This window comes from Sycon ciliatum, chromosome 6, assembly GCF_964019385.1.
Source record: "Sycon ciliatum chromosome 6, ocSycCili1.1, whole genome shotgun sequence".
In the NCBI taxonomy this organism is placed as follows: Eukaryota; Metazoa; Porifera; class Calcarea; order Leucosolenida; family Sycettidae; genus Sycon; species Sycon ciliatum.
Genome location: NC_088648.1, coordinates 8,286,866 through 8,358,954, shown reverse-complemented (window position 1 = coordinate 8,358,954; position 72,089 = coordinate 8,286,866). Strand labels below are relative to the sequence as shown.

At 45.5% G+C, this 72,089-nt stretch overlaps 2 protein-coding genes across 2 annotated transcripts in view; both read right to left on the bottom strand.

Moving 5' to 3' along the window:
* The window catches only part of LOC135820012 (uncharacterized), a 38,193-nt gene extending 23,801 nt beyond the window's left edge, over positions 1-14,392 (bottom strand). Inside the window, exons 1-3 of the mRNA XM_065333312.1 lie at positions 14,261-14,392; positions 12,682-12,783; positions 9,322-9,423 (exon numbers count right to left, since the gene is read on the bottom strand). Coding sequence (XP_065189384.1) covers positions 9,322-9,423; positions 12,682-12,783; positions 14,261-14,392 — 336 coding nt within the window. The remainder of the gene's footprint in view (positions 1-9,321; positions 9,424-12,681; positions 12,784-14,260) is intronic.
* Positions 14,393-29,005: 14,613 nt separating this feature from the next.
* LOC135820011 (ankyrin-1-like) lies at positions 29,006-62,648 on the bottom strand. Its single transcript, XM_065333311.1, has 10 exons — positions 62,494-62,648; positions 60,194-60,366; positions 57,787-57,891; positions 52,497-52,604; positions 37,068-37,169; positions 33,798-33,899; positions 32,829-32,930; positions 31,410-31,511; positions 30,437-30,538; positions 29,006-29,116 (listed from the first exon to the last, which is right to left on the bottom strand). The coding sequence occupies exons 2-10, from the start codon at positions 60,356-60,358 to the stop codon at positions 29,006-29,008; spliced, it is 999 nt and encodes a 332-aa protein (XP_065189383.1). The 5' UTR covers positions 60,359-60,366; positions 62,494-62,648.
* Positions 62,649-72,089: the final 9,441 nt, after the last annotated feature.

Sequence of the window (72,089 nt, the reverse complement as noted above, 5' to 3'; positions counted from 1 at the left end):
AGGAAATTCTAGAACGCATTATTTTGTCTTTGCTACACACAATGTCCGCCTCGCTCATTCTGCCTATTGCCATAAAATACTTCATCGAATGTAAATAAACGAGAGAGCTTGGAAGCTCAGGGCCCTACGCTATGCTTTTATGCTTTTTTGCCTAGCTCATCGTACATGTTATAAGAACTGATGGGAATGTCTTTTTCGTTGATTGGCCACATCACTGTATTGCAAAAACGTTTCAATCGGTTTGAATATTATGAGTTAGGCAAAAGTATTTGCAGAATTTATTGCGGATTGTTATTTCTCTAATAATCATCTACTTTTGTTTTGCTCCTTCTTTTCTTTTATCTCCTTATATTGTAAATCAACAAATTTTGGCCGAAGAGAAATAGAAACCTCTCTATTAGAGAGGTTAAGATGCACGTTATTTCCGACGTGACGCGCAGTTTCACGTCAAATTTGAAATCGATGGGTATTTTGGCTCTATCATGCATCCATTGCTCAATCATGCATCATTTGCCTATATGACAAACGTTGGCCTGCGATTTACTTTGGCCGGTTGGTACCAAGCGGCGAAATCAGCGAAATTAAATCGCCAGCGAACATTAGTTGATTTTAATACAGTGATCGGATTTTCTGGCCTTTTTGTAGCAATACATGTGTTGTGTCCTACCCCCGGTGGGTTCTACTCGGACTCATCCAGCTCGATCACACACACACTCGAAGCCATTGCAGATTTCAGTACATCTCAAACTCCATATCCGAAAAAGACCAAGCTCACGTGCGAGCATGCGCACTACATAAATATGGTCCATGTCCAGGACATGACAATTTCCCCCTCACTAGTTGAGGCGAAGCATCTAGAACTATGCAATAGTAAACATATCAAGATGCAATCACAAAACTCACAACTGCCGAGACATAATATTTCATGATACACTATACACCATATATACACCATAAATATATAATTATATACAATATCCAGCAGAGTCCAAAATATATCATTAAAACTCCACAGACTAGAGTAGGTCTATATGAACTGTGTGTTCTGAACGTCAATCCTTGAAACGAACTGGTCGAACAGTAGCGCGGGTTGACCGTCGTTCAGCTTGCGGTGACGACGTCTTGCTGTAGCTGGCACGTGAAGTGCTAACCGACGCAGACTCACTAGTACCGGTTGTTGCTGAGACCGGCGCGCCTAGCTCCGCTGCCGTGACACTGGCGTCGTTGTTGCTGAATGACGGCTGTGACGGAACCTGAGCTGTTAAACTTGCTCCACTCTGCTCAGACGCCCCTGCATCGAACTGAGGGATTTGCCGAGGACGGAGCTGGTTGCGATGGCGTTTCCACATTGCATCACCGACTTGTATCTGATACGTCATCGGACTGAGAACTGCCGTGACCACGGCTGGGGCCCACTTATCTCCTCCTTTGCCGAAATTCAAAGCCAGGACAGCTTGGCCGCACTGAAATTCCGGCATGTGCTCCAGATTGTTCTCGTAAACCTCCACGCCCTTACGCCCTTCCATTTTCAAACGATCATATTTGATGCGAGGTTGTCGCCCCATCAACATCTCGGCCGGTGTTTTTCCATTCGCCTGTGGGGTAGTACGATGCGAGAGCAAAAACCTCTGCAACTTTGAGTGAAGTTGCCCTGGTTCCTCATCCATGACTTTCATTTTGCTCTTGAAAAACCCCACGTACCGTTCTGCCATTCCATTGGTGGCCGGATGGCCAGGAGCGGTACACGTGTGATGAATTCCATTCTTCCGCAAGAACGTTTGAAATTCATCGCTTGTGAACTGTGACCCATTATCCGTGACGATATGGTTTGGCAGGCCGAAAATAGCAAACACGCGTTGCAAAGCCATTATTGTTGACGCTGACGTAGCATGGGACGACGGAATAACGTCAATGTACTTGGAGTACGCATCCACCAATACCAGGAACATTTTGCCGAGAAACGGTCCTGCAAAGTCGAGATGCAGTCTCTGCCACGGTCCTGCCGGCCATGTCCAAGTTGCAAACTCTTTCGGGGGGATTCTTGGCATCGAGTTGACATAGGGCACACTGCTTGACCGTCGACTCAATATCTTCGTCGATTTTAGGCCACCAAACGTATCTCCGAGCCAACCGTTTCATTCTCACTACCCCAGAGTGTTCTGAGTGTAGGTCATTGAGTAGGATTACTCTCAGGGAGTCGGGCATGACCACCCTTCCATTCCATAAAAGGATGTTGTCCTCAACTGACAGTTCCCACCGTTTAGCAAAGTAAGGAAAGAGTTCTGGCTCTGACACTTCCTCCCAACCATTAATCGTGAAATGGAGTACCTTCTTCAGGACGACATCCCGTTTCGTTTCCGCCGCTACAGTAGCAGCCCTGATGATTTCAGATTCTTCTTGAACAAACAACACCTGTTGTTCAACCATTTCATCACGAGTAGGATCGCCACTCATTGGCTTGCGCGACAAATAGTCCGCAAATACATTCTTTCTGCCCGGAATGTACTCCATTGAGTAGTTGTATGCCGACAAAACCATCTTCCATTTTTTCAGCCTCCAAGATACCAGAGTAGGTACTTTCTCTGTGCAGCCGAACAATTTGAGTAATGGCTGATGATCCGTTCTCAGCATGAACGTCCGTCCCAACAGATATTGACGAAAGTTGGTAACTCCAAACACCAACGCCAACGCCTCCCGTTCGATATTGGAGTAGTTCTTCTCCGCTGACGAGAGAACACGAGACCCGTACGCTACAGGACGAAGCTCGCCCGATTCGTCCTTCTGAAACATTACCGCACCGAGACCAATGCCCGAAGCATCCGTTTGAAGGATCAGATCTTTCTCCGAGGAATAGTGAATGAGTACTTCACTGGAACACAGTGCAGCCTTGATTCGAGAAAATGCATTCTGCTCATTTTCCTCCCATTGCCATTCAGCAGATTTCTTCACCAGATTGTACAGAGGTACCATTATTGTTGCAAAATGAGGTATGAACCGTCGCAAGAAATTCGCCGTTCCAATGAATGATTGAAGCTCGTTAACATTCGAAGGAGCCTTAGCGTCCCGCATTGCCTCAATCTTATCCGCTGTGGGAGCCACACCAGCACTAGAAATCGTGTGACCCAGGTAGGAAATCTCATCCATCATGAAATGAAACTTACTGGGATTAAGCTTCATCCCGGCCTCCTGTAGGCGACGTAGTACCCTGATCAGGTTGTTGTGGTGTTCATCCTCGTCCTTCCCAGTAATCAGGATGTCATCCACATAGACGATGCACCCAGGCAGATCTGCCAATATGGATTCCATTGTGCGTTGGAAAATTGCCACTGCCGAGTGAATGCCAAACGGCAATCTCACGTATTCATACAACCCCTTGTGAGTAGAGATTGTCGTGTACGGCCGAGAAGCTGGATCAAGCTCCAGTTGGTGATAGGCTTGGGAGAGATCCAATTTGGTGAATTTATCTCCCCCCGACAATTTCGCTAACATTTCCTCAATAGTAGGTAGCGGGTAGTGCTCCAAATCAGACTTGGCATTGATTGAGCGAGAGTAATCAGCACAAATTCGGATACTACCATCCGATTTCAGTACTGGCACAGTAGGCGATGCCCATTTGGAGTGCTCAACTTTGCGAATAACTCCCTCTGCTTCCAATTTCTCCAAAGCCTCCTCGTACTTCTCCGTGATAAAGAACGGTACGGGACGCGCCTTGTGGAAAATTGGATCAGAATCATCCACTCTCAGGGTGATTTGAGCCGACCTCAGCTTGCCAACCTGAGTCGTATCGAATAGCTCCTCAAATTCCTCAATGAGAGCTCTCCTCCTACCATCCATTTGAACATGATTGACATTGACAATCTGTTTCCACGGTAGAGTAAATTGGGACAACATATCCCTGCCCAACAATGACGGACCACCATTATCCACCACACGGAGTAGTGTTGGTTTCTCCACACCATCAATGCTGACATTGAACTTCCCTTCACCAATACATTTGATTTCTGCCCCAGAAAAACCGGTCATGCGTACACTCGGTTTGGTTAAATTTGTACGAGACACCCCAAGTGACTCAAAATCATGGACAGAAATGATTGAAATGCCACTGCCCGTGTCGATTTCCATTACAACAGGAACATCATTCACAGCAATTTCCAATTTGTAGGAGGGCACAGATTTGCTCTTCAATTCGCCCTGATCCGAAATGTGGAACATTGGCATGCACTCAAGATCAGCAGATTCATGCCCACCTGCGTCATCAGTCACAACATTGTGCACCGACGCGCCTGACGTGGATTTCTGCCGACAAACACGCTCCAAGTGCCCCTTCCTGTGGCAGTGACGGCACTCAGTGGCCTTGAGTTTGCACTTATCCGCCAAGTGTTGAGTAGACCCACAGCGGTAGCACAATCTCTGCTCTCGAGATTGATGAGATTGACGAGAAACACCAGACTGCGGCTGCGAACGCGATTCCACTGGCCGGTGATTCACCTTGTGCACTTCCTGCTGAGAGGTCAGCTGCACGGCTGCACGCGCCGCCGATTCCTGCGTCAAAGCTAGTTTGACGATGTCATTGAACGACTGTGCCGAAGTATCTTCTTTCGTCAATAAGAAATTTCGAGTGGATGAGCTGCTTAAGCCAGCAATAAACTGGTCTCGAAGCGCTCGATCGAGGTGATCAGCAAACTCACACCTCACAGCCAATCTCTTCAGACGAATGATGAAATCCGCAGTCGACTCATTTTCCTTCTGCTTCAACTGATGGAAATTGAACGTCGCCGAAACTTGCGAAATTGCAGGTTGAAAATACTTCCTCAAAAGATCGCAAATCTCCGACAGTTTCTTGTCAGCTACTTTCGCTGGCAGACAGAGGCTCCTCAAAATCGAGTAGACTTCTGCAGACAGCAAACTCACTAATACAGCCTTCCTTTTCTTGCTGGCAGCCAACTTGTCTGCAGCATTGGCCGAAGCAGCCACGGTTCCAATATCATTGGCAAAGAAATAGAATTCAAGTCTTTCCTCAAACTCTTCAAAGTCGCCGCCGGTAAACGGCTGAAGCGATGATATCCGAGCCATATCTTCGTCGCCAGTTGTTGTGTCCTACCCCCGGTGGGTTCAACTCGGACTCATCCAGCTCGATCACACACACACTCGAAGCCATTACAGATTTCAGTACATCTCAAACTCCATATCCGAAAAAGACCAAGCTCACGTGCGAGCATGCGCACTACATACATATGGTCCATGTCCAGGACATGACAACATGTACATTGACCTGTTGAGCCAATGACGACGCCGAATGCATGGTTGCCTGTGGAGCACATTACATAATTTTACAGTCTCCTAAAATACGTATCCTGTCCGACGGCAAAAGAGGCTGCAGATTTAGTTTTTCTGCGCGTCGACGGGATGTCTGCGACGCGAAAGTTCAGTTCGCGTTATTTGGCTCGCACGTCGAAAAATCAACGCGAGTGACCTGCTGCTCACGTCGAAATTGTTTACTGGGACCGGCGCTGACTCTGCCGATCACGGGCGTTCTGGACTCGACGGGATGTCTGTCCTGATGTTTCCTGGGATCGGCGTAGACTCTGCCGATCACGGGCGTTCTGGACTCAAAGGGATGTCTGTCCTGACGTTGCCTGGTACCGCCGGACTCTACCGATCACGGGCGTTCTGGAGTCGACGGGATCTCTCTTCCGACGTTTCCTGTGACCGGCCCTGAATCGCTCGTTCGCGCTTATTTTGGAGACGACGGGATCTCTCTTCCAAAGTATGTTTATGCTGACGCATCCTATCACATAATCGGCGTCTATTCTAATTTAATTTCCTCATCGTCTCCCTATTTCTTTCCAAATCTCCTTCTACATCAGGGAGTCGTATACATAATACGACGAATATTGGTACGGTACGGGACAGATACAGGAGCCCGCAAATATTGTGGACAGCTGTTATGTACAATCCTGTAGAGCCTTTGTAGTCACAGATACGGGAGAGATACGGGACAGATACGGGATAGCTCCAGCCGTGCTCCCCTCCTGTGCTAGAATTAACACCATAATTATTTGGCATGTGCCCTCACTTCGTAGAGCACAACGGCGCGCTCTTCTTCTCCGTGATGTGCACAGTTGCACCTTCTCTCTCCCCCCCCCCCCTCTGTATAGAGGTGACATTACTCGCATCATTTTATTTTTTGGCGCTACACTCTGCGTAACGCCATTCACAGAGCACAATGCGCGCTACCTTCTGTTGCTTCTCCTCCGTGATGTGCTAGTTGCGCCTTTTCTCTCTCTCTGTCCCCCCCCCCCCTTCTGCACACTAGGTGACATAATTCGCATCTTTTTTGGCGCTACACTCTGCGTATATACTGGTCTTGTGTGGCTTCCACGGTATTCATTGCTATTACCTGACGATGGCCAAGTGCCGAAACGTTGTAATAATAACGGAACTGGTTCGGATGTGATGTGCAGCGCTATGGGAATGGGTGTGTCCACCCGAATTCTTTTGTACAAAGTTAGTTTCAGAAAGAGGAGCTTGCCGATGAGAAGCTTTTTTTTGTCCCACTAGCACAGCGCTGTGGTCAGCACATCACAGCACACGATCAAGAGTCTCAACATGCATAGAGCGCGTCCTGGAATCTGTGCACCTGTAGAGATTTACACAGTCAATTGTTTCTTTTACAGTGTAATTGACGCACCGCGTACCGTACGTACCGCTTTTGGATGCTAGCCTCCCACCATCTGCAGCCCGTGCAGCAGATTGGTGTTTTTTTGACACCCAGGTCAAAATATTTGAGGGAGGGGCGGGTGCCCCCAGCGCACTCCCCTAAAAATGACACTGTCTAGTCCGTCATTTGCCAAAGTTGCGCACACTTGGGTTATGCACTCATGACCATTAGAGTGCCAAAGATTGCTCGACTCACGTTGTTCTTCGCAGAGACAGTCTCGGGTTGGAGTTCTAGTAAATACTTGACGACTTCCAGATGCCCACCGGAAGCGGCGCGATGAACAGGAATTTCACCGGCCTGTGTGCAGGTAAAGACAAGTTCAGACATTCATACATCATGTTATCTATCTGCAGTCTTTATCTTACAAATTATGTATAACCTACTGTGACCAAAGTTTTACATACCTTCCGTTGTTATCCCACACTGAAAATAATATAATTATAAGCATGATATTGATGAGTCACAAAGTGCAACAGTTAGCACAATAATGACAGCTGTGGTACCGACATTCAACCATCACGTCTCAAATGTGCACACCAACAGTCTTCCAACTTGGAAGGTTCTAAGTTTTTTTGGGGGGGGGGGGGGGGGAAAGGTGAGAAAGAGAAATGCGTTGGCGTGCGTATTCGAGACGTGATGGAACAAAACATCAGATAGTTGAATATCAGTACCACAGCACTCATCATTGTGCTAATAGTTGCACATTATGACTCATCAATATCAGACCGTTAACTCTACGTACAGTCATATACTACTAGTAGTCAGAGAATGTGTGTTTCTCCTTGCCAGTAGTTGTGCTTTCAGAAAGAAAATTTTAGCTTTCCGCACGGAATAGTCCACCCTCATCTATGCTACAACGATGAGTCCACAACCGTGACAAGTGACAAAACAATGTACAGCTCCCAGACCTAAAACTTTCAGATCCCGTAGTGGTGTAAGCCCTAAATCGAAGAGTCATGCCCTTGATTCAAAGAACCTTTACTGTTTTCCAATCGAGCACCGTTCAAAATGCACCAAAACATTACCATATGGCAGGCGACTGGAATCCGAGCGAGTCGGTATGGAACTGGTGATATTCCCCAGCAATAGACATAGAGTTAGGACAGTGATCCTCATGACCAAGAAGAGTGCTGTGCTGTAAGGAGAGTCAATGGTAGAGATTGTTCAACTTACATTGTTCTTTACAGAGATCATGTCTCGTTGGAGATCTAGTAGATACTTGACAACGTCTAGCTTTCCTTTATGGGCAGCGAAATGAACAGGAAGGTCACCTGCCTGTGTACAAGAAACACACATGACCAGACATTCCTATGCTTTATCCATCAGAAAACTACTCATATTGAATATAACGTACAACTCACTATGATGTGAAGCATGGTCATATACACAACTCTGGTAAGTCAATTGCATTATGCTTTTATAAGTATTCATGGCTAGTTATCATTGTTGAAACGTATTTCCCTGACGAAGGTCTCATGAAAGCCGGATAGGAAATTCTAGGACGCATTACTTTGTCATTGCTATGCACAATGTCCGCCTCGTTCATTCTGCCTATTGCTATAAAATACTTCATGCAATGTAAATAAAAAACCAGAATGATGCAGAGAATGTACCATGTTGCAGTGTTGTGTCCAGGATTTTGCTTAGGGGGTCCCGGCTGGGGGGGGGGGGGGGGGGGTTGTATGACATCATGTTACTGTCCCAGTTCAGCCAACTTTAAAAAAATGGTATAATTCCTCACCCAAGTCACTAGTGACACAGTGACACAGGCCGGTAATATAGATATCCAACAATAGTAATGCAATCACATTCGATGGGTTTCTTCCAGGCGTATCTCAGTTGCTACAATCATCAGTTTACTTTAGTTAGTACACCCTTGCCAAAAAATTATTTTCGGAGCATACAAGGCTGTTCCTCATCATGTTCTGGCTGGTCACTGACGACAGGTGCTTCTGCTTCTGGTGGAATGTCAGCCCGCTCCAAACTGGACTTACAACGATTTGATCAGTCGTACTCTTTCCAGTTGGAACAGGAATTGCGCCGTCACAAGAGCGCCTTGCAAATATCCATCCAGGGCTCTGCTGGCCAAAGCTTGGCCTCTTTGGATGTCAATGAGATTCCGCAGAAAAGTCTTCGAGTCAACCACGTTTCGAACACCGAGGCGATTATCCTCAAAACATTGTTGTACAAAGTTAGTTTCAGAAAGAGGAGCTTGCCGATGAGAAGCTTTTTTTTTGTCCCACTAGCGCAGTGCTGAGTTCAGCACATCACAGCACACGATCAAGAGACTCAACATGCATAGAGCGCGTCCTGAAATCTGTGCACCTGTGTAGATTTACACAGTCAATTGTTTCTTTTACAGTGTAATTGACGCACCGCGTACGTACGTACCGCTTTTGGATACTAGCCTCCCAACATCTGCAGCCCGTGCAGCAGATTGGTGTTTTTTTGACACCCAGGTCAAAATAATTGAGGGAGGAGCGGGTGCCCCCAGCGCACTCCCCGAAAGATGACACTGTCTAGTCCGTCATTTGCCAAAGTTGCGCACACTTGGGTTATGCACTCGTGACCATTAGAGTGCCAAAGATTGCTCGACTCACTTTGTCCTTCGCAGAGACAGTCTCGGGTTGGAGTTCCAGTAGATATTTGACGACTTCCAGATGCCCACCGGAAGCGGCGTGATGAACAGGAATGCGACCGATCTGTGTGCAGGTAAAGACAAGTTCAGACATTCATACATCATGTTATCTATCTGCAGTCTGTATCTTACAAATTATGTTAACCTACTGTGACCAAAGTTTTACATGCATTCCATAGTTATCCCACACTGACAATAATATAATTATAAGCATGATATTGATGAGTCACAAAGTGCAACAGTTAGCACAATAATGACAGCTGTGGTACCGACATTCAACCATCACGTCTCAAATGTGCATACCAACAGTCTTCCAACTTGGAACGTTCTAAGTTTCGGGGGGGGGGGGGGAATGGTGAGAAAGAGGAATGCATTGGCGTGTGTATTCGAGACGTGATGGAACTAAACATCAGATAGTTGAATATCAGTACCACAGCAGTCATCATTGTGCTAATTGTTGCACATTATGACTCATCAATATCAGACCGTTAACTCTACGTACAGTCATATACTACTAGTAGTCAGAGAATGTGCGTTTCTCCTTGCCAGTAGTTGTGCTTTCAGAAAGAAAATTTTAGCTTTCCACACGGAAATGTCCACCCTCATCTATACTACAACGATGAGTCCACAACCGGGACAAGTGACAAAACAATGAACAGCTCCCAGACCTAAAACTTTCAGATCCCGTAGTGGTGTGAGCCCTGAATCGAAGAGTCATGCCCTTGATTCAAAGAACCTTCATTGTTTTCCAATCGAGCACCGTCCAAAATGCACCAAAAAAGATTATCATGTGGCAGGCGACTGGAATCCGAGCAAGTCGGTATCGAACTTGTGATATTCCCCAGCAATAGAAATAGAGCTAGGACAGTGATCTTCATGACCAAGAAGAGTGCTGTGCTGTAAGGAGAGTCAATGGTAGAGATTGTTCAACTTACGTTGTTCTTTACAGAGATCGTGTCTGGTTGGAGATCTAGTAGACACTTGACGACGTCTAGCATTCCATTATAGGCAGCAGCGTGAACAGGAAGTTCACCTACCTGTGTACAAGTAACACACATGACCAGACATTCCTATACTTTATCCATCAGAAAAGTACTCATACTGACTATAACGTACAACTCACTATGATGTGAAGCATGGTCATATACACAACTCTGGTAAGTCAACTGCATTATGCTTTTATAAGTATTCATGGCTAGTTATCATTGTTGAAACGTATTTCCCTGACAAATGTCTCATGAAAGCCGGTTAGGAAATTCTAGGACGCATTATTTTGTCATTGCTAAGCACCATGTCCGCCTCGCTCATTCTGCCTATTGCCATAAAATACTTCATGGAATGTAAATAAATGACCAGAATGATGCAGAGAATGTACCATGTAGCTGTGGTTTGTCCAGGATTTGGCTTAGGGGGTCCCTGTCGGGGGTGGGGTGTAGGACATCATGCTACTGTCCCAGTTCAGCCAATTTGGGAAAAAAGGTATCATTCCTCGCCCTAGTCACTAGTGACACAGTCACACAGCCCGGTCATATAGACATCCAACAATAGTAATGCAATCACATTCGATGGGTTTCTTACAGGCGTATCTCAGTTGCTACAATCATAAATCATGGTACTTTAGTTAGTAAATCCTTGCCTAATTTTTTTGGAGCATACAAGGCTGTTCTCAATCATGTTTTGGCTGAGCACTGAAACCTGGTACTTCCACATCTGGCCGAATGTCAGTAACTGTTCGCTCCGAACTAAACTTAAGATTTGATCAGGAGTACTCTTTCCAGTTGAAACAGGAATTGCGCCGTCGCAAGAACGCTTTGCAAAAATCCATCCAGGGCTCTGCTGGCCAAAGCTTGGCCTCTCTAGATGTCGCTGGAACTCCGCAAAAAAAGTCTTCGAGTCAACCACAATTCAGACCCCTAGGCGATCATCCTCAAAACATTGTTGTACAAAGTTAGTTTCAGAAAGAAGCGCGTGCCAATGAGAAGCTTTGTTTTTGTCCCACTAGCGCAGCGCTGAGTTCAGCACATCACAGCACACGATCAAAAGTCTCAACATGCATAGAGCGCGTCCTGGAATCTGTGCACCTGTGTAGATTTACACAGTCAATTGTTTCTTTTACAGTGTAATTGACGCACCGCGTACGTACGTACCGCTTTTGGATGCTAGCCTCCCGCCATCTGCAGCCCGTGCAGCAGATTGGTGTTTTTTGACATCCAGGTAAAAAAATTTGAGGGAGGGGCTGGTGCGCCCAGCGCACTCCCCTAAAAATGAAACTGTGTAGTCTGTCATTTTCCAAAGTTGCACGCACTTGGGTTAGGCACTCGTGACCATTACAGTGCCAAAGATTGCTCGACTCACGTTGTTCTTCGCAGAGACAGTCTCGGGTTGGAGTTCCAGTAGATATTTGACGACTTCCAGATGCCCACCGAAAGCGGCGTGATGAACAGGAATGCCACCGTTCTGTGTGCAGGTAAAGACAAGTTCAGACATGCATACATCATGTTATCTATCTGCAGACTGTATCTTTCAAATTATGTATAACATACTGTGACCAAAGTTTTACATGTCTTCCGTAGTTATCCCACACTGACAATAATATAATTATAAGCATGATATTGATGAGTCACAAAGTGCAACAGTTAGCACAATAATGACAGCTGTGGTACCGACATTCAACCATCACGTCTCAAATGTGCACACCAGAAGCCTTCCATCTTGGAAGGTTCTAAGTTTTGGGGGGAAAAAAGGTGAGAAAGAGGAATGCGTTGGCGTGCGTATTCGAGACGTGATGGAACTAAACATCAGATAGTTGAATATCAGTACCACAGCACTCATCATTGTGCTAATAGTTGCACATTATGACTCATCAATATCAGACCGTTAACTCTACGTACAGTCATATACTACTAGTAGTCAGAGAATGTGTGTTTCTCCTTGCCAGTAGTTGTGCTTTCAGAAAGAAAATTTTAGCTTTCCGCACGGAATAGTCCACCCTCATCTATGCTACAACGATGAGTCCACAACCGTGACAAGTGACAAAACAATGTACAGCTCCCAGACCTAAAACTTTCAGATCCCGTAGTGGTGTAAGCCCTAAATCGAAGAGTCATGCCCTTGATTCAAAGAACCTTTACTGTTTTCCAATCGAGCACCGTTCAAAATGCACCAAAACATTACCATATGGCAGGCGACTGGAATCCGAGCGAGTCGGTATGGAACTGGTGATATTCCCCAGCAATAGACATAGAGTTAGGACAGTGATCCTCATGACCAAGAAGAGTGCTGTGCTGTAAGGAGAGTCAATGGTAGAGATTGTTCAACTTACATTGTTCTTTACAGAGATCGTGTCTCGTTGGAGATCTAGTAGATACTTGACGACGTCTAGCTTTCCTTTACAGGCAGCCAAATGAACAGGAAGGTCACCTGCCTGTGTACAAGAAACACACATGACCAGACATTCCTATGATTTATCCATCAGAAAAGTACTCATATTGAATATAACGTACAACTCACTATGATGTGAAGCATGGTCATATACACAACTCTGGTAAGTCAATTGCATTATGCTTTTATAAGTATTCATGGCTAGTTATCATTGTTGAAACGTATTTCCCTGACGAAGGTCTCATGAAAGCCGGATAGGAAATTCTAGGACGCATTACTTTGTCATGGCTATGCACAATGTCCGCCTCGTTCATTCTGCCTATTGCTATAAAATATTTGAAGAAGGGCTGAGGCTTCCTGCAGCTTCATCTGTGAAAAGAATTCGGGTGGACACACCCATTCCCATAGCGCTGCATATCACATCCGAACCAGTTCCGTTATTTTACAACGTTTCGGCACTTGGCCATCATCAGGTAATAACAATAAAATACTTCATGCAATGTAAATAAATGACCAGAATGATGCAGAGAATGTACCATGTTGCAGTGTTGTGTCCAGGATTTTGCTTAGGGGGTCCCGGCTGGGGGGGGGGGGGGGGTTGTATGACATCATGTTACTGTCCCAGTTCAGCCAACTTTAAAAAAATGGTATAATTCCTCACCCAAGTCACTAGTGACACAGTGACACAGGCCGGTAATATAGATATCCAACAATAGTAATGCAATCACATTCGATGGGTTTCTTCCAGGCGTATCTCAGTTGCTACAATCATCAGTTTACTTTAGTTAGTACACCCTTGCCAAAAAATTATTTTCGGAGCATACAAGGCTGTTCCTCATCATGTTCTGGCTGGTCACTGACGACAGGTGCTTCTGCTTCTGGTGGAATGTCAGCCCGCTCCAAACTGGACTTACAACGATTTGATCAGTCGTACTCTTTCCAGTTGGAACAGGAATTGCGCCGTCACAAGAGCGCCTTGCAAATATCCATCCAGGGCTCTGCTGGCCAAAGCTTGGCCTCTTTGGATGTCAATGAGATTCCGCAGAAAAGTCTTCGAGTCAACCACGTTTCGAACACCGAGGCGATTATCCTCAAAACATTGTTGTACAAAGTTAGTTTCAGAAAGAGGAGCTTGCCGATGAGAAGCTTTTTTTTTGTCCCACTAGCGCAGTGCTGAGTTCAGCACATCACAGCACACGATCAAGAGACTCAACATGCATAGAGCGCGTCCTGGAATCTGTGCACCTGTGTAGATTTACACAGTCAATTGTTTCTTTTACAGTGTAATTGACGCACCGCGTACGTACGTACCGCTTTTGGATACTAGCCTCCCAACATCTGCAGCCCGTGCAGCAGATTGGTGCTTTTTTGACACCCAGGTCAAAATAATTGAGGGAGGGGCGGGTGCCCCCAGCGCACTCCCCGAAAGATGACACTGTCTAGTCCGTCATTTGCCAAAGTTGCGCACACTTGGGTTATGCACTCGTGACCATTAGAGTGCCAAAGATTGCTCGACTCACTTTGTCCTTCGCAGAGACAGTCTCGGGTTGGAGTTCCAGTAGATATTTGACGACTTCCAGATGCCCACCGGAAGCGGCGAGATGAACAGGAATTTGACCGCCCTGTGTGCAGGTAAAGACAAGTTCAGACATTCATACATCATGTTATCTCTCTGCAGTCTTTATCTTACAAATTATGTACAACCTACTGTGACCAAAGTTTTACATGCCTTCCGTAGTTATCCCACACTGACAATAATATAATTATAAGCATGATATTGATGAGTCACAAAGTGCAACAGTTAGCACAATAATGACAGCTGTGGTACCGACATTCAACCATCACGTCTCAAATGTGCACACCAACAGCCGGAATCTTGGAAGGTTCTAAGTTGTGGGGGGGAAAAAAGGTGAGAAAGAGGAATACGTTGGCGTGCGTATTCGAGACGTGATGGAACTAAACATCAGATAGTTGAATATCAGTACCACAGCACTCATCATTGTGCTAATAGTTGCACATTATGACTCATCAATATCAGACCGTTAACTCTACGTACAGTCATATACTACTAGTAGTCAGAGAATGTGTGTTTCTCCTTGCCAGTAGTTGTGCTTTCAGAAAGAAAATTTTAGCTTTCCGCACGGAATAGTCCACCCTCATCTATGCTACAACGATGAGTCCACAACCGTGACAAGTGACAAAACAATGTACAGCTCCCCGACCTAAAACTTTCAGATCCCGTTGTGGTATAAGCCCTAAATCGAAGAGTCATGCCCTTGATTCAAAGAACCTTCACTGTTTTCCAATCGAGCACCGTTCAAAATGCACCAAAACATTACCATAATATGGCAGGCGACTGGAATCCGGGCGAGTCGGTATCCAACTGGTGATATTCCCCAGCAATAGACATAGAGTTAGAACAGTGATCCTCATGACCAAGAAGAGTGCTGTGCTGTAAGGAGAGTCAATGGTAGAGATTGTTCAACTTACATTGTTCTTTACAGAGATCGTGTCTTGTTGGAGATCTAGTAGATACTTGACGACGTCTAGCTTTCCTTTACAGGCAGCCAAATGAACAGGAAGGTCACCTGCCTGTGTACAAGAAACACACATGACCAGACATTCCTATGATTTATCCATCAGAAAAGTACTCATATTGAATATAACGTACAACTCACTATGATGTGAAGCATGGTCATATACACAACTCTGGTAAGTCGATTGCATTATGCTTTTATAAGTATTCATGGCTAGTTATCATTGTTGAAACGTATTTCCCTGACGAAGGTTTCATGAAAGCCGGTTAGAAATATCTAGGACTTATTATTTTGTCTTTGCTATGCACAATGTCCGCCTCGCTCATTCTGCCTATTGCCATAAAATACTTCATGGAATGTAAATAAATGACCAGAATAATGCAGAGAATGTACCATGTAGCAGTGGTGTGTCCAGGATTTGGCTTAAGGTGTCCCTGTTGGGGGTGGGGGTGTATGACATCATGTTACTGTCCCAGTTCAGCCAATTTAAAAAAAAATGGTATAATTCCTCCCCAAAGTCACTAGTGACACAGTGACACATGCCGCTCATATAGATATCCAACAATAGTAATGCAATAACATCCGATGGGTTTCTTACAGGCGTATCTCAGTTTCTACAATCATCAATAATGTTACTTTTGTTATTTCTTCCTCCGCGTCATCGAAATTGTCGCAGTTTGACTAGTGACTTGTCACTTGTTACTGACAACTCCATAAGCTAAGCCATTCAAAACTTATTACACAGTATGATAGTCTGAAGACTAGAGTAACGTTCCAGGACATTTGGACTGAGAGTTTCATACAGAGATGAAGTCCTCGTCGTCGCTGATGTCAATGGACGCAAAAATATCGTTCCGAAATATTTCAAGGAAGGTTGAAAGTTGGTCGCGCCTCATCTCAAACGCTTTGACTTTCTCCACAGGACAGGAGCTGCTATGCTTGTGTCGTCTGCTAGCTCTGGATAATTTCTACTCCACCACCAACGAAGCCTAGTAAGAATACACGATCGTTGCGAGGTCGGTTGATTACCGTCGGCGGAATCACCTTGATCTTGAAATGAACTTTTTTAGCCATGGCATGCCCATTTATTTTAGCTGTGTGGTCACAGCTCATGCAGGAAAGTGTAGACCTACTAATTCCTATCACGTCCAGCGCGCCCTCTTTTTCAGCATCACTGGTATACCATGGTACGGCACCTGCGCGTGCATCACTAGCACTACGTGTAGAGTCTACACAGCTCTTGCAGGTACAATCATGTACTGAGTGTCTCAGCCAGAGCGACAAATTTTATCACTGTTGAAGGCATTTAGTTTGCTGACCCCTCGATGTTTCTCCAAGCGCTGCCACTTGTTCCACGAAGTCATTCTCACCCCAGCTAAGGTACAACAGTGATGAGGCTTGAGTGAATGGCCATAAGCACGAGAAATGTGCAGGCTGCAACGCCTGACTGATCTCAGCGAGTCGAAATTACCATCGCAGCGACATCAGCGAAGAAATTGCGTCTAGTTAAAAAATTCCAGCTTCCAGTACCAGAAAATGTAACTTTGCCGTCACCCTATACTGATGAATATCGCCTATGTCTGATTCCTTGCCTCTGGTACGAGTGCTGGTGAGTAAATACCCCATTTTATATCAAAAGTCAAACTGCGACAATTTCGATGACGCGGAGGAAGTACATCCTTCGAGTACATCCTTGGCCAACTTTTTTTGGGGCATACAAAGCTGTTCTCAATCATGTTCCCGCTGGTCACTGAAAACTGGTACTTCCGCATCTTGCCGAATGTCAGTAACTGTTTGTTCCAAACTAGACTTACAACGACGTGATCAGTCGTACTCTTTCCAGGTGGAACAGGAATTCCGCCGTAGCAAGAATGCTTTGCAAATATTCATCCAGGGCTCTGCTGGCCATAGCTTGGCCTCTTTGGATGTCACTGAGACTCCGCAGAAAAGTCTTCGAGTCAACCACAATTCGAACCCCTAGGCGATTATCCTCAAAACATTGTTGTACAAAGTTAGTTTACGAAAGAAGCGCTTACCGATGAGAAGCTTTGTTTTGTCCCACTAGCGCAGCCCTGCATTCAGCACATCACTGGACACGATTAAAAGTCTCAACATGCATAGACAGCGTCCTGGAATCTGTGCACCTGTGTAGATTTACACAGTCAATTGTTTCTTTTACAGTGTAATTGACGCACCGCGTACCGTACGTACCGCTTTTGGATGCTAGCCTCCCACCATCTGCAGCCCGTGCAGCAGATTGGTGTTTTTTGACATCCAGGTCAAAATATTTGAGGGAGGGGCGGGTGCCCCCAGCGCACTCCCCTAAAAATGACACTGTCTAGTCCGTCATTTGCCAAAGTTGCGCACACTTGGGTTATGCACTCGTGACCATTACAGTGCCAAAGATTGCTCGACTCACGTTCTTCGCAGAGACAGTCTCGGGTTGGAGTTCCAGTAGATATTTGACGACTTCCAGATGCCCACCGAAAGCGGCGTGATGAACAGGAATGCGACCGAGCTGTGTGCAGGTAAAGACAAGTTCAGACATTCATACATCATGTTATCTATCTGCAGTCTTTATCTTACAAATTATGTATAACCTACTGTGACCAAAGTTTTACATACCTTCCGTAGTTATCCCACACTGATAATAATATAATTATAAGCATGATATTGATGAGTCACAAAGTGCAACAGTTAGCACAATAATGACAGCTGTGGTACCGACATTCAACCATCACGTCTCAAATGTGCATACCAACAGCCTTCCATCTTGGAAGGTTCTAAGTTTTTGGGGGGGGGGGGGGGGATGGTGAGAAAGAGGAATACATTGGCGGGTGTATTCGAGACGTGATGGAGCTAAACATCAGATAGTTGAATATCAGTACCACAGCAGTCATCATTGTGCTAATTGTTGCACATTATGACTCATCAATATCAGACCGTTAACTCTACGTACAGTCATACACTACTAGTAGTCAGAGAATGTGCGTTTCTCCTTGCTAGTAGTTGTGCTTTCAGAAAGAAAATTTTGCTTTCCGCACGGAATAGTCCATCATCATCTATGCCACAACGATGAGTCCACACAAGTAACACACATGACCAGACATTCCTAAGCTTTATCCATCAGAAGAGTACTCATATTGAATATAACGTACAACTCACTATGAAGCGAAGCATGGTCATATACACAACTCTGGTGAGTCAATTGCATATGCTTTTATAAGTATTCATGGCTAGTTATCATTGTTGAAACGTATTTCCCTGACAAAGGTCTCATGAAAGCCGGTTAGGAAATTCTAGGACGCATTATTTTGTCATTGCTAAGCACAATGTCCGGCTCACTCATTCTGCTTATTACCATAAAATACTTCATAAATGACCAAAATGATGCAGAGAATGTACCATGTAGCAGTGGTGTGTCCAGGATTTGGCTTAGGGGGTCCCTGTCGGGGGTGGGGTGTAGGACATCATGCTACTGTCCCAGTTCAGCCAATTTGGGAAAAAAGGTATCATTCCTCACCCTAGTCACTAGTGACACAGTCACACAGCCCGGTCATGTAGATATCCAACAATAGTAATGCAATCACATCCGATGTGTTTCTTACAGGCGTATCTCAGTTGGTACAATCATCAATCATGGTACTTTAGTTAGTAAATCCTTGCCTAAATTTTTTGGAGCATACAAGGCTGTTCTCAATCATGTTTTGGCTGAGCACTGAAACCTGGTACTTCCGCATCTGGCCGAATGTCAGTAACTGTTCACTCCAAACTAGACTTACAACGATTTGATCAGGCGTATCCTTTCCAGTTGAAACAGGAATTGCGCCGTCACAAGAAGGCTTTGCAAAAATCCATCCAGGGCTCTGCTAGCCAAAGCTTGGCCTCTCTAGATGTCGCTGAGACTTCGCAGAAAAGTCTTCGAGTCAACCACAATCCGAACCCCTAGGCGATTATCCTCAAAACATTGTTGTACAAAGTTAGTTTCAGAAAGAAGCGCGTGCCGAAGAGAAGCTTTGTTTTGTCCCACTAGCGCAGCGCTGCGTTCAGCACATCACAGCACACGATCAAGAGTCTCAACATGCATAGAGCGAGTCCTGGAATCTGTGCACCTGTGTAGATTTACACAGTCAATTGTTTCTTTTACAGTGTAATTGACGCAACGCGTACGTACGTACCGCTTTTGGATGCTAGCCTCCCACCATCTGCAGCCCGTGCAGCAGATTGGTGTTTTTTTACACCAAGGTCAAAATATTTGAGGGAGGGGCGGGTGCCCCCAGCGCACTCCCCTAAAAATGACACTGTGTAGTCTGTCATTTGCCAAAGTTGCACACACTTGGGTTATGCACTCGTGACCATTAGATTGCCAAAGATTGCTCGACTCACGTTGTCCGCCGCAGAGACAGTCTTGGGTTGGAGTTCTAGTAAATACTTGACGACTTCCAGATACCCAGCGAAAGCGGCGTGATGAACAGGAATTTGACCGCCCTGTGTGCAGGTAAAGACAAGTTCAGACATTCAGACATTCATGTTATCTATCTGCAGTCTTTATCTTACAAATTATGTATAACCTACTGTGACCAAAGTTTTACATACCTTCCGTAGTTATCCCACACTGACAATAATATAATTATAAGCATGATATTGATGAGTCACAAAGTGCAACAGTTAGCACAATAATGACAGCTGTGGTACCGACATTCAACCATCACGTCTCAAATGTGCACACCAACAGCCTTCCAGCTTGGAAGGTTCTAAGTTTCGCGGGAAAGAAAGGTGAGAAAGAGAAATACGTTGGCGTGTGTATTTGAGACGTAATGGAACAAAACATCAGATAGTTGAATATCTGCACCAAAGCAGTCATCATTGTGCTAATAGTTGCACATTATGACTCATCAATATCAGACCGTTAACTCTACGTACAGTCATATACTACTAGTAGTCAGAGAATGTGCGTTTCTCCTTGCCAGTAGTTGTGCTTTCAGAAAGAAAATTTTAGCTTTCCGCACGGAATAGTCCACCCTCATCTATGCTACAACGATGAGTCCACAACCGTGACAAGTGACAAAACAATGAACAGCTCCCAGACCTAAAACTTTCACATCCCGTAGTGGTGTTTGCCCTGAATCGAAGAGTCATGCCCTTGATTCAAAGAACCTTCACTGTTTTCCAATCGAGCACCGTCCAAAATGCACCAAAAACCATTACCATGTGGCAGGCCACAGGAATCCGAGCGAGTCGGTATCGAACTGGTGATATTCCCCACCAATAGACATAGAGTTCGGACAGTGATCCTCATGACCAAGAAGAGTGCTGTGCTGTAAGGAGAGTCAATGGTAGAGGTCGTTCAACTTACGCTGCTCTTTACAGAGATCGTGTCTCGTTGGAGAACTAGTAGACACTTGACGACGTCTAGCTTTCCATTATTATAAAAAAATTTTCACGGTTCGCGTGAGACTCGGCCAAAGGCCCAGTTTTCCGCATCCGCAGGAACGCCACCACCCTCTTGGATCAAGGCGCAGATGCAGCTCCTAAGCGGTGGGAGGTGAGTAGATCAGACCCACCACAAAGTGGTCAAAGACCGAAATCCCATTCACTGCATTCCATTGCAGGCAGCAATATGAACAGGAAGGTCACCGTCCTGTGTAAAAGTAACACACATGACCAGACATTCCTATACTTTATCCATCAGAAAAGTACTCATATTGAATATAACGTACAACTCACTATGAAGTGAAGCATGGTCTTATACACAACTCTGGTAAGTCAATTGCATTATGCTTTTATAAGTATTCATGGCTAGTTATCATTGTTGAAACGTATTTCCCTGACGAAGGTCTCATGAAAGCCGGTTAGGAAATTCTAGAACGCATTATTTTGTCTTTGCTACACACAATGTCCGCCTCGCTCATTCTGCCTATTGCCATAAAATACTTCATCGAATGTAAATAAACGAGAGAGCTTGGAAGCTCAGGGCCCTACGCTATGCTTTTATGCTTTTTTGCCTAGCTCATCGTACATGTTATAAGAACTGATGGGAATGTCTTTTTCGTTGATTGGCCACATCACTGTATTGCAAAAACGTTTCAATCGGTTTGAATATTATGAGTTAGGCAAAAGTATTTGCAGAATTTATTGCGGATTGTTATTTCTCTAATAATCATCTACTTTTGTTTTGCTCCTTCTTTTCTTTTATCTCCTTATATTGTAAATCAACAATTTTGGCCGAAGAGAAATAGAAACCTCTCTATTAGAGAGGTTAAGATGCACGTTATTTCCGACGTGACGAGCAGTTTCACGTCAAATTTGAAATCGATGGGTATTTTGGCTCTCACATGCATCCATTGCTCAATCATGCATCATTTGCCTATATGACAAACGTTGGCCTGCGATTTACTTTGGCCGGTTGGTACCAAGCGGCGAAATCAGCGAAATTAAATCGCCAGCGAACATTAGTTGATTTTAATACAGTGATCGGATTTTCTGGCCTTTTTGTAGTAATACATGTGTTGTGTCCTACCCCCGGTGGGTTCTACTCGGACTCATCCAGCTCGATCACACACACACTCGAAGCCATTACAGATTTCAGTACATCTCAAACTCCATATCCGAAAAAGACCAAGCTCACGTGCGAGCATGCGCACTACATACATATGGTCCATGTCCAGGACATGACAATTTCCCCCTCACTAGTTGAGGCGAAGCATCTAGAACTATGCAATAGTAAACATATCAAGATGCAATCACAAAACTCACAACTGCCGAGACATAATATTTCATGATACACTATACACCATATATACACCATAAATATATAATTATATACAATATCCAGCAGAGTCCAAAATATATCATTAAAACTCCACAGACTAGAGTAGGTCTATATGAACTGTGTGTTCTGAACGTCAATCCTTGAAACGAACTGGTCGAACAGTAGCGCGGGTTGACCGTCGTTCAGCTTGCGGTGACGACGTCTTGCTGTAGCTGGCACGTGAAGTGCTAACCGACGCAGACTCACTAGTACCGGTTGTTGCTGAGACCGGCGCGCCTAGCTCCGCTGCCGTGACACTGGCGTCGTTGTTGCTGAGTGACGGCTGTGACGGAACCTGAGCTGTTAAACTTGCTCCACTCTGCTCAGACGCCCCTGCATCGAACTGAGGGATTTGCCGAGGACGGAGCTGGTTGCGATGGCGTTTCCACATTGCATCACCGACTTGTATCTGATACGTCATCGGACTGAGAACTGCAGTGACCACGGCTGGGGCCCACTTATCTCCTCCTTTGCCGAAATTCAAAGCCAGGACAGCTTGGCCGCACTGAAATTCCGGCATGTGCTCCAGATTGTTCTCGTAAACCTCCACGCCCTTACGCCCTTCCATTTTCAAACGATCATATTTGATGCGAGGTTGTCGCCCCATCAACATCTCGGCCGGTGTTTTTCCATTCGCCTGTGGGGTAGTACGATGCGAGAGCAAAAACCTCTGCAACTTTGAGTGAAGTTGCCCTGGTTCCTCATCCATGACTTTCATTTTGCTCTTGAAAAAACCCACGTACCGTTCTGCCATTCCATTGGTGGCCGGATGGCCAGGAGCGGTACACGTGTGATGAATTCCATTCTTCCGCAAGAACGTTTGAAATTCATCGCTTGTGAACTGTGACCCATTATCCGTGACGATATGGTTTGGCAGGCCGAAAATAGCAAACACGCGTTGCAAAGCCATTATTGTTGACGCTGACGTAGCATGGGACGACGGAATAACGTCAATGTACTTGGAGTACGCATCCACCAATACCAGGAACATTTTGCCGAGAAACGGTCCTGCAAAGTCGAGATGCAGTCTCTGCCACGGTCCTGCCGGCCATGTCCAAGTTGCAAACTCTTTCGGGGGATTCTTGGCATCGAGTTGACATAGGGCACACTGCTTGACCGTCGACTCGATATCTTCGTCGATTTTAGGCCACCAAACGTATCTCCGAGCCAACCGTTTCATTCTCACTACCCCAGAGTGTTCTGAGTGTAGGTCATTGAGTAGGATTACTCTCAGGGAGTCGGGCATGACCACCCTTCCATTCCATAAAAGGATGTTGTCCTCCACTGACAGTTCCCACCGTTTAGCAAAGTAAGGAAAGAGTTCTGGCTCTGACACTTCCTCCCAACCATTAATCGTGAAATGCAGTACCTTCTTCAGGACGACATCCCGTTTCGTTTCCGCCGCTACAGTAGCAGCCCTGATGATTTCAGATTCTTCTTGAACAAACAACACCTGTTGTTCAACCATTTCATCACGAGTAGGATCGCCACTCATTGGCTTGCGTGACAAATAGTCCGCAAATACATTCTTTCTGCCCGGAATGTACTCCATTGAGTAGTTGTATGCCGACAAAACCATCTTCCATTTTTTCAGCCTCGAAGATACCAGAGTAGGTACTTTCTCTGTGCAGCCGAACAATTTGAGTAATGGCTGATGATCCGTTCTCAGCATGAACGTCCGTCCCAACAGATATTGACGAAAGTTGGTAACTCCAAACACCAACGCCAACGCCTCCCGTTCGATATTGGAGTAGTTCTTCTCCGCTGACGAGAGAACACGAGACCCGTACGCTACAGGACGAAGCTCGCCCGATTCGTCCTTCTGAAACATTACCGCACCGAGACCAATGCCCGAAGCATCCGTTTGAAGGATCAGATCTTTCTCCGAGGAATAGTGAATGAGTACTTCACTGGAACACAGTGCAGCCTTGATTCGAGAAAATGCATTCTGCTCATTTTCCTCCCATTGCCATTCAGCAGATTTCTTCACCAGATTGTACAGAGGTACCATTATTGTTGCGAAATGAGGTATGAACCGTCGCAAGAAATTCGCCGTTCCAATGAATGATTGAAGCTCGTTAACATTCGAAGGAGCCTTAGCGTCCCGCATTGCCTCAATCTTATCCGCTGTGGGAGCCACACCAGCACTAGAAATCGTGTGACCCAGGTAGGAAATCTCATCCATCATGAAATGAAACTTACTGGGATTAAGCTTCATCCCGGCCTCCTGTAGGCGATGTAGTACCCTGATCAGGTTGTTGTGGTGTTCATCCTCGTCCTTCCCAGTAATCAGGATGTCATCCACATAGACGATGCACCCAGGCAGATCTGCCAATATGGATTCCATTGTGCGTTGGAAAATTGCCACTGCCGAGTGAATGCCAAACGGCAATCTCACGTATCCATACAACCCCTTGTGAGTAGAGATTGTCGTGTACGGCCGAGAAGCTGGATCAAGCTCCAGTTGGTGATAGGCTTGGGAGAGATCCAATTTGGTGAATTTATCTCCCCCCGACAATTTCGCTAACATTTCCTCAATAGTAGGTAGCGGGTAGTGCTCCAAATCAGACTTGGCATTGATTGAGGGAGAGTAATCAGCACAAATTCGGATACTACCATCCGATTTCAGTACTGGCACAGTAGGCGATGCCCATTTGGAGTGCTCAACTTTGCGAATAACTCCCTCTGCTTCCAATTTCTCCAACGCCTCCTCGTACTTCTCCGTGATAGAGAACGGTACGGGACGCGCCTTGTGGAAAATTGGATCAGAATCATCCACTCTCAGGGTGATTTGAGCCGACCTCAGCTTGCCAACCTGAGTCGTATCGAATAGCTCCTCAAATTCCTCAATGAGAGCTCTCCTCCTACCATCCATTTGAACATGATTGACATTGACAATCTGTTTCCACGGTAGAGTAAATTGGGACAACATATCCCTGCCCAACAATGACGGACCACCATTATCCACCACACGGAGTAGTGTTGGTTTCTCCACACCATCAATGCTGACATTGAACTTCCCTTCACCAATACATTTGATTTCTGCCCCAGAAAAACCGGTCATGCGTACACTCGGTTTGGTTAAATTTGTACGAGACACCCCAAGTGACTCAAAATCATGGACAGAAATGATTGAAATGCCACTGCCCGTGTCGATTTCCATTACAACAGTAACATCATTCACAGCAATTTCCAATTTGTAGGAGGGCACAGATTTGCTCTTCAATTCGCCCTGATCCGAAATGTGGAACATTGGCATGCACTCAAGATCAGCAGATTCATGCCCACCTGCGTCATCAGTCACAACATTGTGCACCGACGCGCCTGACGTGGATTTCTGCCGACAAACACGCTCCAAGTGCCCCTTCCTGTGGCAGTGACGGCACTCAGTGGCCTTGAGTTTGCACTTATCCGCCAAGTGTTGAGTAGACCCACAGCGGTAGCACAATCTCTGCTCTCGAGATTGATGAGATTGACGAGAAACACCAGACCGCGGCTGCGAACGCGATTCCACTGGCCGGTGATTCACCTTGTGCACTTCCTGCTGAGAGGTCAGCTGCACGGCTGCGCGCGCCGCCGATTCCTGCGTCAAAGCTAGTTTGACGATGTCATTGAACGACTGTGCCGAAGTATCTTCTTTCGTCAATAAGAAATTTCGAGTGGATGAGCTGCTCAAGCCAGCAATAAACTGGTCTCGAAGCGCTCGATCGAGGTGATCAGCAAACTCACACCTCACAGCCAATCTCTTCAGACGAATGATGAAATCCGCAGTCGACTCATTTTCCTTCTGCTTCAACTGATGGAAATTGAACGTCGCCGAAACTTGCGAAATTGCAGGTTGAAAATACTTCCTCAAAAGATCGCAAATCTCCGACAGTTTCTTGTCAGCTACTTTCGCTGGCAGACAGAGGCTCCTCAAAATCGAGTAGACTTCTGCAGACAGCAAACTCACTAATACAGCCTTCCTTTTCTTGCTGGCAGCCAACTTGTCTGCAGCATTGGCCGAAGCAGCCACGGTTCCAATATCATTGGCAAAGAAATAGAATTCAAGTCTTTCCTCAAACTCTTCAAAGTCGCCGCCGGTAAACGGCTGAAGCGATGATATCCGAGCCATATCTTCTTCGCCAGTTGTTGTGTCCTACCCCCGGTGGGTTCAACTCGGACTCATCCAGCTCGATCACACACACACTCGAAGCCATTACAGATTTCAGTACATCTCAAACTCCATATCCGAAAAAGACCAAGCTCACGTGCGAGCATGCGCACTACATACATATGGTCCATGTCCAGGACATGACAACATGTACATTGACCTGTTGAGCCAATGACGACGCCGAATGCATGGTTGCCTGTGGAGCACATTACATAATTTTACAGTCTCCTAAAATACGTATCCTGTCCGACGGCAAAAGAGGCTGCAGATTTAGTTTTTCTGCGCGTCGACGGGATGTCTGCGACGCGAAAGTTCAGTTCGCGTTATTTGGCTCGCACGTCGAAAAATCAACGCGAGTGACCTGCTGCTCACGTCGAAATTGTTTACTGGGACCGGCGCTGACTCTGCCGATCACGGGCGTTCTGGACTCGACGGGATGTCTGTCCTGATGTTTCCTGGGATCGGCGTAGACTCTGCCGATCACGGGCGTTCTGGACTCAAAGGGATGTCTGTCCTGACGTTGCCTGGTACCGCCGGACTCTACCGATCACGGGCGTTCTGGAGTCGACGGGATCTCTCTTCCGACGTTTCCTGTGACCGGCCCTGAATCGCTCGTTCGCGCTTATTTTGGAGACGACGGGATCTCTCTTCCAAAGTATGTTTATGCTGACGCATCCTATCACATAATCGGCGTCTATTCTAATTTAATTTCCTCATCGTCTCCCTATTTCTTTCCAAATCTCCTTCTACATCAGGGAGTCGTATACATAATACGACGAATATTGGTACGGTACGGGACAGATACAGGAGCCCGCAAATATTGTGGACAGCTGTTATGTACAATCCTGTAGAGCCTTTGTAGTCACAGATACGGGAGAGATACGGGACAGATACGGGATAGCTCCAGCCGTGCTCCCCTCCTGTGCTAGAATTAACACCATAATTATTTGGCATGTGCCCTCACTTCGTAGAGCACAACGGCGCGCTCTTCTTCTCCGTGATGTGCACAGTTGCACCTTCTCTCTCCCCCCCCCCTCTGTATAGAGGTGACATTACTCGCATCATTTTATTTTTTGGCGCTACACTCTGCGTAACGCCATTCACAGAGCACAATGCGCGCTACCTTCTGTTGCTTCTCCTCCGTGATGTGCTAGTTGCGCCTTTTCTCTCTCTCTGTCCCCCCCTTCTGCACACTAGGTGACATAATTCGCATCTTTTTTGGCGCTACACTCTGCGTATATACTGGTATTGTGTGGCTTCCACGGTATTCATTGCTATTACCTGACGATGGCCAAGTGCCGAAACGTTGTAATAATAACGGAACTGGTTCGGATGTGATGTGCAGCGCTATGGGAATGGGTGTGTCCACCCGAATTCTTTTGTACAAAGTTAGTTTCAGAAAGAGGAGCTTGCCGATGAGAAGCTTTTTTTTGTCCCACTAGCACAGCGCTGTGGTCAGCACATCACAGCACACGATCAAGAGTCTCAACATGCATAGAGCGCGTCCTGGAATCTGTGCACCTGTAGAGATTTACACAGTCAATTGTTTCTTTTACAGTGTAATTGACGCACCGCGTACCGTACGTACCGCTTTTGGATGCTAGCCTCCCACCATCTGCAGCCCGTGCAGCAGATTGGTGTTTTTTTGACACCCAGGTCAAAATATTTGAGGGAGGGGCGGGTGCCCCCAGCGCACTCCCCTAAAAATGACACTGTCTAGTCCGTCATTTGCCAAAGTTGCGCACACTTGGGTTATGCACTCATGACCATTAGAGTGCCAAAGATTGCTCGACTCACTTTGTCCTTCGCAGAGACAGTCTCGGGTTGGAGTTCCAGTAGATATTTGACGACTTCCAGATGCCCACCGAAAGCGGCGTGATGAACAGGAATGCGACCGATCTGTGTGCAGGTAAAGACAAGTTCAGACATTCATACATCATGTTATCTATCTGCAGTCTTTATCTTACAAATTAGGTATAACCTACTGTGACCAAAGTTTTACATGCATTCCGTAGTTATCCCACACTGACAATAATATAATTATAAGCATGATATTGATGAGTCACAAAGTGCAACAGTTAGCACAATAATGACAGCTGTGGTACCGACATTCAACCATCACGTCTCAAATGTGCACACCAACAGTCTTCCAACTTGGAAGGTTCTAAGTTGTTTTGGGGGGGGGGGGGGGAAAGGTGAGAAAGAGAAATGCGTTGGCGTGCGTATTCGAAACGTGATGGAACTAAACATCAGATAGTTGAATATCAGTACCACAGCACTCATCATTGTGCTAATAGTTGCACATTATGACTCATCAATATCAGACCGTTAACTCTACGTACAGTCATATACTACTAGTAGTCAGAGAATGTGTGTTTCTCCTTGCCAGTAGTTGTGCTTTCAGAAAGAAAATTTTAGCTTTCCGCACGGAATAGTCCACCCTCATCTATGCTACAACGATGAGTCCACAACCGTGACAAGTGACAAAACAATGTACAGCTCCCAGACCTAAAACTTTCAGATCCCGTAGTGGTGTAAGCCCTAAATCGAAGAGTCATGCCCTTGATTCAAAGAACCTTTACTGTTTTCCAATCGGGCACCGTTCAAAATGCACCAAAACATTACCATATGGCAGGCGACTGGAATCCGAGCGAGTCGGTATGGAACTGGTGATATTCCCCAGCAATAGACATAGAGTTAGGACAGTGATCCTCATGACCAAGAAGAGTGCTGTGCTGTAAGGAGAGTCAATGGTAGAGATTGTTCAACTTACATTGTTCTTTACAGAGATCATGTCTCGTTGGAGATCTAGTAGATACTTGACAACGTCTAGCTTTCCTTTATGGGCAGCGAAATGAACAGAAAGGTCACCTGCCTGTGTACAAGAAACACACATGACCAGACATTCCTATGCTTTATCCATCAGAAAACTACTCATATTGAATATAACGTACAACTCACTATGATGTGAAGCATGGTCATATACACAACTCTGGTAAGTCAATTGCATTATGCTTTTATAAGTGTTCATGGCTAGTTATCATTGTTGAAACGTATTTCCCTGACGAAGGTCTCATGAAAGCCGGATAGGAAATTCTAGGACGCATTACTTTGTCATTGCTATGCACAATGTCCGCCTCGTTCATTCTGCCTATTGCTATAAAATACTTCATGCAATGTAAATAAAAAACCAGAATGATGCAGAGAATGTACCATGTTGCAGTGTTGTGTCCAGGATTTTGCTTAGGGGGTCCCGGCTGGGGGGGGGGGGGGTTGTATGACATCATGTTACTGTCCCAGTTCAGCCAACTTTAAAAAAATGGTATAATTCCTCACCCAAGTCACTAGTGACACAGTGACACAGGCCGGTAATATAGATATCCAACAATAGTAATGCAATCACATTCGATGGGTTTCTTCCAGGCGTATCTCAGTTGCTACAATCATCAGTTTACTTTAGTTAGTACACCCTTGCCAAAAAATTATTTTCGGAGCATACAAGGCTGTTCCTCATCATGTTCTGGCTGGTCACTGACGACAGGTGCTTCTGCTTCTGGTGGAATGTCAGCCCCCTCCAAACTGGACTTACAACGATTTGATCAGTCGTACTCTTTCCAGTTGGAACAGGAATTGCGCCGTCACAAGAGCGCCTTGCAAATATCCATCCAGGGCTCTGCTGGCCAAAGCTTGGCCTCTTTGGATGTCAATGAGATTCCGCAGAAAAGTCTTCGAGTCAACCACGTTTCGAACACCGAGGCGATTATCCTCAAAACATTGTTGTACAAAGTTAGTTTCAGAAAGAGGAGCTTGCCGATGAGAAGCTGTTTTTTTGTCCCACTAGCGAAGTGCTGAGTTCAGCACATCACAGCACACGATCAAGAGACTCAACATGCATAGAGCGCGCCCTGGAATCTGTGCACCTGTGTAGATTTACACAGTCAATTGTTTCTTTTACAGTGTAATTGACGCACCGCGTACGTACGTACCGCTTTTGGATACTAGCCTCCCAACATCTGCAGCCCGTGCAGCAGATTGGTGTTTTTTTGACACCCAGGTCAAAATAATTGAGGGAGGAGCGGGTGCCCCCAGCGCACTCCCCGAAAGATGACACTGTCTAGTCCGTCATTTGCCAAAGTTGCGCACACTTGGGTTATGCACTCGTGACCATTAGAGTGCCAAAGATTGCTCGACTCACTTTGTCCTTCTCAGAGACAGTCTCGGGTTGGAGTTCCAGTAGATATTTGACGACTTCCAGATGCCCACCGGAAGCGGCGTGATGAACAGGAATGCGACCGATCTGTGTGCATGTAAAGACAAGTTCAGACATTCATACATCATGTTATCTATCTGCAGTCTGTATCTTACAAATTATGTTAACCTACTGTGACCAAAGTTTTACATGCATTCCATAGTTATCCCACACTGACAATAATATAATTATAAGCATGATATTGATGAGTCACAAAGTGCAACAGTTAGCACAATAATGACAGCTGTGGTACCGACATTCAACCATCACGTCTCAAATGTGCATACCAACAGTCTTCCAACTTGGAACGTTCTAAGTTTCGGGGGGGGGGGGGGAATGGTGAGAAAGAGGAATGCATTGGCGTGTGTATTCGAGACGTGATGGAACTAAACATCAGATAGTTGAATATCAGTACCACAGCACTCATCATTGTGCTAATTGTTGCACATTATGACTCATCAATATCAGACCGTTAACTCTATGTACAGTCATATACTACTAGTATTCAGAGAATGTGCGTTTCTCCTTGCCAGTAGTTGTGCTTTCAGAAAGAAAATTTTAGCTTTCCACACGGAAATGTCCACCCTCATCTATACTACAACGATGAGTCCACAACCGGGACAAGTGACAAAACAATGAACAGCTCCCAGACCTAAAACTTTCAGATCCCGTAGTGGTGTGAGCCCTGAATCGAAGAGTCATGCCCTTGATTCAAAGAACCTTCATTGTTTTCCAATCGAGCACCGTCCAAAATGCACCAAAAAAGATTATCATGTGGCAGGCGACTGGAATCCGAGCAAGTCGGTATCGAACTTGTGATATTCCCCAGCAATAGAAATAGAGCTAGGACAGTGATCTTCATGACCAAGAAGAGTGCTGTGCTGTAAGGAGAGTCAATGGTAGAGATTGTTCAACTTACGTTGTTCTTTACAGAGATCGTGTCTGGTTGGAGATCTAGTAGACACTTGACGACGTCTAGCATTCCATTATAGGCAGCAGCGTGAACAGGAAGTTCACCTACCTGTGTACAAGTAACACACATGACCAGACATTCCTATACTTTATCCATCAGAAAAGTACTCATACTGACTATAACGTACAACTCACTATGATGTGAAGCATGGTCATATACACAACTCTGGTAAGTCAACTGCATTATGCTTTTATAAGTATTCATGGCTAGTTATCATTGTTGAAACGTATTTCCCTGACAAATGTCTCATGAAAGCCGGTTAGGAAATTCTAGGACGCATTATTTTGTCATTGCTAAGCACAATGTCCGCCTCGCTCATTCTGCCTATTGCCATAAAATACTTCATGGAATGTAAATAAATGACCAGAATGATGCAGAGAATGTACCATGTAGCTGTGGTTTGTCCAGGATTTGGCTTAGGGGGTCCCTGTCGGGGGTGGGGTGTAGGACATCATGCTACTGTCCCAGTTCAGCCAATTTGGGAAAAAAGGTATCATTCCTCGCACTAGTCACTAGTGACACAGTCACACAGCCCGGTCATATAGACATCCAACAATAGTAATGCAATCACATTCGATGGGTTTCTTACAGGCGTATCTCAGTTGCTACAATCATAAATCATGGTACTTTAGTTAGTAAATCCTTGCCTAATTTTTTTGGAGCATACAAGGCTGTTCTCAATCATGTTTTGGCTGAGCACTGAAACCTGGTACTTCCACATCTGGCCGAATGTCAGTAACTGTTCGCTCCGAACTAAACTTAAGATTTGATCAGGAGTACTCTTTCCAGTTGAAACAGGAATTGCGCCGTCGCAAGAACGCTTTGCAACAATCCATCCAGGGCTCTGCTGGCCAAAGCTTGGCCTCTCTAGATGTCGCTGGAACTCCGCAAAAAAAGTCTTCGAGTCAACCACAATTCAGACCCCTAGGCGATCATCCTCAAAACATTGTTGTACAAAGTTAGTTTCAGAAAGAAGCGCGTGCCAATGAGAAGCTTTGTTTTGTCCCACTAGCGCAGCGCTGAGTTCAGCACATCACAGCACACGATCAAAAGTCTCAACATGCATAGAGCGCGTCCTGGAATCTGTGCACCTGTGTAGATTTACACAGTCAATTGTTTCCTTCACAGTGTAATTGACGCACCACGTACGTACGTACCGCTTTTGGATGCTAGCCTCCCGCCATCTGCAGCCCGTGCAGCAGATTGGTGTTTTTTGACATCCAGGTCAAAAAATTTGAGGGAGGGGCTGGTGCGCCCAGCGCACTCCCCTAAAAATGAAACTGTGTAGTCTGTCATTTTCCAAAGTTGCACGCACTTGGGTTAGGCACTCGTGACCATTACAGTGCCAAAGATTGCTCGACTCACGTTGTTCTTCGCAGAGACAGTCTCGGGTTGGAGTTCCAGTAGATATTTGACGACTTCCAGATGCCCACCGAAAGCGGCGTGATGAACAGGAATGCCACCGTTCTGTGTGCAGGTAAAGACAAGTTCAGACATGCATACATCATGTTATCTATCTGCAGACTGTATCTTTCAAATTATGTATAACATACTGTGACCAAAGTTTTACATGTCTTCCGTAGTTATCCCACACTGACAATAATATAATTATAAGCATGATATTGATGAGTCACAAAGTGCAACAGTTAGCACAATAATGACAGCTGTGGTACCGACATTCAACCATCACGTCTCAAATGTGCACACCAGAAGCCTTCCATCTTGGAAGGTTCTAAGTTTTGGGGGGAAAAAAGGTGAGAAAGAGGAATGCGTTGGCGTGCGTATTCGAGACGTGATGGAACTAAACATCAGATAGTTGAATATCAGTACCACAGCACTCAACATTGTGCTAATAGTTGCACATTATGACTCATCAATATCAGACCGTTAACTCTATGTACACTCATATACTACTATTAGTCAGAGAATGTGCGTTTCTCCTTGCCAGTAGTCGTGCTTTCAGAAAGAAAATTTTAGCTTTCCGCACGGAATAGTCCACCCTCATCTATGCTACAACGATGAGTCCACAACCGTGACAAGTGACAAAACAATGAACAGCTCCCCGACCTATAACTTTCAGATCCCGTAGTTGTGTGAGCCCTGAATCGAAGAGTCATGCCCTTGATTCAAAGAAACTTCACTGTTTTCCAATCGAGCACCGTCCAAAATGCATAAAATAAGATTATCATATGGCAGGCGACTGGAATGCGAGCGAGTCGGTATGGAACTGATGATATTCCCCAGCAATAGACATAGAGTTAGGACAGTGATCCTCATGACCAAGAAGAGTGCTGTGCTGTAAGGAGAGTCAATGGTAGAGATTGTTCAACTTACGTTGCTCTTTACAGAGATCGTGTCTGGTTGGAGATCTAGTAGATACTTGACGACGTCTAGCTTTCCTTTATAGGCAGCACGATGAACAGGAAGGTCACCATCCTGTGTACAAGTAACACACATTACCAGACATTCCTATGCTTTATCCATCAGAAAACTACTCATATTGAATATAACGTACAACTCACTATGATGTGAAGCATGGTCATATACACAACTCTGGTAAGTCAATTGAATTATGCTTTTATAAGTATTCATGGCTAGTTATCATTGTTGAAACGTATTTCCCTGACGAAGGTCTCATGAAAGCCGGATAGGAAATTCTAGGACGCATTACTTTGTCATTGCTATGCACAATGTCCGCCTCGTTCATTCTGCCTATTGCTATAAAATACTTCATGCAATGTAAATAAATGACCAGAATGATGCAGAGAATGTACCATGTTGCAGTGTTGTGTCCAGGATTTTGCTTAGGGGGTCCCGGCTGGGGGGGTTGTATGACATCATGTTACTGTCCCAGTTCAGCCAACTTTAAAAAAATGGTATAATTCCTCACCCAAGTCACTAGTGACACAGTGACACAGGCCGGTAATATAGATATCCAACAATAGTAATGCAATCACATTCGATGGGTTTCTTCCAGGCGTATCTCAGTTGCTACAATCATCAGTTCACTTTAGTTAGTACACCCTTGCCAAAAAATTATTTTCGGAGCATACAAGGCTGTTCCTCATCATGTTCTGGCTGGTCACTGACGACAGGTGCTTCTGCTTCTGGTGGAATGTCAGCCCGCTCCAAACTGGACTTACAACGATTTGATCAGTCGTACTCTTTCCAGTTGGAACAGGAATTGCGCCGTCACAAGAGCGCCTTGCAAATATCCATCCAGGGCTCTGCTGGCCAAAGCTTGGCCTCTTTGGATGTCAATGAGATTCCGCAGAAAAGTCTTCGAGTCAACCACGTTTCGAACACCGAGGCGATTATCCTCAAAACATTGTTGTACAAAGTTAGTTTCAGAAAGAGGAGCTTGCCGATGAGAAGCTTTTTTTTTGTCCCACTAGCGCAGTGCTGAGTTCAGCACATCACAGCACACGATCAAGAGACTCAACATGCATAGAGCGCGTCCTGGAATCTGTGCACCTGTGTAGATTTACACAGTCAATTGTTTCTTTTACAGTGTAATTGACGCACCGCGTACGTACGTACCGCTTTTGGATACTAGCCTCCCAACATCTGCAGCCCGTGCAGCAGATTGGTGTTTTTTTGACACCCAGGTCAAAATAATTGAGGGAGGGGCGGGTGCCCCCAGCGCACTCCCCGAAAGATGACACTGTCTAGTCCGTCATTTGCCAAAGTTGCGCACACTTGGGTTATGCACTCGTGACCATTAGAGTGCCAAAGATTGCTCGACTCACTTTGTCCTTCGCAGAGACAGTCTCGGGTTGGAGTTCCAGTAGATATTTGACGACTTCCAGATGCCCACCGGAAGCGGCGAGATGAACAGGAATTTGACCGTGCTGTGTGCAGGTAAAGACAAGTTCAGACATGCAAACATTATGTTATCTCTCTGCAGTCTATATCTTACAAATTATGTATAACCTACTGTGACCAAAGTTTTACATGCCATCCATAGTTATCCCACACTGACGATAATATAATTATAAGCATGATAATGATGAGTCACAAAGTGCAACAGTTAGCACAATAATGACAGCTGTGGTACCGACATTCAACCATCACGTCTCAAATGTGCACACCAACAGCCGGAATCTTGGAAGGTACGTACGTACCGCTTTTGGATACTAGCCTCCCAACATCTGCAGCCCGTGCAGCAGATTGGTGTTTTTTTGACACCCAGGTCAAAATAATTGAGGGAGGAGCGGGTGCCCCCAGCGCACTCCCCGAAAGATCACACTGTCTAGTCCGTCATTTGCCAAAGTTGCGCACACTTGGGTTATGCACTCGTGACCATTAGAGTGCCAAAGATTGCTCGACTCACTTTGTCCTTCGCAGAGACAGTCTCGGGTTGGAGTTCCAGTAGATATTTGACGACTTCCAGATGCCCACCGGAAGCGGCGTGATGAACAGGAATGCGACCGATCTGTGTGCAGGTAAAGACAAGTTCAGACATTCATACATCATGTTATCTATCTGCAGTCTGTATCTTACAAATTATGTTAACCGACTGTGACCAAAGTTTTACATGCATTCCATAGTTATCCCACACTGACAATAATATAATTATAAGCATGATAATGATGAGTCACAAAGTGCAACAGTTAGCACAATAATGACAGCTGTGGTACCGACATTCAACCATCACGTCTCAAATGTGCATACCAACAGTCTTCCAACTTGGAACGTTCTAAGTTTGGGGGGGGGGGGAATGGTGAGAAAGAGGAATGCATTGGCGTGTGTATTCGAGACGTGATGGAACTAAACATCAGATAGTTGAATATCAGTACCACAGCACTCATCATTGTGCTAATTGTTGCACATTATGATTCATCAATATCAGACCGTTAACTCTACGTACAGTCATATACTACTAGTAGTCAGAGAATGTGTGTTTCTCCTTGCCAGTCATCATCATGTTCTTGCTGGTCACTGACGACAGGTGCTTCTGCTTCTGGTGGAATGTCAGCCCGCTCCAAACTGGACTTACAACGATTTGATCAGTCGTACTCTTTCCAGTTGGAACAGGAATTGCGCCGTCACAAGAGCGCCTTGCAAATATCCATCCAGGGCTCTGCTGGCCAAAGCTTGGCCTCTTTGGATGTCAATGAGATTCCGCAGAAAAGTCTTCGAGTCAACCACGTTTCGAACACCGAGGCGATTATCCTCAAAACATTGTTGTACAAAGTTAGTTTCAGAAAGAGGAGCTTGCCGATGAGAAGCTTTTTTTTTGTCCCACTAGCGCAGTGCTGAGTTCAGCACATCACAGCACACGATCAAGAGACTCAACATGCATAGAGCGCGTCCTGGAATCTGTGCACCTGTGTAGATTTACACAGTCAATTGTTTCTTTCACAGTGTAATTGACGCACCACGTACGTACGTACCGCTTTTGGATACTAGCCTCCCGCCATCTGCAGCCCGTGCAGCAGATTGGTGTTTTTTGACATCCAGGTCAAAATATTTGAGGGAGGGGCTGGTGCGCCCAGCGCACTCCCCTAAAAATGAAACTGTGTTGTCTGTCATTTTCCAAAGTTGCACACACTTGGGTTAGGCACTCGTGACCATTAGAGTGCCAAAGATTGCTCGACTCACGTTTTCCGCCGCAGAGACAGTCTCGGGTTGGAGTTCTAGTAAATACTTGACGACTTCCAGATGGCCAGTGAAAGCGGCGTCATGAACAGGAGATCGACCGAGCTGTGTGCAGGTAAAGACAAGTTCAGACATTCATACATCATGTTATCTATCTGCAGACTGTATCTTTCAAATTATGTATAACATACTGTGACCAAAGTTTTACATGTCTTCCGTAGTTATCCCACACTGACAATAATATAATTATAAGCATGATATTGATGAGTCACAAAGTGCAACAGTTAGCACAATAATGACAGCTGTGGTACCGACATTCAACCATCACGTCTCAAATGTGCACACCAGAAGCCTTCCATCTTGGAAGGTTCTAAGTTTTGGGGGGAAAAAAGGTGAGAAAGAGGAATGCGTTGGCGTGCGTATTCGAGACGTGATGGAACTAAACATCAGATAGTTGAATATCAGTACCACAGCACTCAACATTGTGCTAATAGTTGCACATTATGACTCATCAATATCAGACCGTTAACTCTATGTACAGTCATATACTACTAGTAGTCAGAGAATGTGTGTTTCTCCTTGCCAGTAGTCGTGCTTTCAGAAAGAAAATTTTAGCTTTCCGCACGGAATAGTCCACCCTCATCTATGCTACAACGATGAGTCCACAACCGTGACAAGTGACAAAACAATGAACAGCTCCCCGACCTAAAACTTTCAGATCCCGTAGTTGTGTGAGCCCTGAATCGAAGAGTCATGCCCTTGATTCAAAGAACCTTCATTGTTTTCCAATCGAGCACCGTCCAAAATGCACCAAAAAAGATTATCATATGGCAGGCGACTGGAATGCGAGCGAGTCGGTATGGAACTGATGATATTCCCCAGCAATAGACATAGAGTTAGGACAGTGATCCTCATGACCAAGAAGAGTGCTGTGCTGTAAGGAGAGTCAATGGTAGAGATTGTTCAACTTACGTTGCTCTTTACAGAGATCGTGTCTGGTTGGAGATCTAGTAGATACTTGACGACGTCTAGCTTTCCATTATAGGCAGCACGATGAACAGGAAGGTCACCATCCTGTGTACAAGTAACACACATGACCAGACATTCCTATGCTTTATCCATCAGAAAACTACTCATATTGAATATAACGTACAACTCACTATGATGTGAAGCATGGTCATATACACAACTCTGGTAAGTCAATTGAATTATGCTTTTATAAGTATTCATGGCTAGTTATCATTGTTGAAACGTATTTCCCTGACGAAGGTCTCATGAAAGCCGGATAGGAAATTCTAGGACGCATTACTTTGTCATTGCTATGCACAATGTCCGCCTCGCTCATTCTGCCTATTGCTATAAAATACTTCATGCAATGTAAATAAATGACCAGAATGATGCAGAGAATGTACCATGTTGCAGTGTTGTGTCCAGGATTTGGCTTAGGGGGTCCCGGCTGGGGGGGGGGGGGGGGGGGGAGGGAGGGTGTATGACATCATGTTACTGTCCCAGTTCAGCCAATTTGAAAAAATGGTATAATTCCTCACCCAAGTCCCCAGTGACACAGTGACACAGGCCGGTCATATAGATATCCAACAATAGTAATGCAATCACATACGATGTGTTTCTTACAGGCGTATCTCAAGTGTTACAATCATCAATAATGGTACTTTAGTTAGTAAATCCTTGCCTAATTTTTTTGGAGCATACAAGGCTGTTCTCAATCATGTTTTGGCTGAGCACTGAAACCTGGTACTTCCGCATCTGGCCGCATGTCAGTAACTGTTCGCTCCGAACTAGACTTACAACGACTTGATCAGGCGTACTCTTTCCAGTTGGAACATGAATTGCGCCGTCGCAAGAAAGCTTTGCAAAAATCCATCCAGGGCTCTGCTAGCCAAAGCTTGGCTTTGGCTAGCTTGTCGCTGAGACTTTGCAGAAAAGTCTTCGAGTCAACCACAATTCGAACCCCTAGGCGATTATCCTCAAAACAAAGTTGTACAAAGTTAGTTTCAGAAAGAGGCGCGTGCCGATGAGAAGCTTTGTTTTTGTCCCACTAGCACAGCGCTGCGTTCAGCACATCACAGCACACGATCAAGAGTCTCAACATGCATAGAGCGCGTCCTGGAATCTGTGCACCTGTGTAGATTTACACAGTCAATTGTTTCTTTCACAGTGTTATTGACGCACCGCGTACCGTACGTACCGCTTTTGGATGCTAGCCTCCCACCATCTGCGGCCCGAGCAGCAGATTGGTCTTTTTTTGACACCCAGGTCAAAATATTTGAGGGGGGGGTTGGTACCCCCAGCGCACTCCCCCAAAAATGACACTGTCTAGTCGGTCATTTGCCAAAGTTGCACACACTTGGGTTATGCACTCGTGACCATTAGAGTGCCAAAGATTGCTCGACTCACAATGCACTTCGCAGAGACAGTCTCGGGTTGGAGTTCTAGTAAATACTTGACGACTTCCAGATTCCCAGAGAAAGCGGCGTGATGAACAGGAATTTGACCTTCCTGTGTGCAGGTAAAGACAAGTTCAGACATGCAAACATTATGTTATCTCTCTGCAGTCTTTATCTTACAAATTATGTATAACCTACTGTGACCAAAGTTTTACATGCCATCCGTAGTTATCCCACACTGACAATAATATAATTATAAGCATGATATTGATGAGTCACAAAGTGCAACAGTTAGCAAAATAATTACAGCTGTGGTACCGATATTCAACCATCACGTCTCAAATGTGCATACCAACAGCCTTCCAACTTGGATGGTTCTAAGTTTCGGGGGGGGGGGGGGGAGGGGAAGGTGAGAAAGAGGAATACATTGGCGTGTGTATTTGAGACGTGATGGAACTAAACATCAGATAGTTGAATATCAGTCCCACAGCAGTCATCATTGTGCTACATTATGACTCATCAATATCAGACCGTTAACTCTACGTACAGTCATATACTACTAGTAGTCAGAGAATGTGCGTTTCTCCTTGCCAGCAGTTGTTCTTTCAGAAAGAAAATTTTAGCTTTCCGCACGAAATAGTCCGCCTTCATGTATGCTACAACGAAGAATCCACAACCGTGACAAGTGACAAAACAATGAACAGCTCCCGGACCTAAAACTTTCAGATCCCGTAGTGGTGTGAGCCCTGAATCGAAGAGTCATGCCCTTGATTCAAAGAACCTTCACTGTTTTCCAATCGAGCACCGTCCAAAAACACCAACAAATTACCATATGGCAGGCGACTGAAATCTGAGCGAGTCGGTATCGAACTAGTGATATTCCCCAGCAATAGACATAGAGCTTGGACAGTGATCCTTATTACCAAGAAGAGTGCTGTGCTGTAAGGAGAGTCAATGGTAGAGATTGTTCAACTTACGTTGTCCTTGACAGAGATCGTGTCTGATTGGAGATCTAGTAGACACTTGACGACGTCTAGCTTTCCATTGCGGGCAGCAAGATGAACAGGAAGGCCACCTGTCTGTATACAAGTAACACACATGACCAGACATTCCTAAGCTTTATCCATCAGAAAGGTACTCATATTGAATATAACGTACAACTCACTATGAAGTGAGGCATCGTCATATACACAACTCTGGTAAGTCAATTGCATTATGCTTTTATAAGTATTCAGTGCTAGTTATCATTGTTGAAACGTATTTCCCTGACGAAGGTCTCATGAAAGCCGGTTAGGAAATTCTAGAACGCATTATTTTGTCTTTGCTACACACAATTTCCGCCTCGCTCATTCTGCCTATTGCCATAAAATACTTCATGGAATGTAAATAAATGACCAGAATGATGCAGAGAATGTACCATGTAGCAGTGGTGTGTCCAGGATTTGGCTTAGGGGGTCCCTGTCAGGGGTGGGGTGTATGACATCATGTTACTGTCCCAGTTCAGCCAATAAAAAAATGTATAATTCCTCACCCAAGTCACTAGTGACACAGTGACACATGCTGCTCATATAAATATCCAACAATAGTAATGCAATCACATCCGATGTGTTTCTTCCAACAGTATCTCAGTTGCTACAATCATCAATAATGTTACTTTTGTTATTACATCCTTCGAGTACATCCTTGGCCAGCTTTGTTTGGAGCATACAAGGCTGTTCTCAATCATGTTCTGGCTGGTCACTGAAAACTGGTACTTCCGCATCTGGCCGAATGTCAGTAACTGTTCGCTCGGAACTGACTTACAACGACTTGATCAGTCCTACTATTTCCAGTTGGAACAGGAATTGCGCCGTCGCAAAAACGCTTTGCAAACATCCATCCAGGGCTCTGCTGGCCAAAGCTTGGCCTGTCTGAATGTCGCTGATACTTCGCAGAAAAGTCTTCGAGTCAACCACAATTCGAACCCCTAGGCGATTATCCTCAAAACATTGTTGTACAAAGTTAGTTTCAGAAAGAAGCGCGTGCCGGTGAAAAGCTTTGTTTTGTCCCACTAGCGCAGCGCTGCGTTCAGCACATCACAGCACACGATCAAGAGTCTGAACATGCATAGAGCGAGTCCTGGAATCTGTGCACCTGTGCAGCCTTCCAACTTGGAAGGTTCTAAGTTTCGGGGGAAAGAAAAGTGAGAAAGAGGAATATGTTGACGTGCGTGTTCGAGACGTGATGGAACTAAACATAAGATAGGTGAATATCAGTGCCACAGCAGTCATCATTGTGCTAATTGCTGCACATTATGACTCATCAATATCAGACCGTTAACTCTACGTGCAGTCATATACTACTAGTAGTCAGAGAATGTGCGTTTCTCCTTGCCAGTAGTTGTGCTTTCAGAAAGAAAATTTTAGCTTTCCGCACGGAATAGTCCACCCTCATCTATGCTACAACGAAGAGTCCACAACCGTGACAAGTGACAAAACAATGAACAGCTCCCAGACCTAAAACTTTCAGATCCCGTAGTTGTGTGACCCCTGAATCGAAGAGTCATGCCCTTGATTCAAAGAACCTTCACTGTTTTCCAATCGAGCACCGTCCAAAATGCACAAACAAATTACCATAGGGCAGGCGACTGGAATCCGAGCGAGTCGGTATCGATCTGGTGATATTCCCCAGCAATAGACATAGAGCTTGCACAGTGATCCTTATTACCAAGAAGAGTGCTGTGCTGTAAGGAGAGTCAATGGTAGAGATTGTTCAACTTACAGTGCTCTTTACAGAGATCGTGTCTGATTGGATATCTAGTAGATACTTGACGACGTCTAGCTTTCCATTGTGGGCAGCACAATGAACAGGAAGGTAACCTCTCTGTGTACAAGTAACACACATGACCAGACATTCCTGATCTTTATCCATCAGAAAAGTACTCATATTGAATATAACGTACAACTCACTATGATGTGAAGCATGGTCATATACACAACTCTGGTAAGTCAATTGCATTATACTTTTATAAGTATTCATGGCTGGTTATCATTGTTGAAACGTATTTCCCTGACGAAGGTCTCATGAAAGCCGGTTAGGAAATTCTAGGACGCAATATTTTGTCATTGCTAAGCACAATGTGCGCCTCGCTCATTCTGCCGATTGCCATAAAATACTTCATGGAATGTAAATAAATGACCAGAATGATGCAGAGAATGTACCATGTAGCGGTGGTTTGTCCAGGATTTGGCTTAGGGGGTCCCTGTCGGGGGTGGGGTGTAGGACATCATGCTACTGTCCCAGTTCGGCCAATTTGGGAAAAAAAGGTATCATTCCTCACCCTAGTCACTAGTGACGCAGTCACACAGCCCGGTCATGTAGATATCCAACAATAGTAATGCAATCACATCCGATATGTTTCTTACAGGCGTATCTCAAGTGTTACAATCATCAATCATGGTACTTTAGTTAGTAAATCCTTGCCTAATTTTTTTTGGAGCATACAAGGCTGTTCTCAATCATGTTTTGGCTGAGCACTGAAACCTGGTACTTCCGCATCTGGCCGAATGTCAGTAACTGTTCGCTCCGAACTAGACTTACAACGACTTGATCAGGCGTACTCTTTCCAGTTGAAACTGGAATTGCGCCGTCGCAAGAACGCTTTGCAAAAATCCATCCAGGGCTCTGGATGTCGCTGAGACTTCGCAGAAAAGTCTTCGAGTCAACCACAATTCGAACCCCTAGGCAATTATCCTCAAAACATTGTTGTACAAAGTTAGTTTCAGAAAGAGGCGCTTGCCGATGAGAAGCTTTGTTTTTGTCCGACTAGCACAGCGCTGCGTTCAGCACATCACAGCACACGATCAAGAGTCTCAACATGCATAGAGCGCGTCCTGGAATCTGTGCACCTGTGTAGATTTACCCAGTCAATTGTTTCTTTCACAGTGTAATTGACGCACCACGTACGTACGTACCGCTTTTGGATGCTAGCCTCCCACCATCTGCAGCCCGTGCAGCAGATTGGTGTTTTTTGACATCCAGGTCAAAATATTTGAGGGAGGAGCGGGTGCACCCAGCGCACTCCCCTAAAAATGACACTGTGTAGTCTGTCATTTGCCAAAGTTGCACACACTTGGGTTATGCACTCGTGACCGTTAGAGTGCCAAAGATTGCTCGACTCACTTTGTTCTTCGCAGAGACAGTCTCAGGTTGGAGTTCCAGTAGATATTTGACGACTTCCAGATGCCCATCGAAAGCGGCTTGATGAACAGGAATTTGACCGAACTGTGTGCAGGTAAAGACAAGTTCAGACATTCATACATCATGTTATCTATCTGCAGTCTTTATCTTACAAATTATGTATAACCTACTGTGACCAAAGTTTTACATGCCTTCCGTAGTTATCCCACACTGACAATAATATAATTATAAGCATGATATTGATGAGTCACAAAGTGCAACAGTTAGCACAATAATGACAGCTGTCGTACCGACATTCAACCATCACGTCTCAAATGTGCACACCAACAGCCTTCCAACTTGGAAGGTTCTAAGTTTCGGGGGAAAGAAAGGTGAGAAAGAGGAATACGTTGGCGTGTGTATTTGAGACGTGATGGAACTAAACATAAGATAGGTGAATATCAGTGCCACAGCAGTCATCATTGTGCTAATTGTTGCACATTATGACTCATCAATATCAGACCGTTAACTCTACGTACAGTCATATACTACTAGTAGTCAGAGAATGTGCGTTTCTCCTTGCCAGTAGTTGTGCTTTCAGAAAGAAAATTTTAGCTTTCCGCACGGAATAGTCCACCCTCATCTATGCTACAACGAAGAGTCCACAACCGTGACAAGTGGCAAAACAATGAACAGCTCCCGGACCTAAAACTTTCAGATCCCATAGTGGTGTGAGCCCTGAATCGAAGAGTCATGGCCTTGATTCAAAGAACCTGCACTGTTTTCCAATCGAGCACCGTCCAAAATGCACCAAGAAATTACCATATGGCAGGCGACTGAAATCCGAGCGAGTCGGTATCGAACTGGTGATATTCCCCAGCATTAGACATAGAGTTAGGAGAGTGATCCTCATGACCAAGAAGAGTGCTGTGCTGTAAGGAGAGTCAATGGTAGAGATTGTTTAACTTACATTGTTCTTTACAGAGATCGTGTCTGGTTGGAGATCTAGTAGACACTTGACGACGTCTAGCTTTCCATTGCGGGCAGCATGATGAACAGGAAGGTCACCGTCCTGTGTACAAGTAACACACATGACCAGACATTCCTATGCTTTATCCATCAGAAAACTACTCATATTGAATATAACGTACAACTCACTATAAAGTGAAGCATGGTCATATACACAACTCTGGTAAGTCAATTGCATTATGCTTTTATAAGTATTCATGGCTAGTTATCATTGTTGAAACGTATTTCCCCCGACGAAGGTTTCATGAAAGCCGGTTAGAAAATTCTAGGACTTATTATTTTGTCATTGCTACGCACAATGTCCGCCTCGCTCATTCTGCCTATTGCCATAAAATACTTCATGGAATGTAAATAAATGACCAGAATGATGCAGAGAATGTACCATGTAGCAGTGGTGTGTCAAGGATTTGGCTTAGGGTGTCCCTGTTGGGGGTGGGGGTGTATGACGTCATGTTACTGTCCCAGTTCAGCCAATTAAAAAAATGGTATAATTCCTCACCGAAGTCACTAGTGACACACTGACACATGCCGCTAATATAGATATCCAACAATAGTAATGCAATCACATCCGATGGGTTCCTTCCAGGCGTATCTCAGTTGGTTCAATCATCAATAATGTTACTTTTGTTATTACATCCTTCGAGTACATATTTGGCCAACTTTTTTTGGGGCATACAAGGCTGTTCTCAATCATGTTTTGGCTGGTCACTGAAAACTGGTACTTCCGTATCTTGCCGAATCTCAGTAACTGTTTGGTCCAAACTAGACTTACAACGACTTGATCAGTCGTACTCTTTCCAGTTGGAACAGGAATTGCGCCGTCGCAAGAACGCTTTGCAAAAATCCATCCAGGGCTCTGCTGGCCAAAGCTTGGCCTCTTTCGATGTCGCTGGAACTCCGCAAAAAAGTCTTCGAGTCAACCACAATTCGAACCCCGAGGCAGTTATCCTCAAAACGATGTTGTGCAAAGTTAGTTTCAGAAAGAAGCGCTTGCCGATGAGGAGCTTTGTTTTGTCCCACTAGCGCAGTGCTGAGTTCAGCACATCACAGCACACGAACAAGAGTCTCAACATGCATAGAGCGCGTCCTGGAATCTGTGCACCTGTGTAGATTTACACAGTCAATTGTTTCTTTTACAGTGTAATTGACGCACCGAGTGCGTCATTTGTCATTTGCCAAAGTTGCACACACTTGGGTTATGCACTCGTGACCGTTAGAGTGCCAAAGATTGCTCGACTCACTTTGTTCTTCGCAGAGACAGTCTCAGGTTGGAGTTCCAGTAGATATTTGACGACTTCCAGATGCCCATCGAAAGCGGCTTGATGAACAGGAATTTGACCGAACTGTGTGCAGGTAAAGACAAGTTCAGACATTCATACATCATGTTATCTATCTGCAGTCTTTATCTTACAAATTATGTATAACCTACTGTGACCAAAGTTTTACATGCCTTCCGTAGTTATCCCACACTGACAATAATATAATTATAAGCATGATATTGATGAGTCACAAAGTGCAACAGTTAGCACAATAATGACAGCTGTCGTACCGACATTCAACCATCACGTCTCAAATGTGCACACCAACAGCCTTCCAACTTGGAAGGTTCTAAGTTTCGGGGGAAAGAAAGGTGAGAAAGAGGAATACGTTGGCGTGTGTATTTGAGACGTGATGGAACTAAACATAAGATAGGTGAATATCAGTGCCACAGCAGTCATCATTGTGCTAATTGTTGCACATTATGACTCATCAATATCAGACCGTTAACTCTACGTACAGTCATATACTACTAGTAGTCAGAGAATGTGCGTTTCTCCTTGCCAGTAGTTGTGCTTTCAGAAAGAAAATTTTAGCTTTCCGCACGGAATAGTCCACCCTCATCTATGCTACAACGAAGAGTCCACAACCGTGACAAGTGGCAAAACAATGAACAGCTCCCGGACCTAAAACTTTCAGATCCCATAGTGGTGTGAGCCCTGAATCGAAGAGTCATGGCCTTGATTCAAAGAACCTGCACTGTTTTCCAATCGAGCACCGTCCAAAATGCACCAAGAAATTACCATATGGCAGGCGACTGAAATCCGAGCGAGTCGGTATCGAACTGGTGATATTCCCCAGCATTAGACATAGAGTTAGGAGAGTGATCCTCATGACCAAGAAGAGTGCTGTGCTGTAAGGAGAGTCAATGGTAGAGATTGTTTAACTTACATTGTTCTTTACAGAGATCGTGTCTGGTTGGAGATCTAGTAGACACTTGACGACGTCTAGCTTTCCATTGCGGGCAGCATGATGAACAGGAAGGTCACCGTCCTGTGTACAAGTAACACACATGACCAGACATTCCTATGCTTTATCCATCAGAAAACTACTCATATTGAATATAACGTACAACTCACTATAAAGTGAAGCATGGTCATATACACAACTCTGGTAAGTCAATTGCATTATGCTTTTATAAGTATTCATGGCTACTTATCATTGTTGAAACGTATTTCCCTGACGAAGGTTTCATGAAAGCCGGTTAGAAAATTCTAGGACTTATTATTTTGTCATTGCTACGCACAATGTCCGCCTCGCTCATTCTGCCTATTGCCATAAAATACTTCATGGAATGTAAATAAATGACCAGAATGATGCAGAGAATGTACCATGTAGCAGTGGTGTGTCAAGGATTTGGCTTAGGGTGTCCCTGTTGGGGGTGGGGGTGTATGACATCATGTTACTGTCCCAGTTCAGCCAATTAAAAAAATGGTATAATTCCTCACCGAAGTCACTAGTGACACACTGACACATGCCGCTAATATAGATATCCAACAATAGTAATGCAATCACATCCGATGGGTTCCTTCCAGGCGTATCTCAGTTGGTTCAATCATCAATAATGTTACTTTTGTTATTACATCCTTCGAGTACATATTTGGCCAACTTTTTTTGGGGCATACAAGGCTGTTCTCAATCATGTTTTGGCTGGTCACTGAAAACTGGTACTTCCGTATCTTGCCGAATCTCAGTAACTGTTTGGTCCAAACTAGACTTACAACGACTTGATCAGTCGTACTCTTTCCAGTTGGAACAGGAATTGCGCCGTCGCAAGAACGCTTTGCAAAAATCCATCCAGGGCTCTGCTGGCCAAAGCTTGGCCTCTTTCGATGTCGCTGGAACTCCGCAAAAAAGTCTTCGAGTCAACCACAATTCGAACCCCGAGGCAGTTATCCTCAAAACGATGTTGTGCAAAGTTAGTTTCAGAAAGAAGCGCTTGCCGATGAGGAGCTTTGTTTTGTCCCACTAGCGCAGTGCTGAGTTCAGCACATCACAGCACACGAACAAGAGTCTCAACATGCATAGAGCGCGTCCTGGAATCTGTGCACCTGTGTAGATTTACACAGTCAATTGTTTCTTTTACAGTGTAATTGACGCACCGAGTGCGTCATTTGTCATTTGCCAAAGTTGCACACAATTGGGTTATGCACTCGTGACCATTAGAGTGCCAAAGATTGCTCGACTCACTTTGTTCTTCGCAGAGACAGTCTCAGGTTGGAGTTCCAGTAGATATTTGACGACTTCCAGATGCCCACCGAAAGCGGCGTGATGAACAGGAATTCCACCGTACTGTGTGCAGGTAAAAACAAGTTCAGACATGCATAGATTGTGTTATCTCTCTGCAGTCTTTATCTTACAAATTATGTATAACCTACTGTGACCAAAGTTTTACATGCCTTCCGTAGTTATCCCACACTGACAATAATATAATTATAAGCATGATATTGATGAGTCACAAATTGCAACAGTTAGCAAAATAATGACAGCTGTCGTACCGACAATCAACCATCGCGTCTCAAATGTGCACACCAACAGCCTTCCAATTAGGAAGGTTCTAAGTTTCGGGGGGAAAAAAGGTGAGAAAGAGGAATACGTTGGCGTGCGTATTCGAGACGTGATGGAACTAAACATCAGATAGTTGAATATCAGTACCAAAGCAGTCATCATTGTGCTAATAGTTGCACATTATGACTCATCAATAACAGACCGTTAACTCTACGTACAGTCATATACTACTAGTAGTCAGAGAATGTGCGTTTCTCCTTGCCAGTAGTTGTGCTTTCAGAAAGAAATTTTGGCTTTCCGCACGGAATAGTCCACCCTCATCTATGCTACAACGATGAGTCCACAACCGTGACAAGTGACAAAACAATGAACAGCTCCCGGACCTAAAACTTTCAGATCCCGTAGTGGTGTCAGCCCTGAATCGAAGAGTCATGCCCTTGGTTCAAAGAACCGTCACTGTTTTCCAATCGAGCACCGTCCAAAGTGCACCAAAAAGTCACCATGTCGCAGGCCACTGGAATCCGAGCGAGTCGGTATCGAACAGCACTTAGAGCACTCGCACCACTCTTCTCCATTTTGATGACTCTGCTCCCCAAAGATCTGATAACTATATCAGCCTCGTCTGCAATAGCTGCTGCTTCTTCATCAGTCGGAAACGCGGCAGTGTGGCCATTTCCTAAAGGGGAAGTTAAGGCAAAAATTAAAATTTCACCAGTTGTAGTCTTCGGGGTGCTGAGTCGAATGTTCGTGGTCCGAGGAAGCTGAGACGCTCCCTTCCTACTTGAATCCCAATCAAACTCGCGCACTTCCACCGAAACTGGGTGACTGCGCCCTACTAGATGGGGATTTGTATGCAAAATGTCACTAAAAGCGCCATTTCGTTCTTATAAAAGCATGGATGACCGCGATTGGCCCATATGTTGTAATCTTTTGGACGCTGAGTCGATTGGTTTTGGTCCGAAAAGGCTGCGATGCAGCGTTCCTCCTTTATTCCCAATCGAACATGGTTGAACAAGCGGTCACGTGCGCCTGCGTACGCCAGTCACCTGGTCACCGTGCCTGCAGGGTACAACTTACTAGCCTGTTTGTCCTTTTTTGGGTGCAGTCCTGTCACTCGAGTTGAACCTTCGTGTGAAAGTTGTCGCCTGCTGGCGTGGTGACCAGGTGATTTGGGCACCCAGGAGCACGTGACCGCTTGTTCAACCATGTTCGATTGGGAATAAAGGAGGAACGCTGCATCGCAGCCTTTTCGGACCAAAACCAGTCGACTCAGCGTCCAAAAGACTACAACATATGGGCCAATCGCAGTCATCCGTGCTTTTATAAGAACGAAATGGCGCTTTTAGTGACATTTTGCATACAAATCACCATCTAGTAGGGCGCAGTCACCCAGTTTCGGTGGAAGTGCGCGAGTTCGATTGGGATTCAAGTAGGAAGGGAGCGTCTCAGCTTTCTCGGACCAAGACCATTCGACTCAGCACCCCGAAGACTACAACTGGTGAAATTTTAATTTTTGCCTTAACTTCCCCTTTAAGCTGAATACCGAAGTAATCAGCCCAACACCAAACTCATGAAGGCCAGCCATGGCTGCATCGTCACTCTCACACGGAGTTACGTCTTCGGAGTCGCTTGCATCACAGTAATATGTGTCGAGCCGATTTTGTAGTAGGGTCATCCCAAGCCCAAAAAAGGGGTACTATTGATAGTACCCCATTTTTGGGGTAAAAACCGGGCGCCCGGTTTTTACGTAAAAAATGATTTTTCGGGGTTTGGAGGTGGTGAAGGGGGTATGACATCATGATTGTACCCCAATGGTTGTACCTGATCATTGCCCCAGATGGGAGTGGGTATAAAAAGTAGATACTGTAGAACGGGTAATTTTAGCGACTATAAATTTTAGCGTTTTCCCATTGTCAACCGGTTAGCGACGTTATATTTTAGCGATTTGCTACGATTTTACGCACGGATCACCAGTGCACTACTAATGTCTCAACGGATTAACGACTCGAAACTTTAGCGAAAATGAGTCGATCGGTAAATTCGCTCAGGTTTTTCCGTCGCTAAAATTACCCGTTCTACAGTACTTGGTCCTACTTATTAAAATGTGCGCTTCGGTTCGAACTTCAAACAAATTCAAATAATATCAGGACGGAATAAACTTTCCAGCTACATAACACTGTCCTTCAGTTGTCGATCTGTGATGTTGAAGAGGAAATAGCTCTAACTCCAAAGGAGGCAGCGCCTCAAAATCCTAGTCGACTCGCGCATTTCGCGTCCAAAGTTTGTCATCAGAGAACTCCTGTTGCTTCTTGCACAACACAGAGAAGGCCTGGTGCTGAAATCACCACCCCAATGCTATGGAGAATTGTCACGGAGTACCAGCAACTCCTGGGCGATAGTCAAAGGATTCTCATGTAGACTACTGATCACTTGGAAATGTTCCTGCTAGTCAGTGCTGGAAAGTACAATGCAACACATTTGCATCTCGCATATACAAACACGCACACACGTTTATCATGCAATGGAGAAATGACCTGCATGGTGTTGCGAATGTACCATGCTATTATTAATATTCCCACTACCTTCTGGGATTGAGAATAACCTATTTGTACGTCTAAGTGCGTGGCTAGTTAAAAAGCACACAACTCCTTTGAATTGCAGTGTACATGCCATCTATCACACCACATGATCTCATTGGTGTCAAACTAGGTACGCTCAAAACTGACTGGACTGCTAGAGTAGGAATCATGTCACAAACTGAATTTCTACTGAGTAACTACAACGTGTCGTTCAATGCAGGACATGCATCTGCGCTATCCACACGAGGAAATTTTAGAGCCGAACGTGAATTCACCAATTACTTGGGCAAGAAATTGAGAGAGAGAGAGAGAGAGAGAGAGAGAGAGAGAGAGAGAGAGAGAGAGAGAGAGAGAGAGAGAGAGAGAGAGAGAGAGAGAGAGAGAGAGAGAGAGAGAGAGAGAGAGAGAGAGAGAGAGAGAGAGAGAGAGAGAGAGAGAGAGAGAGAGAGAGAGAGAGAGAGAGAGAGAGAGAGAGAGAGAGAGAGAGAGAGAGAGAGAGAGAGAGAGAGAGAGAGAGAGAGAGAGAGAGAGAGAGAGAGAGAGAGAGAGAGAGAGAGAGAGAGAGAGAGAGAGAGAGAGAAAGAGAGAGAGAGAGAGAGAGAGAGAGAGAGAGAGAGAGAGAGAGAGAGAGAGAGAGAGAGAGAGAGAGAGAGAGAGAGAGAGAGAGAGAGAGAGAGAGAGAGAGGGAGAGAGAAAGGGGGGAGGGAGGGAGGAGGGGAGGGAGAAAGGCAGGCAGGCAGGCAGGCAGGGAGGGAGGGAGGGAGGGAGGGAGGGAGGGAGGGAGGGAAGGAGGGAGGGAGAGAGAGAGAGAGAGACATCACAGCACAAGTGAGAATAGCTTCGAAGTCAAAAAGGCAAAAACAGCATGAAAATAAACTAATAATACTAACACATCAAATGTATCAAGAGGAAAGATTATTTCCAGCACCCACATGTGGACCAACACCAAACAACTTTTAGGGACAAAATATTTTCCTTCTGAACACACAAATCAGGGCCAATGCGTCCTAGCTGATATATCTTAGGGTTGATAACAGTATAGTGTTAGGCTAGACGGTCACCAGCCAAATATCCACTGATTACCTCCATCCATCATTACAGAATGATTCTCATGCATTTAGCAAGAAATGGTCTTTTCCTTTGATCAGTTTTACCCATGCTACTGACAACACAGTGTCTTCTACATGTAGTCTACAAGAAATTTCAACATGGTTTTTTAAAGTGGGCGCGCCCATATCATTGACATTGTGCAAGAATCCATGGTTATCAATATTCGTAATAATTATACTTTTGAGGTTCCGACTTCAGATAGAAGTCACCATGGTTCATCTGCATGGACTCTGTTGCAGTACAGGCAAAGTCAGGTGTCTTTGATTAGAACACGGGCCAATCTTAAGTCATTCTTCAATGTACAGGCAGAGTGGTGTGCAACTTACCGAATCAGTCTTGTCCACCTTGGCTTTACACTTGACAAGGTACTTGGCAATATCGATGTAACCCACCCAACATGCTACATGTAGTGGAGTGCACCTTGAAAATCGAGTCTAGTAAGAACAACATAGGTAGTGTAGGCATGCGTACACCCACACACACCACATATGTACGGACTCCCAGCCGAACAAAACACACAAGTACGCATACACACAAACGAGCACACGTGCACACACACACACACGTGCACACACACACACGTGCACACACACACGTGCACACACACACACGTGCACACACACACACGTGCACACATTTACACACACACATCACAATTACAGTATACACAGCAACAACTCACGTACACTGATGCACACACTTGCACACATATAATTTTCTTGACTAGTTTGAGGGAAAGACACAAATGGGAAAAGTCTGAAGAAAGAATTGACTGTTACCACCAGGACTCGAACCAGGGACCCTCGCTTGTAGCTAGCGATGCACTAGCCACTGAGCTACGGGGTAGTCGTCATCCCAGCAGAGACCGTTCAACGCCCTTTTCAGACTTCGTAACTCACACTTCCTGTGAATCCACACAGGCGGGTGGGACGCAGCCCTCACTATACCCACACACTTCACGTACCCACAGCATGCGGGGAGCCCGGGGTCAAAATATCTTGACTAGTTTGAGGGAAAGACACAAACGGGAAAAATCTGAAGAAAAAATTGACTGTCATCACCAGGCCTCGAACCAGGAACCCTCGCTTGTAGCTAGCAATGCCAGGGGCGTCACCGGATCCATTCACAGGGGGTGCACAGGAATTTTGCACAGGAAAGATTTTGCACAGGAAAACACGAAAATGTTCGCTGATAGTGAGCTGGATAGACGCTTTCCTTTTTCGAGAAGACGACATTTTGAGAGGAAACAGCTCCAAAGACTATTCAAGTGTGGTGACCTGACTATTACTTGCGACCACACATTTATTTCTTCTGTTTCAAACAAACACCCAGCACGCCGCCGCGACTCACAACTGAAAATTGTGTGGTGCATCGATCTGGCAAGTAAAGACTGTCTTTCGATGCCTTAACGGTCGAAAAACATGGACGGTCGGTGTATGTGCTGCGCCGCATCGACATCTGCCAAACCATAAAAGCATGCATCATCATGACCATGATGATGACTGCGCGATTTGGCGGTCCGCGCGTGTAGATTCTAGTACAAGGCCAAAGGATGCAGCACTGCGCACACGTGCACACGTACGCGCGTAGTAGGTAAGTACTAAATTAGTAGCAGTAGTACTAGAGTACTAGTACAATCGGTTATGTACATGCACTCGCTACATGCACTCGCTACATGCACTCGCTACATGCACTCGCTACATGCACTCGCTACATGCACTCGCTACATGCACTCGCTACATGCACTCGCTACATACACTCACGCGATCGCAGCAGCGCAGTAAAACTAGTTTTAGTGCATGCAGTTTATTAGTAGATTCTACCAGCACTACACTTTTCATAACCAGGAGTTCGCAAAAAAAGGTTGAATTTTTTAGGGGGGTGCATGTGCCCCCGTGCCCATCACGGGTGACGCCCCTGGATGCTCTAGCCACTGAGCTATGGTGTAGTCGTCATCCCAGCAGAGACCGTTCAACACCCTCTTCAGACTTCGTAACTCACACTTCCTGTGAATCCACATATAATTATATATACACATACAAACACAAATGTACACACACACACACACACACACACACACACACACACAAAAACACCTTGGACCTTGGACTTGTACTGGGATTGCACCATTCAACAGCTTGCAAGGCTGAAGAATCAACCGCCACTATTCAGCCTGGTCTACACCACACAGCTATGAAGTGGTTTTTTCTGGCCAGTGAGTTCCTACTTTTTGGTCTTTTTAATTTTTTCCCGCACACACGTCACACCACATACTCCGGCATGCACTGGCTGTTGGTAACCACCCAGGAGAATGAAAGAAAAGTCAGGAGGAGTTTGAGAAAGAGAAGTAAGACGTGTGTAACCATTATTATCGGGAATCGAATCCGCAACGTATCGATTGGAAATCACTGCACACGCCACTGCACCATATGGGACACACACACACACACATACACACACACACACACACACACACACATATAATATACTTCCTCTGTTAACAAAAACTTCGTGATGAATTTTTGAGGGACTGGTCTGCGCACAATCTGGCGTGAAATGAGTCGCGATCACTTTCTCGGACTTCCCTGGCATCGCATGAAAGAGGGACGGTGCAAGGAAAGCGACCTTTTACAACAAGCCGAGCGGAATCGATGGTTGCGCTGTGGCAACATAGGTGATGACAGTCATGGCGAGCGAAACTGAAATATCACTTTTCCAAGGGGATAATGTACTACTTGGCCTCTTTGCTACTCTAGCACTGAGTTTGAGAGTGATACAGAGCGATGGAACGGAGCAGCGAACGCACACAATGAGCGAGTGAACAAGGAGATGCTCCGATCGTACGGCGCAATGAAATTATTCTGAATCCAAGTAAATTCTTGTTCAACCTGCGCAAAGCCCAGATTCGAATGCTGATGACCATGCATTCTTTCAGAAGTCTGCAGTCCGATGCGAGTCTCGTAACTAAGGAAAGTTGACTGCACTTGCTAGCCGCTACCGTTGAGTGCTGGCAGGAGTATCCATAAGAGAAAGTGGAATCAGTTTTGCTGTGCCTTTACTCCTTGTTTCGAGGAGTTCTGGAGAGCGGAGATGAAACCAGGGAGTCGTAAATATTTTAACTTCCTGGTGGAAACAAGTAATAACCACGGCGGATCACGCACCTTGAAAGCCAACTTACTTGAATGACGACGATATCAAGTTCAGCTGAGGGTGATCAAAGAAGCCGACGCAAGGCTGAAACGAGCTGAACAACGACGCCAGAGAGATGACGACTCGCGTGCAGCAGATGACGACAGGGACGCAGGGTCAAAAATGAATAGGGGTGTCAACGAGTAGTAGGGTACCCGTGCTACCCGTAATTTGATACGGTAGTCGAGTAGCAATTTGCTCCTGAGAACCCGATCGGGTAGTTGGAGTATGGTGTTTTTGCAACGGTGCATGTAACCAGCACAGATGCGTGCTTGCTGTACACTTTCTATGTAACGCAAGTGCACACTCACACTACAAACTGTGTCAAAAAATACCTGATATGGTACCTATGCTACCCGGATAAAAATACCCGAACCCGTTACCCGACCAAATTCCTACCCGTTGCAGCCCTAAAAATGAGTCGAGCGAAAGTGACGCAAACGGAACTCTCTGTTCATTCTGCCAACAAGTTCTCTTGTGAGGACGCTGTGCATACGCTGAACTACCTTCGTTCAGAAATTTGCAGTCGATACAAACTGTTCTTGACTTTTTCTAAGCGTTTTCATATCAATCCAAAATTCCAAATCCATCACGAAGTTTTTGTAAACGGAGGAAGTATGAGTATATAGTATTACCTGAAGCCGAAGTGAGTATGGGCTGATATTCACTAGAATACAAACCGAGATCCCCAGGCAATTTTAAAAGTACAATGTTAAAGGAGAAGTCATCGATTTTTCCAGTAGGGTCCAGAGGAAAGACAAGTTGACATCGGTTCGAATGGCATAGCTATCGCTTCCATACGATAAGCCAATTTTGCCAAATGGCCGATTGTATGCTCGCGTTGCAATAACAACCAGTGCAGTGATGACGTATGAAAGGCGTAGCTCCACCACAGAGATGGTCGATCACTGCAGAATTTGATCATTTTCAATGGGTTCATTGGATTCACGAAGTGAAAGAAGGGTTGTGTTCAATGCTGTTAGTGCATTGAACTGTTTGTTAGTAGTCCTCTCGGTTGGGTACTGGGACGTGACACCGACAGGAGAAAGCTGGACTGCTGAGACATCAGCAGACAAGAGAAAATAGTGACGAATAACATGCTGAGATCTTGGTTGGGACAAATCAGACGTTCAGCCTTTCCCCCAACCAACTACCATGCCGTTTGCTCTTTCCACTTCCTGAAGATGGATGTGATTCTTCCAGGCGAATCTCCTATCTCTCGTAACATCTTCTGAAGCCAGGTGAGACGACAGGTGGTGGAGATTGACAAATAAAATAATGTCGTAGTTTTGAAATTTTGCCGAAAATGTCTCAGGAGAGATGGCGAATACCGAGCATCTTCTCCTAGAGGAAACATTTCCTAGGCACAGTCAGCCCAAGGAAATGCAGGAGAAGGCCGATAAACAGTTCGCAGCACTAACAGCATTGAACATAGCACTTCTTTTACATCGTGAATACAACTAGGGTTTACCGGGTGTTAGCGGCCGTCGTGAGTTCCCTTCGGGAACGGACACGATAATAAACTTTTTTTAATTTTTACAATTGAAAATGACTAAATCCTGCAGTGATCGACCTTGTCTGTGGTGGAGCTAAGCCTTTCATACGTCATCACAGCGCTGGTCGATATGGGAACTAGCCCTTTCCCAAAGGTGCTCGCCCTTTTTTTCCTTTTTGGAAAAGCCCGTTTCTTTCGCCCTTTATTGCGTTTTTGGTGAATATTGCCTTTTTTTTAGCTTTTTCAGCTGAAAAGGTGCTAAAATCTGTTTGCTCATGCATGCGATCCCAGTTTCTGAGTGCTCGATGGGCCTTGGAAGTTGGCACGCCGCTTTTTGGGGGGCAACAAGTTGGTGAAGCTTGTACCCCGTTGTACACAATGCTGTAAAAAGTGGGTTTTTGAACTTTACTTCCTGTTTTGGCTTTCGTGGACCCATAACTGGAAGAGTGCGTAATCATTCCTCAGGTTGGGTTCATATCTGAACATGTATCATGGCTATGCTTCACTGAAAAAAGAGCACTTTTTGCCTGCTTTTACTGAAAAAAGAGCACTTTTTCAGCATAATATTATTTTGAGGGACGCGAAAAGCACTAAGTGTGAATTAAAAGAGCACATTTTGGAAAGGGCTAATGGCAACGTGAGCATACAATTGGCGATTTGGCAAGTTTGGCTTATCGTATGGAAGCGATAGCTATGCCATTCGAACCGATATCAAATTGTCTTTCTTCTGTACCCTACTTGAAAAATCGATGCACTTCCTGTTTAAAATGAAACCATGCAAACACCTGGATAGTCGCATTCAAGGGCAGTAATCGTACAGAGCAGCAGTGTGTTTGGCAACTGGGACAGTGTGAGGAATGAATACCCAGCACTCATACACACACACACACACACACACACACACACACACACACACACACACACAGACCTACATCATAGAGATACAACTGGTTGATCACAGTTTCTCCGCAACAGTCTGCAAGGATGCAGGCACACTCCAGCGAGCCGTTATTGCAGGCATAGAATAGCAACCGACCCTGGTATGCAGGAATGGTATGAACACAAAGTCAAGCAACGCGCACACACACACACACACACACATACACACACACACACACATACATGCACACGCACACACACACACACACACACCCACACACATGTACACACACACATGCAAATACACACACGCACACACACACACACACACACACACGCAAATACACACACACACACACACACACACTCACACACGCAAATACACACACCCATGTGTATTCAAACAGTGATGTACATAACATACACGTCCTAGTTTTTTCTCACAGCCAGCAATTTCTATAATTATCATTCTTTTCCGTCGACAGAGTGACCTGGATCGTCAGCTCAGATTCTGCTCCTGACAATGACTCTGGCTCCTTCCGAAGTGGTGTGTCTCTTGCGGCAGCAAAGCTATAACAGTTAGAGGCAGTAGTAGTGTGTTTGTGTATGTGCACGTGTGTGTGTGTGTGTGTGTGTGTGTGTGTGTGTGTGTGTGTGTGTGTGTGTGTGTATGTGTGTGGATGTGTGGATGTGTGTGTGTCTGTATGTATGTGTTTGCATGCATTCGTGTGTGCGTGTGTGCTAGAGAGTGTTGTGTCAGTTGCCAACGGGCTCGGCTGCTTGAAGGTGTAAGGTTGTATCTGCCACCTTTGTTGGTTTCAGGGTTCATATACTTTCTATTTGAAGTATACATACCTGTTGACCATGGACTGCTACTGGCTAGATTTACTTTTGTGTTATCATGGTGCTAGTGAAGCTTGTAAAATGTATCAGATCCACTCTGATTTAGCCACCCACACTAGTACAGGTAGATTCCCTTTAATTCGAACCTTAAATTGCCAGGCCCCAACTTCGAATTATCAGGAACTTCCAATTATTCAAATGCAGCCCAATGCACTGATTATGTATGTCAAAATGCTCGAAATCGTGTGCTGATAATTTTCGCACATTTTGTTCGCATCAGCGAAACATAGGTGGTCATGGACAATAGACCAGGCCGTTTCATAATAAACACTGGATCGACACAAAGTCAATTGACTTGATATCTTGATCTTAGTCGTCTTCAATCAAATCTTTGCACTTTGCCTCGCACCGGCTCGAATCAAATTTCGAGAGAAGGTGGGTTTCTTGAACGCTACTGTCGATCCAGGAGCGGACCAGGGATCGATTTTTGAGCTACTCTTGGCTAGAGAAGGAGAAAAGAATGAACTTCGAATTACAATTATAGCACCTCCATCTCACTTCGAAATGAGCGTTCGAAGAGCATAGTCACTGTACTGTAAACAGCTCTTCTGTACGAAGGCAGAGTTCGAATTATCCAATCGGTGCACATTTTGTACTTCGAATTATGCATTCGAATTCGACTTGAAGTGACTTGCAGGAGATCTGTACAACGAAAAAGTTCGAATTACACGGAATGTTTGAATTATACCGTATTCGAATTAGAGGGAGTCTACCTGTAGCAAGTATTACCTTTACTGGGAGCAGGGGTAACTGCAGTTGGATCCCGGGACAGATACCCCAGGACCGGCGGAAGGAGGTTTTGACTGGTCCTGCCATACCCTAGTCTTTCATACAGTTTGTGTTTGTGTATATTGTAATGCAGGGTATTCACATGACCTACTCAACAATTATCACACCCGTCGGTCAGGGGCCAAGCAGTTGGTCCGGCCATGGCCTGACCAACCGGACCGGTTCCGCCGGGCCTGTACCCTGATGCCGTCAATCCTTTTTCTGCACCTTGTCCACGCCCACTTAGTAAGGTGTGGCGAGCCCAAAAGTGGGATCAGTTTCAAGTCCACCCATAGTTTGGGTATTTCAGGGGTTTCGGCCGTTGGGCGGTTCAATAGCCAATTGAGTCATCTTTCCAAGATTCCGTTTAAATCTCTCTCCCCTCTTCGAGGGAGACTCGCGTAACCAGTCATGGCAGTGAGCAAGTACACAGTGCAGTACAGTACAGTTCCGTATGTGTGTGTATGTGTATGTGTATGTGTATGTGTGCGTGTGCGCGCATGGTGTGTTTGTACTTGGTCAGTTTCATCACAATTATCGCTTATCTATCGCCACTAAGAACAGGAGTTTTTCCTACCACTCTGTGAAATTATAAGCATAGTGAAGAGGAATGATACATGAATACTCTCCGCCACAAGAGAACAATTTCGGCAATGGAATCTGATGGAGCAATCTCCCAATTGAAAGCGAGTTAGATATCGCGATTGGACTTGGTTTTACCTGTCGGGAGAGATAAACAACAATTGCGATGAAACAGACCAAGTATGTGGATGTGTGCATACTGCATACCAATAATGTCTCTTCCTCTCCAATGTGGGTGGTACATGTGAGCTCCTCCACACCTTCCTTCAAAGTACCGTCCTCCTGAAGGATTTCCTTTTTCAACTCCTGATGATCGTTCCTCTTTACAAGGCTGAGCAGATACTCTGCCTTGTTGCGAGTCTTCGTAGCCATGGTTACACCTGTAGTACACCGGACAAAATGAGAGAAATTCCAGTCAAAGTTATTAATTAACAAACACGTTATAATACACAATGATTTGTCAAGCTGATAAAGACAAAAACCAATAAATGAGTTGAGTTACATGTGCCCATCTGACCATCGTATCATTCACATACGCCTGGTCCACACAATCGGATGACATCATTTACATTCAGTACACTATAATTATTATTACGTACATCAGTACACGTTGATTACATACATCAGTACAATGTATTGACTGGTGTACTCTACTGTCACCGGGTTAGAGTACAAACTTTCTTTTCGGTGTAATTTTACACTACAATTTTCATTCATTACTGACTGCGCTTCTTTACATGCAGTGTTGCTCAATAAAATCCGGTGGTGTGGGTCAAGTTCGTGCCTTGCACTGTGGTGCCTTACACGCATTTCGCAGCCTAGTGTTTGCAGGTTAAGGCAGGATTCACAGAAGCTTTTTTGCGATGCAACACAAGATGCGACGTGATCTGCGAACTCGCGAAATACCATTCACAGAAGAAGTCAGCGATGCGACAACGCCTTGCTGATTTGGCGCGAAGTTCACTGCAGGTGGGTATGTCACCATGGTATTCGCGTGGTTTCCTAAAATCGAGCTATGTCGTTGCTGTGTCATCATGTATGTGCCATGCGCTACTTGATGTACCAGCCTGCTATGCCGGATACCGCCAGCCATGCTTCAACCAGGCGCCAGGCGCGAACTGATGGTGGTGGTGGTGAGAAGGAGAGCTCTGTGCCAGAACTTTGCAGCCTAGAGAGTGTGTGTGTGCAGGCGTGCGTTTACCGCCATATTGCCAGGTGTGTCTTTACCACCATATTTATCAACCATAAGTACAGCTGCAGTGGCGTCTTCAATTTCATTCTCCCGAGTCAAGCTCCGTATGAAGACATCCAAGAAGAAGATTGCCTGATGAGTTCAGCGGGGACGAAACGTACGTCGCAATCGAGCTATGTCGTTGCTGTGTCATCATCTATGTGCCATGCGCTACTTGATGTACCAGCCTGCTATGCCAAATACCACCAGCCATGCATCGACCAGGCGCCAGGCGCGAACCGATGGTGGTGGTGGTGAGAAGGAGAGCTCTGTGCCAGAACTTTGCAGCCTAGAGAGTGTGTGTGGGCAGGCGTGTGTTTACCGCCATATAGCCAGGTGTGTCTTTACCACCCTATTTATCAACCATAAGTACAGCTGCAGTGGTGTCTTCAATTTCATTCTCCCTTCGTAAAACTTGTAAAAATTAATAGGCAACTCTTGAACATTTGTACAAATTTGCTGTAGAAAAGGTCAAAATCGTACGCCAAATCGCTTGTCGCATCGCAAAGGTTGAGCAAGCTCAACTTCTGCGATGGCCCAGATGCGGCAGTTGCGTGGGGTGTGGGGTGGCTGCGATTTGGGGATTTGCAAGCTTCGCGGCTGTCGCATCGCAAAAAAGCTTCTGTGAATCCCGCTTTAGGGCTGCGCAACGCCTGGCATGTACTTTCATTGAGCAACACTGTACTTGTACTCCCACTCCCACAATCATGTATTTCTGCTGATAAACTGCACGTAGTACAGTCATGTACAGACATTGTACATACCCCGTCATGCCCTCTCCCTCCAATCACAACTATGCTAAAAACACACAGACACAAACACACACACACACACACACACACATCCACACACACATCCACCACTCCCCCCCCCCCCCACACACACACCATATATACGCCATGTATACGCCCGTCGCAAGAGAAGCACGCAAATCTGCAAATGCACTGGATGTGCACCCACAGGTTTTCTCTTGTAGCAACGATAGCGAACAAGATCTGAATGAGACAGATCAAGACTAGCGCCAGATAACTGTCTAATCCACACAACTGGCGAAGCCATGTGAATCGACCACCAATGCACACATGGTCTACACCACACGGAGTACATCGGCATAAAACGGCCAAGACAGTTACCTATGCACACCCTACACTTGCTGGGGTAACCAGCATACACACACACACACTCACACACGCACACACACACACACACACACACACACAGACACACACAGCACGCAATTGCCACACACATGGAAAAACAGCGGCAAAGTACTCACCACCAATGGCACCATATGTAGCGTGGTCTCTCACTCAGCAAGCACCGCTACCATCTACAATACTTCGCAAACTGCAAGAATTCTATCCCAAGTCTAAAGAAAAACTCACTCGTAAAATACAATTTTCCGCAAAGGAAATTTCTTTTACTGACAAAGCCAGCTGATCTAGAAAAGACGAAGGGCTGAACTCCAGCCAGTAGACTAGTCATCTTCACTGTCTCAGTGTCTGTCCATAGTGTGGCTCAACTGACAGCTGATTGATCTGTGCCGTTCTCAAACTCACTGACTGTTATCATTATTGGCTTGTCCGCAAAGCGCTGCATGAACTGCCTGTCCGTAGATCCAAGCCAGGATGGCAGATCCACGCGGTGCGCGCGCCTCTCCGTGGTCTTCCGACCTCACCGAGTCAGTCGTTGCGCCGCGGGCCGCACCCCCGTCATAAACCTGAGTATTACCAAGCGTACATAACCCGGTGATGTACGCTTGGTAGTACTACTGTAGTAGTACTACTATTCATGCTAATACTAGTAATACGAGAACGACGACGTTGGTTGAGAGTCTGCAACTAGTACAAGCCTACATGCACAATCATGCACCAGTCTTTTGACAGTTTCGTCAACACTGGACACCAGCACCTAACCGTCCTTGGATTCGTAGATCTACAGAGTCGTATAGTCAAGACGTATTCTTGGATATGTCTACTAGTACGAGGTGAATAGCAATTTCTGGACATGAAAATAAAATAGAAGCCCACTGGCTGTGTGTTTTACATTTTTCATATCTTTTTGTATCTATTGTATGGCTTAATCCTTCATCTTTCCAAATATGTGACAATTGCTCATGCTGTGATCCCAGAGACTTTATAGCAGGATGTTTTCGACAGGCCAATTTTTTGGCCTAAATTTCAGTGTATGGAATTCTGGACATGAAAGTAAAATAGCGTCAATAGGCATCCTATACTGCACCATTTTTGTTATTTTTTCTATTGGTGGACTGCAGTTGGCCTCTTCACACTTCCAGCTAACAGGTCCAAGACTATACAGCGTCTGAAGTGAAGTGCACATGGGGAAGCCAACAATTCGTCCATTACTTCTTATTTTACTCAAAATTCAAAATTCTCATGCGACATAGTACCACAAAACTCGTTGAAATGCCTCCCAAGAAAAGGCTATCAACAAGGCACCGACACGAGGAGAAACTACAACAGCCCAGCTGTCAACTACAACAAGAAAAAACTTCATCAACCTGACTGACTTGACTCTACACGCGACGAAAAATTATTTTACTCGAAATGTCCAGAAATGTACAATGTCCAGAAATAGCAATTCACCTCGTAGTAGTATTACTTTCTCTGAGCATGTGAGGCTGGAGAAACGTACGGTAGATACTGTAGAAGTACAAATTTTTGTTCACGAAATCTTTCGTGAGATCACTCCACCAGCAGGCTTGTTATGTACTAAATTTCGTTTTTGGTCGAGGTCTGTCACCCCGAACGCTCAGAAAAAACCTTTACTTTAGTTTGGTAGAAACTTTAGTTATTTCGTGCCTCCTAACGAATAATTATGCAAAAGATAATTCCAAACGAAAATTTGTACTTATACAGTACCAGGGAGTTCTAAAATATCGGTATTTTGCGACTCCCAGGTGGATGTGCGGAGCTGCCAAAATGACGTCGGATCACGTGAGAAAAGTATGCTATTTTCGTTGTGCAGCCCCGGCCCCAGCCTTGCGGACACTGGGCCCATGATTATCTCTCCTGCATGCAGATCGCAACGCTGGCTCATTCGATCGAGCCGCGGGCTTCTAGGCTAGCTCTCTCTCTCTCTCTCTCTCTGCCTCTCTCTCTGTCTCGTCTACTGGGTCTACACAATGGCGCCTTGCCCCTATTGACTGCTGTAGCCTGCATGCAGTGCTGGATGTGTGTGAGATATTGCACGTGATTCATCTACATGTACACGTTAGTGTGCATGATGTCATGGTGCTCCATGGCTACATTCATTCATGCATAGCAAGACTAGTAGATCTACACTACAGTACAGACAGTCGAGTCTGTGCACCGCTCACAGCTCACCAAAGCAGTCCAACCTCATGAATAAAATAGCGCAATAAAACACAGTAGCGCTAGTACGCAGCCCTGCCCCTAGCACTACACAATATGCAGTGCTGGTCTGTGCACTGGAAGTGGAACGCGGCGCTTCTGTCTTTATAAGTAGTTTATTCACGAGGTTGGATATCTTTGGCCAGCATCGTAGTCCGTAGATCAGCTTTTTACTGGCCTTTTTTTTAGTCCTGTCGTCATGTACATGTACATGTTGTAGATTATGGGTAAGCGGATTATGCTCGGGAAATGACCCGATTATGCTCTAGCGGATGCTCGCAGGATGCTCCAGAAAACAGCCAACTATGCCTTTTATATGCTTCGCCAAAAAGACCAAAAGAACAGATACTGTGCACTCATAACCATGTATAAACAATTAAAATGAAACAATTCCAGAACGTTTTCGTGTGACTATCATCAGTGGAACATCGTCACATACCGTACTGGCAATATAATAATATCATCATTGCCGCAGTGAGGCCATGAAGCGTTACATTGGCACATGTTTGCCGCACGCAGGGCGTTACATGCAAAGTCGCACAGGAGCCGTTACACAGGTTTCTATATTGCCGCAGTCCTTTTTTTGCTATTGCCGCATCACTTTTTTGCTATTGGCGCATCATTTTTTTGCTTTTGCCGCATCATTTTGAGTGAAAAGATTATTATTATTTATTATTATTATTTTATTTATTTTACTAGGGTGTTTCCCACAGACCTATGGTCTTCTTACGGGAGCCCCTAGAAAGGTTAAGCATGAACGAACAAATGGGCGATAATCTGTACAAGAGCGAACAGTGGAAGGCAGCATATTCCACCGATCAGAACCTATGTAGCCAAGACGAGAAAAACCAGCTTTAGTGTGGGCAGAAGGCAAGGCCAGAGAAAAAGAGATTTGGGACCTAGTGACGGAAGTAGTATGTGCACTGGAGGAGCGGGTATGGAAAATTTCTTTTAGGAGGGAGCTACATGTGCCGCTATGGACAGAGCGAAATACAAGAATAAAAAGCTTCAAATTGACTCGGACAGAAATGTGAGAGAGATTGTATAGGCTAAGAATATGAGAGGCACTGGTAAAGTTATCGAAACCAAAAACTATTCTTAGACACCTGTTAAATAGCCGGACATACTTATCGAAATAGTAAGAACTGAGGGTGTGGACGTATGCGCTACTTGCATACTCCAATGACGACTGAATAACACTAAGGTAAAAGCTACGCCGTGCGTGGAATGGCAAGAGATGTCTTGACATGCGGTAGGCGCCGAGTTTCCTGTTGACAGACCCAATCAAACCGTCAATTTGTGGCCCAAAAGTCAGGTGCTCGTCAATGACAATGCCAAGATAGCGTGCGGACTGCGCTCGAAGAACATGGACGCCGTCAATGACGACACTGGCGGAACCAGGCACTGCTGTTGTCTTTCTGTGAAGGAGGAGGAACTTCGTCTTTGCTGGGTTCAGCGTCATGCGCTTCTCTTCCAGGTAGACAGACAGCTTGGCCAGATCTCCGTTCAAAGCTCCGATGACTTCCTCAGCAGAGTCACCAGCTGCATACATATTAACATCATCCGCAAACTGCAGAACTGTGGAACTGTTGACGCATGAGGGAAGACCACGGACATAGAGGCTGAATAGGATAGGTCCCAAAACAGACCCCTGCGGAACACCCTGCGTACATGGCACGCGTGGCAGGCCCTCTGGTGCAATGAGCTGCTGCGTTCGATCACTCAGGTAGCTTTTAAACCATGCCAGAGCCGAGTCACCAATCCCACAATCAAATAACTCATTCAACAGCAACTGGTGATTGACGCTGTCAAACGCTTTCCTGACATCAGCGAGCACTACGCCAACAACTTTCCCATTATCCAAATCTTTCAGATCGCCGCACCCCGCCGGACGCGCGTTACGAACTCAACGAAAATTTGTCGCACTAGCCTGGTCGCGCGTTACGCCGCACCCCCCTGCGTTACGCGTTACGCGGCAACATATATTGCCAGTACGGTAGTAAGGATCACTAAAACAACCAGTTATATAGCTAGAGTACTATGAAAAGAAGCGTGAGAATGCAGCACAGCTAGCGGTTAGCTGTGCTGCATTCTCACGCTTCTTTTCATATTACTCTAGCTATATAACTGGTTGTTTTAGTGATTCTTACTATGTGACGATGTTCCACTGATGATAGTCACACGAAAACGTTCTGGAATTGTTTCATTTTAATTGTTTATACATGGTTATGAGTGCACAATTGATATTTTTCATTGCTATTTTACGACTGTTGTCTCCTCGTCGGTTATTTAGAACAGATACCGTATTTCCGCAAATAAAAGGCCGTCCTCGTTTACAACGCCTTCCTCGTATATAAGGCCGGGGCAGGGTCCGATTGAAAAAATAAAAGACCGTCTCCGATTAGAAGACCGGGCCTACTAAACGAGTCTTTGTTCTTGTGTTAAAAATAGAAGACCGTGCTCAAACTGTGGGAAAAAATAGAAGACCGTGCTCAAACTGTGTAGAAGAAAATGGAAGAACGGGGGTAAAACTGTGTGGGGAGAAATAGAAGACCGGGGTCAACCTGGGTTGAAAGAATAAAAGACCGTCCTCGAATACAAGACCGTCCTCGATTATAAGGCCGGGTTAGGACGAGGTTGAAAAAATAGTAGACCGGCCTACTATTTGTGGAAATACGGTACTAGTCATGAAAAAAAGGACTCAGACCATTGTCATGATGTGAACTGGGAGCTTTGTGGAAGTACAAGACAATAACATGCAAGAGGAATACCAGATTCACAAGCAAACGCTGAACTTTTGGGAGATGTCCTATAGTGGCTGCTAAAATATTATTCCAAATCGACAAGAAGCGCTATGTACGGTCCTTCAATAGCAGGTGTGTATAATTATAACAGCCTCATGATTGGGCATCTGCCCTTGTTTTTCGGATGCCATTTTATGCTCCTTCTCAAAAGGACTTGACTATGCCTACCGTGTCTAAGGGCAAAATTTTGGAAAATTTTTTTTCCCTTGAAAATCAATCACAGGGGTCTAAAGAACACCTCTGTGGAAGATAAAGTTGGATATCATATTTGAAAGTATACAGAGACCATGATTTCTATGGCATTGTCCAACACGGAATATGCCTTATATTGCATTATCTACAGTGTTGCTGAAAACAGCTACAGGTTTGCGAGGCAGACTTTAGTCTTGCCCAAGACATTCAGTGAAGGCTGCCTTGTTCTCCGCATGACAAAACCCAGCAACATTGTCCAGCAAGTACTTTCGGCGTAGAGCTGACAAGCCTGCTTCTGGAAGCACATCAGGAAGAGAGCTGCTTGAGAAGCCTGTGGTGTCACTGGGATTACGCAGCAGCTGGATGGTGTCACCTTCTTCAGCAGCCGACGTTTTTTTCATCTTGATTTTGCCTGGTTGTTCTTTGGTCATGTTGAAATGCTGGTACTGTGTTATGCCAGCAAGGCGCTTGAAGTAACCCTGAAGAAAGGAATCCCAGTCCCTCCACTCCCAGTTTTTCGTACTGGCGACGTTCGAGCAAGCAGATTCCGTAACGACACTCACGAGCTGCTCCATCGTGTCAATATCACCTAGTCGGTACTTTTGCTTCGCAAGACCGAATCCTCCATCAACTGAACACCGAGTGTGGCCGACCACCATAAAGGAGATATCAATCTGATCCTCCAGTCCGCATAGCAAACGCCAGCAAAGATACGCCATCATTGTTTTGTTTTTGTTTTGGCCGCAACAGTTGTCACAGTGGAGGTGGAGCTTGCGGCCATGAACGGAGCTCTCAAGGTAAGCATGTAGCATTGATATCACACAGTTAGGGTTGTGATTCAGCTTGTTGTCTTCTCCCATTGTTTGACCCTCATGGTAGAGATGATGAATTTGCTCTTTGGATGCTTCATTGACGATGCCGAAGTCATTCACACGGAACATAACTTTGTAGTAGACCGGCCCTGGTTGTCTCGCGTGCTGAGGCAGGACGAATTGCTCGGCAAAGTCGAAAGTCAAATGAGTAAATTCAGGGTTGGCTGGATTGGCCACCAGAGATTCGGATGCCTGTTCAATCACTGTCGTGTAGAACTCGCGCTCTTTTTGTGCAAGGACCACATGGTCACGGAGCGCTTCCGTCGCGGAAATCTTTTCATCCTCTGCACGAGCAGAACGAATATCGTCCCTGAGCAGCTCACACTTGTTGCACACATCCATCCGCCGCGTCATAAACTTGATGGACTTGCACTTTTTCGTCCACAGGTACAAAAATGCACGGTAACCCAGGGTTTGCGCTTCACCGGACTGCTTTACGTATTCGGAGTGTACGGACTTGTAAGTGGCAGATGCAGGTAAGTAGATGGGAGCTTCCTCACCTCTTCCTCTTGGGGCTGCAGGCATTGGGAGACCGAACACTAAGCTATAGTTCAAGATGAACTGCTGTGCTCTGTCTCCCACTTCTGCTGGAAATTTGTTCCAAGGCACATTGCCAACGTTTCCGTGAGCACCTGGGTGACAGCTACCATTCTCCACATCCAGTTGCAGACGACGCAAACGCGTTCTGCCAACCATATGCAGCTTCATGAACGCGGTGCGACACACAATGTGGCCCATCACAGTATAACCAAATGTGATGCGCGTACGCTCCGGATCCGCTGCGGAAGCTGCAGAAGCTGTCGACTGATTATGTACGACAGGGTCGTCGCGTGTGCAGCGCGCAGCCAGCACACCAATCAAAAAAATGTCGAGCTCTTTGGATTTCATTGCCGAGACTTGGTCTTGGTAGTGAAGGATTGAGTTCGAAGTGAAGCTGCTATAGTGGTTGCTCTGCACGCAGCCACAGCCTTGAAGAATCAGAGAGTCCACAGCGTCAACGCTCTGAAGCGCGTCTTGTTCATCGTCTTCATCGTCGCTTGCTGAATCAGTGTCTCCACCTGATTCCTCGGCACTCGACTCACCTTCAAGCTCAACCCAGGAGTCTTCCACGCGCGGGCGCTTAGCAGGAGGCTCATCAGACTCACTACCAGACAGTGAGCGAGTGCAGCTGCTAGTTGCCGACTCCTCCGACTCGCCAAAGAAACTGTCGTCTTCCGCCTCGAGAACTTTGCCGATCTCTTCGGAGGCGCCGATAATCACGCGGGCGGTACAGCCGGACCGACGTGCTGCTCGGCTTCTACCTCGAGTGTGACTACTCACAGGCCCTTCCTCAAGTGCTTCTTCCAACTCCTGCTGTGCCGCCACGTCCATGATGATTGATGAAAGTCGATCGCTTGTCGCTTCTCTTGAGATCGAGCTGGAATGTCGACAAGATCAGCGATCAAGCTAAAAAAATGTTTGCTCTTCTTTCCGATCGATTTTCTCAAAATTCTGAAAGAAATCGGTTTCCACCGAAGACACGTTTTCGCATGCACTGGCCCATATTATGCCTTCAATTATACCTTCAATAGCAAGTGTGTATGAATGCCTCATTGGGCATCTGCCCCTTTTCCGATGCCTTTTTATGGTCCTTCTCAAAAAGGACCTGATTATGCCTAAAATTATGCCGGCATAATCCGCTTACCCCTACCGATATGTACAGGAAATGAAGTCATTACGAAAAGCGGGTTGGGAATGTGGAACATGAGTCGTTTGCCCTGGCACTTCAGACTGGGACAGGTGGTTTTCGGCGTTCGGCAACAAGCCTATAGTAGGCTATACTCTATACAAGAAAACTGCATTGTTCCTGTTTGACAAGTGTTATTGGAAAGGCTTCCTGTCTGAAGCCTTTCCATACTGGTACTCGATGTTCCAGTTTTGTGACACGAGAATGGCACGAGAATTAGTGTACCGCTGAGTGTACCGCTATACACGTGGTCGACACGTAGTCGACACTTTGTTGATACTTTTTTGACACGTGACCCCGTCAACGGTCTGCTTTGTGCCAATGCCACTCGGTAAACGCCGATGTCGCGTACGACAAAGACGACTATCCCGTACGCGAAATAGTTGAGAACTGCATGACGTGGACCTGACGGCAAGGACAACTGCGAGGAGGCCCCTTTCGGTACCCCTGACGGGAAGGAGAACTGCAGAAGTCGACGAAGTCGAACGAGGAGGCCCCTTTTCCGTACCCCATACTGCAAAGTGCCATTGATGGATACCTTTTGCACCTGGAACGACCCCTTAAACGCTGTCGCGGCGACTATCCCGTACGCGAAATAGTTGAGAACTGCTGACGGGGACCTTTTGCACCTGGAACGGCCCCGTAAACGCTGTCGTGTCGGCGGGGTGAATGTGCAGGGTACTAGGGTGAAAAGAATTGCTGCAAAGACGTCCCCTCTACTAGGCTCTAGGCCTTTGCCTTTGGAGACATCGTCGGGGAACTGAATGCGCAGGGCGAAAAGAATTGCTGCAAAGACGTCCGCTCTAGGCCTTTGGAGGCATCGTGGGAACTCCTTCCGGTACTGTACAAACTGCTGACGTGGCCGTGGACATGTACATGGAGAGTCATGGTGGGACTTCATGTACATGGATACATGGTGGGAATTCCTTCCGGCACCCCCGTACCGCAAAGCCAACGGTGGGGAAGGAGAAGTGCAGACGTGCAGGAAGACGAACGAGGAGGAACCAGGACGAGCGAGCAATGGCAGGACTAACTGGACCGTAAGTAAGAGCTGAATTGTGCATGACAACTTGACATCCATGCGGCACTCGCCACTTGCCACTGCATATTTCTTGTCCACTAACAATGTCTCTCCTCTGCCCCCTGTGTGTCCACGGCCCTGTTTCTGAATTGGCCCGATGAATCGAATGTCTTCCGCAACTGGAACGGCCCCGTGAACGCTGTCGCGTCGGCGACTGAATGCGCAGGAGGGAAAATATTGCTGCGAAGACGTCTCCTCTAGACGACGGTAAGGCACCCGATTGATATGTTGCCAGTGTGTGCCAGGGTATCGCGCGATGGTGAATGAGGAATGAGGAAGGGTACGGTGGGACTGTAGACCTGTTACCTTCTACTAACACGTTATCAGGTGGAGAGTGTCTTGTACTCACGTTATCAGGTCGAGAGCGTATTGTAGTCACTCTCTCTATTCCTGTACTTCATTACGTTTAAGGTGTACGTATAACTTCTCCAAAAAATGTAATGGTCTACAGTCGTGTCGGAAGGGTACGGTGGGACTGTAGACATGTTACCTTCTAACACGTTATCAGGTGGAGAGTGTCTTGTACTCACGTTATCACTATTATCAGGTCGAGAGCGTATTGTAGTCACTCTCTCTATTCCTGTACTTCGAAGTACTTCATTACGTTTCAGGTGTACGTATAACTTTTCCAAAAAAATTTTAATGGTTCACGTCTTCAGATAGAGAGCGTATTGCACCCACTGTCTAGTCTCTGTAGTGCATTGAGATTTTGTTGATCGAACATGAAATGGATACACAGACAAAGCCAGGCCAAGTACATGGCGAGATGTCGCCAGAAGAACGTCTTCAGGTAGAGAGCGTATTGCACCCACTGTCTAGTCGA

Coding starts and splice junctions, on each gene's coding strand:
- LOC135820011 (XM_065333311.1), bottom strand. CDS start 60,358: ATGGCTACGAAGACTCGCAACAAGGCAGAGTATCTGCTCAGCCTTGTA. Junction 32,931..33,797: donor CGATCTCTGTAAAGAGCAAC/GTAAGTTGAACA, acceptor ACCTGCACACAG/AACGGTGGCATTCCTGTTCA. Junction 31,512..32,828: donor CTGTCTCTGCGAAGAACAAC/GTGAGTCGAGCA, acceptor ACTTGTACACAG/GTAGGTGAACTTCCTGTTCA.